The 72089-nt window shown below is 46.8% G+C and overlaps 4 protein-coding genes and 1 long non-coding RNA gene across 5 annotated transcripts in view; 4 read left to right on the top strand and 1 right to left on the bottom strand.

Moving 5' to 3' along the window:
• Positions 1–1534: 1534 nt before the first annotated feature.
• LOC138771638 (uncharacterized) lies at positions 1535–8719 on the top strand. The gene is made up of 2 exons (XR_011359667.1): positions 1535–2568; positions 7729–8719. It is a non-coding gene; the product is annotated as an uncharacterized lncRNA (long non-coding RNA).
• Positions 8720–17004: 8285 nt separating this feature from the next.
• Positions 17005–35723, top strand: TM9SF4 (transmembrane 9 superfamily member 4). The gene is made up of 18 exons (XM_069952332.1): positions 17005–17091; positions 24063–24176; positions 24259–24358; positions 24500–24668; positions 24879–25008; positions 27044–27167; positions 29230–29348; positions 29430–29541; positions 29970–30040; positions 30121–30253; positions 30346–30427; positions 30557–30632; positions 30955–31038; positions 31116–31291; positions 32071–32134; positions 32242–32361; positions 33727–33816; positions 34038–35723. Exons 1-18 carry the CDS (start codon positions 17077–17079, stop codon positions 34185–34187), a joined length of 1929 nt encoding a protein of 642 aa, XP_069808433.1. The 5' UTR covers positions 17005–17076; the 3' UTR covers positions 34188–35723.
• An 11814-nt stretch (positions 35724–47537) lies between these two features.
• PLAGL2 (PLAG1 like zinc finger 2) lies at positions 47538–59844 on the bottom strand. The gene is made up of 4 exons (XM_069952690.1): positions 59576–59844; positions 50692–50755; positions 50278–50560; positions 47538–49426 (listed from the first exon to the last, which is right to left on the bottom strand). The coding sequence occupies exons 3-4, from the start codon at positions 50490–50492 to the stop codon at positions 48352–48354; spliced, it is 1290 nt and encodes a 429-aa protein (XP_069808791.1). The 5' UTR covers positions 50493–50560; positions 50692–50755; positions 59576–59844; the 3' UTR covers positions 47538–48351.
• On the top strand, positions 59709–67288 carry POFUT1 (protein O-fucosyltransferase 1). Its single transcript, XM_069952689.1, has 7 exons — positions 59709–60076; positions 64110–64231; positions 64323–64505; positions 64580–64692; positions 66127–66319; positions 66492–66734; positions 66837–67288. Exons 1-7 carry the CDS (start codon positions 59815–59817, stop codon positions 67023–67025), a joined length of 1305 nt encoding a protein of 434 aa, XP_069808790.1. The 5' UTR covers positions 59709–59814; the 3' UTR covers positions 67026–67288.
• Positions 67289–71782: 4494 nt separating this feature from the next.
• Positions 71783–72089, top strand: part of KIF3B (kinesin family member 3B) — a 16763-nt gene continuing 16456 nt past the window's right edge. Inside the window, exon 1 of the mRNA XM_069952931.1 lies at positions 71783–71910. The gene's annotated coding sequence lies outside the window, so the exon portion shown is untranslated. The remainder of the gene's footprint in view (positions 71911–72089) is intronic.

The raw sequence follows: 72089 nt of genomic DNA on the forward strand, positions 1-72089 counted from the left end.
GATTATATATATATATATATATATATATATATATACACACACTACTGTTCAAAAGTTTGGGGTCACATTAAAATGTCCTTATTTTTGAAGGAAAAGCGCTGTACTTTGATTGATGATTAGAAAACCCTTGTGCAATCATGTTCACACATCTGAAAACAGTCTAGCTCGTTACAGAAGCTACAAAACTGACCTTCCTTTGAGCAGATTGTGTTTCTGGAGCATCACATTTGTGGGGTCAATTAAACGCTCAAAATGGCCAGAAAAAGAGAACTTTCATCTGAAACTCGACAGTCTATTCTTGTTCTTAGATATGAAGGCTATTCCATGCGAAAAATTGCTAAGAAATTGAAGATTTCCTGCAACAGTGTGTACTACACCCTTCAGAGGACAGCACAAACGGGCTCTAACCAGAGTAGAAAAAGAAGTGGGAGGCCGCGTTGCACAACTAAGCAAGAAGATAAGCACATTAGAGTCTCTAGTTTGAGAAACAGACGCCTCACAGGTCCCCAACTGGGATCTTCATTAAATAGTACCCGCAAAACACCAGGGTCACCATCTACAGGGAAGAGGCGGCTGCGGGATTTTGGGCTTCAGGGCAGAGTGGCAAAGAAAAAGCCGTATCTGAGACTGGCCAATAAAAGAAAAAGATTAAGATGGGCAAAAGAACACAGAGATTGGGCAGAGGAAGACTGGAAAAAAGTGTTGTGGACGGATGAATCCAAGTTTGAGGTGTTTGGATGACAAAGAAGAACGTTTGTGAGACGCAGAAGAAATGAGAAGATGCTGGAAGAATGCCTGACGCCATCTGTTATACATGGTGGAGGTCATGTGATGGTCTGGGGTTGGTGCTGGTAAGGTGGGAGATTTGTACAGGGTAAAAGGGATTGTGAATAAGGAAGGCCATCACTCTGCACCGCCATGCCATACCCAGTGGACAGCGCTTGGTTGGAGCCAATTTCATCCTACAACAGGACAATGACCCTAAACACCTCCAAATTGTGCAAGAACTATTTCCAGCAGAAGCAGCAGCTGGTATTCTATCATAGGTAATGGAGTGGCCAGCGCAGTCACCAGATCACCACCCCATTGTGGGAGCAGCTGGACCGTATGGTACGCCAGAAGTGCCCATCCAACCAATCCAACTTGTGGGAGCTGCTTCTAGAAGCGTGGGGGGCAATTTCTCCAGCTTACCCCAACAGATTAATAGCTAGAATGCCAAAGGTGTGCAATGCTGGAATTGCTGCAAAAGGAGGATTCTGGGACGGAAGCAAAGTGTGATGTAAGAACAATGTTATTTCACATACAAATCAGTATTTCTAACCTTGTCAATGTCTTGTCTCTATTTTCTATTCATTTCACAAACACAAAATTGTTTGGGCGACCCCAAACTTTTGAACGGTAGTGTGTGTGTGTGTGTATATATATATATATATATATATATATATATATATATATATATATATATACATACACCCCTCCTAGATGTAACAGATACATATACCCCTCCTAGATGTGACTAATATATATATTGAGAGGAATGAGTTAATCCATCCAAAGTTTGAAAGAAAAATAAATCCTTTTCCATCCAAAGTTTGAAAGAAACAATAAGACTTTTTCTCATGGAACTTTCACTGAACTTGTTCAAGGATATACAGCTGGTTTCGAGATTATGGAACTCTCCTATGTGACTGAACCTGTTCCCAGCAGATAATAAACCTGTTCCCAGCAGATAATAAATGTTATTCTATAATTCTCATAAGCAGATAACAAATGTTTTTTAGCATCCTTATGTATGTATCAACATCCTTATGTAAACAATTTTAATTGAACATTTAATACCATATCTGTCAAAATATATCCGTAGTTATTAGTTTTTTGAAGTTGACGACGTATATAGTGTATGACTTTGCATTTTACATTCATATCCATTGGTTTTTTTCGGTATAAACAAAGGTGGGTTCTCAGAGATAGTTGGAACATTGCTTACCTTAGAAAACTTCTGATATGACACTAGAAAGAATGTTTTGTCTCAAGAACTATTTCCCTCAGAGACATGTTTATCAGTGTTCAAGGACATTCTCAGAGGAAAGTTGCCTGTCTGTTACAGTGGGAATAATGTGAAAGTATCACTGCACAGAATGTGTTATTCTAACCTTTTTGAATAATAATAATGGATACTAATATAGATGCTATTGCGCATGACTGAATATCTAAATCACTAGCACCGCCTCATCTATGTCTTATTAGCATTTGTTACCACCCTATATTTTATCTGTCTATAAAATGTGATCACCATAATAAAACTGGGCCCATTTACACCAGACTTGTTTGCAAGATACGTTGTCTGTGTCTTCATTCTAAGTGCATGGTGTGGGAGAGGGGATCCGGACCCATTCTCCAACTTAATTAGGAGACAGCCAACAACAGCAGGCCTTCTTTGGGAAGGCACCTCGACATTATTGGCGCCCTTTGAACAGGGACACGCCCATTACATCGGGAGATCGGATGACCTGCACTGCTGTACCAGGGGAGAGAAAGGTGAACAAGGAGACCACAAAACCTGGCCAGGTAAGAGTAAAAAATTTGTTTACTCTTTTCTGTGCTCTCCTCCTTCACATCTTTTCTCACCTACCTCTGCAGAGTAAGTTATCAAAGTGAACTCACGATAGGCGTGTCAATTTGAACTTTGTTCTCCTCTTGTTGGCTGTTCTATGTCTGTTTGTCCTAGCCTGTGAGGGTTAGTATATAGTAGGCGAAGAATTGCTCATTCAGGCTAAAACTGTTACCCAGAGCCCGGCCGTGGTTGTCACACAGATCCTCATAAACACGGAGCGTTGTGCGGTGGGAACAGTGCCAGTGCTAAAACCACTTTGGAATGAGCCTAGTAGCCTAACTATACAAGGACGCTGGACAGTGGTCTGGTTGTTTCCAAGGGAAAGATCTGTGATATGCCTATTACTGTCCTCTGTATACTTGGGGTAACTTGTTTTGCAATCTACATAGCAGCAAGAGTGTATTTCAACATAAGAGAAGGAAGCCCTGAACCGTGGAATATTCTAAGTCCCAGCTTTTGGTAGTGATCCGTGGTCATAAGTGTACAGGACACAAGAAAGAAAATCATCAGTTGATCATTCTGGGTGCCTCCTGTTATACGATCACGAAGTAATTGATCCGTGGTCACAAGTGTACAGGACACAAGAAAGAAAATCATCAGTTGATCATTCTGGGTGCCTCCTGTTATACGATCACGAAGTAATTGATCCGTGGTCACAAGTGTACAGGACACAAGAAAGAAAATCATCAGTTGATCATTCTGGGTGCCTCCTGTTATACGATCACGAAGTAATATAAAATGGGACACACAGAATTAAAAGGGGTTTCTGCAACCCACATAGTGACCTGCCGATATGGCAAAGAACAAGCAAAAAGGGGTTTCTGCAACCCACATAGTGACCTGCCGATATGGCAAAGAACAAGAGAAAAAGGGCAAAAGCAATGTTGAAATATTTTAACATCCAACACGATGCTGTTTTTAACCCCAATACTTGGACTAAAGTCCAAGAAACAAGGGGAGGATTAATAATTGATAATGGGTGGACATGTCATGTGCTGGTTACCAGCAATATCTAGATAAGACAGAATATTGTAGTGTGTGTGGCAGACCCAAGCCACATCATTATGTTACACCATTGTACCCAGTTTATATCTGTATACAAACCCCAGATCCTGCGAAAAGCCAACCTACCTCCAATGGTGGCGTATAGACCCTTTGTTCTGCAGGAATCTTCCCTTTGGTCGGCTGTTGAAGTAGTTACTTTGATTTAAAGTGCCCCTTACCTGATAGTAAGACCAATGCCTTTTGTGGAGGTAGCAGCCTAACCTCAAATAGTGTACATTGCCATGTAAGTGTCTAAGTACAAAGCCACGTACTCAGACAAGGAGAACAGTCCAGCTCATTGCTAGATACAGTACTGAGAGAGCTGAATAGGTTAATTAATGCTGCGTAGTGAAGCAGCATACAAAGTACATAATGTGTGTTATTTGTTATGTTTTGTACAAGGCCATCAACCAGCTCTGAGGGCTGCAGATCACATGCAAGCAGCATTAGGAAAAAAAAAGAATCAGAGCTGTTAGTGTAATGTAATGTACGCTCCTACATTATATACGGTTGTATTTCAGCCAGTCTTACTAAGCTGGTGTTCCGCTTTGGAAGTATGTTACGTGTTACAAAATGTTGATCATTTTCTGTTGTCCCGACCGTGGAACATTTGCTTATTTAGCTACGCCACTTTTCTGTAATCAGCCCTCAAAGATGGCGACGGAAAGCCAACCACTCCCACATATCATCCACGTCTGTATTATAATTGTGACGTCTCAAAACCATGCCCTAAGCCAACACCCCTATATCCGGTTATCTAGTCCGGTGGCCATTTTAACTCCTGGCATTTCTGTCCTCCGCCCATACTGCTTAGTGTCACTGAGGGGGCGGGCACAGGATTCTCCGATAGAGTCTAACAACTGTTTTGCACATTTATTAATGAATATTATTACCTGATGGAGAAGAAAGTTAGACAAAGGTATATTGTAAGCAGATTTTCTTTAAGTGTGTGTCCCCAACGTATGATATTTCTAAGGAGTAGTAACTTACTACTGTAATATATATTTCTATGTAACTTTATTTAACAAGTGTTTTTATATATATATATATATATATATATATATATATATATATATATATATATATATGTGTACACATCTATCCTAATAAGTATGTGTGCCACTGTCCAAGGTTACAGTCTGGTGCATAAGAGCACAGCGCTGATATCTTCTGTAACTTCAAGGATGTTAGAAAAAAAACTTCCAAGAAGTTTTAACTATTGTATCTATGATTTCACTGCTCAAGGTTAGAAGTGAAGTGAGGTTACAGAGTGTTCTGTTTACTGATAAGAGCAGCGGATTGAAGGAATATTCATTTCAGCTGATTTATTTACTTTTTTTAATCAAAAGAAGTTTAATATGGGACGAGTGTACAGAGTTTGATTATTTTTTTAATGTTTTTATTTTTAGGGTTAACAGTTTTGTGATGATTATGGCAGACTAGCTCATGAATATATATGTATTGTTTTATCCCTAGTAAAGCCAAACCCATATCCATGGCTCCAGTCTGCACTCCTTATGCCCCCCAATATATATATATATTTTGTGTATGGAAATGGGAGCAGCCCATTTTGATGGAGTAGTTAATTTTGATATTTTAAATTGTGAAAGATGAAAATGTAATTGAAAGCTCAAATATTAATGAAAGTTTAAAAGTTTTCATTGTAGATTATCTCAGACTTTTCAAAGATGGATGACACAAGACGCAAGGATGTATGGTGACCGCCATGCAGAGTGACGTTCCACTGCAGAAACCGCTCCTGCCATAAGCTGGAGGTGAGGACAATCACTGAGACATGTAGGATGGTTGAAGGTAACTGTGCAGATGTCTATATGAAGCCCACCATTATGGGTTAATTGGCAAATTAGAGATTTGTTTGGTCCCTGGGCTTACCAAAAACACTTGAAAAAAAACCAAAAACTGTGTAATGTGAAGAAAAGCTGCCATAGAGCGGCTGACGCAACGTTCACGCAGACAAACCCTGATGCCAAAAAGGGTGATGGATGAAGCTGGTGATGCGGTGGTTTCTGTGCTCTTCCCAAGGTAACAGCGTACAAAGCGTACAAGGGAATGGGGAGATGTTTCCAGTCTCTTCCTGAGGTAACCGTACATAGTGTACAGGTGGAGGAGGAGAGGTGGATCTGTTTGTTTTTAAGTCTTTTCCAGAGACAATCAGCAACAAGCTGTGAGACCAGCGGATGGAGAGGAGGTACAGGGTAAAGATGGCAGTCAGACAGTAAGTAAGTAACTGTGTTTGCCGCCTGCCTTGTATCCCACTGTAAGTTGTCTGACAAAACCAGCAGAAGGAAGCCATGTGTAATGTGGTGTAGTATCCTCACATTGGGCGGCCCAGGGGACAACAAATATAGCAGAGAGGGTTGTGTACGGCTGTATTGTCTACACCTGCCATAACCTACTGTAAGTAACACGGTAAAGTGCCTGTCTGCATAGTCTGTCATCTTCCTGCCTGTTTCAGGGAATGTAAGTGGACGTCATCTACCTGCCACAGGTGGTCTATATAGGTATGTCCTTGTCTGTATTGGTGTCTTCTTTACAGGTCAAGCCAAAACTATGGGAGACGACAAAGCCAATGTCTGAGGTGATACTAGTGGCCTTAAAAGAAGCGATATAACTGAGGCCAAGAGTGTAAAGAGGCCTGTCAGTCAAAAGATGGGTTTAAGGATAAAGGATCCATACCAATGCTACTATTACAAAAAGGATCATATGATATATTATTCTCATAAAAAGGCTTTGAAACCTTAGGTGATGTATCGTTTACACTTTGCTTTATTTCTATGGTGGTTATTTTATGTGTAATATGTGATGATCTCAGTGAAACAAGAGACAATTCAGTAGGATCCAAATATTATATCGGTAATAAGCGCCGAGTTACTTCATATTATTGGTGTATGTATTATACTATATGATTATGTACAGGAAGAGATGTGACCATGCGACCAGTCATTAGTCCTGTGTGATCTAATCATAAAGATCTTTTCTAGGTACAAAATGAAGTAAAAAGACTAAAAAGAAGTGGAAATTTTGAGAATCCCGTACTGAAGATTGTGAATTCACTATCTGGTTATTATAAGTGAATCTAGTGGTTACATAGTAGGTCACATTGTGGAGATTTTATTGCATTTACCTGTTGTGCTGTTTTTAGTTTATGTGTCAATCAACTTTTTATTTTAATTTTGCCATGAGATAAGATTTGCTCACATCTAAACTTTCCTTTTTCAGAAACTTTTTAAAGTCCTTGTTATAGAGTCACGTCTGTTATATACAGTGATAAGACAATAAGGTTTGGTTATTTTGATAAAATCCGGAGAGGTATTTGTCATATATATATATATGTTATTTTGGGTATTGATAATAAGCTTTTATTTGTTTTGTTGTAACTAAGCTGTATATTTATGTATACTGTACAGACTCACTCATTGTTTAGTATTTTCTTTCGGTTATTGCAGACCTACCTATCTCATCTGCTGTAAGTTTGTTCCGCCATCTATAACTTTCAACAAATTTTTTAGTACTTTATTTCTGTATCTTATGGTGATGCAAACTTGGGACAAATTAGTTGGAGCCACAGACTATTTAGATGATCAGATATTTGACATACTGGATATACTTAACACCTCAGTAGCAGTACAGAGGCAACTTATGGTAGTTACTAACCAGCACACTGTGGTGCTTGATTTTCTGACTGCTGCTCAAGGGGGGATGTGTCAGGTAGTTGGCCCTACATGTTGTCATTATGTAAATGATCAGGGAATAGTGCAAATCACAGCAGGACTGGATAAAATTGCACAACTAAGGAAAAAACATGATGAGATGATTCTGTCAGACCAGGATAAATGGTGGTCAGGGGCATTAGCTAGCTTAAATCCTGCAAATTGGTTCAATGGTATGGGAGGATGGTTCATGGGAATACTACAAACAATTTTTCAGATCATGTTGTTTCTTTTATTGGTCTATTGTATAATCAAAGGATTATGCTGTTGTTGTCAGAAAGTTACAAAGACTAAATCTTATACTATATAAGTAATGATGTTTGTTTCTTTTCCTTCTAGATTGGCGTTATGATGAGGAAATTTCTTGGAGGAGGATATGCCCATGTGGCTCTAGGTGATGGTGTTGGACCCAGAAGCATCCGCACCCTGACAACCCTCGCCGGTCAGAGAGTGTTTAGGGTGCATACTGGGATTTAATCCTGTCCAGGACCCAGATTTCTTCATCATCGCCAAAAAGGGGGGACACTGAGAGGAATGAGTTAATCCATCCAAAGTTTGAAAGAAAAATAAATCCTTTTCCATCCAAAGTTTGAAAGAAACAATAAGACTTTTTCTCATGGAACTTTCACTGAACTTGTTCAAGGATATACAGCTGGTTTCGAGATTATGGAACTCTCCTATGTGACTGAACCTGTTCCCAGCAGATAATAAACCTGTTCCCAGCAGATAATAAATGTTATTCTATAATTCTCATAAGCAGATAACAAATGTTTTTTAGCATCCTTATGTATGTATCAACATCCTTATGTAAACAATTTTAATTGAACATTTAATACCATATCTGTCAAAATATATCCGTAGTTATTAGTTTTTTGAAGTTGACGACGTATATAGTGTATGACTTTGCATTTTACATTCATATCCATTGGTTTTTTCTGTATAAATAAAGGTGGGTTCTCAGAGATAGTTGGAACATTGCTTACCTTAGAAAACTTCTGATATGACACTAGAAAGAATGTTTTGTCTCAAGAACTATTTCCCTCAGAGACATGTTTATCAGTGTTCAAGGACATTCTCAGAGGAAAGTTGCCTGTCTGTTACAGTGGGAATAATGTGAAAGTATCATTGCACAGAATGTGTTATTCTAACCTTTTTGAATAATAATAATGGATACTAATATAGATGCTATTGCGCATGACTGAATATCTAAATCACTAGCACCGCCTCATCTATGTCTTATTAGCATTTGTTACCACCCTATATTTTATCTGTCTATAAAATGTGATCACCATAATAAAACTGGGCCCATTTACACCAGACTTGTTTGCAAGATACGTTGTCTGTGTCTTCATTCTAAGTGCATGGTGTGGGAGAGGGGATCCGGACCCATTCTCCAACTTAATTAGGAGACAGCCAACAACAGCAGGCCTTCTTTGGGAAGGCACCTCGACAATATATATACCCCCCATCTAGATGTGACTAATATATAAATGTCAAGAAAGAGAAAAGAGAAGTACTGAACCAGCACACCCAAAATAATTAATCAAAAATATGTTTATTAGAGTACAGACACAAAACATAAAAACACTTAAAAACATGTAAACATAGTGCACGCCACAGTAAGCTGCACTGGAACCACTGTCCACAAGATGGCAGTAATGAACTGCCTCAATCCCATAAATAAGGGAAGCCAATATAATAACCACTGTATGTAGAGGCAAAGTGCAGATAGTGCATAATAATGTGTCAAAAGTGCATGATAAACTGACACTTTCCTCTACAGACAGAAAAAACAGGCCCAGGTACAAAATATTAAATGGTAAAAAAAAGACTAATCTATACAACCTGTACCGCGGCCAATATGAAATGGACAGATGGAGGAGAACTGCCCAACGCGTTGCGTCGCACAATGCGACTTCGTCAGGGACCTATATACCTATATATATATATATATATATATCCCCCTCCTAGATGTGACTGATGTTAAAGGGGTAGTGCGGCGGTAAAAAATTATTCACAGAATAACACACATTACAAAGTTATACAACTTTGTAATGTATGTTATGTCTGTGAATGGCCCCCTTCCCCGTGTCCCACCACCCCCACCCGTGTACCCGGAAGTGTAGTGCTTTATACATACCTGATCCGTGCCGACACGCGTCCGCCATCTTGTGCCAAACGTCATCTTCGGCCAGCCGGCTGAGCAGCTGATGACACAGCCAGCACTCGGGAAGATCGAAGGTGTTCGGGCCGGCCGAAGATGACGTTTGGCACAAGATGACGGACGCGTGTCGGCACGGATCAGGTATGTATAAAGCACTACACTTCCGGGTACACGGGTGGGGGTGGTGGGACACGGGGAAGGGGGCCATTCACAGACATAACATACATTACAAAGTTGTATAACTTTGTAATGTGTGTTATTCTGTGAATAATTTTTTACCGCCGCACTACCCCTTTAACATTTTGGGGGAGATTTATCAAAGGGTGTGTGGTGACTGGTGCAAACTACCCACAGCAACCAATCACAGCTCAGCTTTAGGCAGTGCTGAAAGGAAAGCTGAGCTGTCACCAGACTGTCACCAGTCTAAATTTTACACCCTTTGATAAATCTCCCCCAAAATGATAGCATCAAAACAGATGGGGTGTTCTCCGCCCCTATGAGCTCATAGGACGAAGGAATTATAATAAAATCAGACCTGTAACTCCACCCCCTGGAGGCTATATCTCGGCGTCAGACCACCTTTACCTCAGTTAATTTTAAAGTAGTCAATAGGGAGGGACTCTTGTGATGCAAATAGGACTCAGGGAAAACACATTAACATAATAAAAATCTTAACTTCCCTTACATCCTATTAGCCTCACAACAGATGGGGATCTAGCAAGAAATACCCCCACTGGGAGGGCACTCTGTAGATACAGCGCTCAACACCGATCTAGCGAACTCAGTTCGCCTTGTCTAGACGGTAGTGTTTGACGAACATCAAAGCAGAAGTCCAAGTTGCGTATAAGCATATATTTTTAATGGGAACCGAGCACCTCTCGGCCCAGGATGTGGATACTGCTCTTGCAGAATGAGCTTTCAAGAACTCTGGTGGCTGGAGTCCTTCCAGGTCGTAACAAGTTCTTATACAGTTCGTTTTCCACCATAGACAGAAGGCTTGGAGGCCTTTTTGCCTTTGAATTTCCCGTGAAACAGGATAGGTAGATTTTCTTCCTTCCTACATTTCATCACCCTAGAAAGGTATGTTCGAAGAGCTCGAACAACGTCAAGTGAGAAAAAATCCTGTTCCTCTTCCGATGGAGGAGAAAAAAACGGTAGAAGAATTGATTGGTTTAAGTTCATCTGTGAAGGTACCTTGGGTCTAAAAGATGGTAAGTATCTTAGAATAACTTTGTCAGCAAAGAAAGATACATATGGCTCTGCCGAGCCTAGGGCCTGTAATTCTCCGACTCTCTTGGCAGATGTGATCGCTAGTAAGAGTACCACCTTCATAGTGAGGAACTTAAGTTCTGCGTCTTGTAAAGGCTCAAAGGGTTCCAGTCAGAGGCGTTTGAGAACTAGGCTGAGATCCCAAGCAGAGACAGGTTTGACCAACGGGGGTCTGAACGAGTAGCAATTTCCGACCTAGAAATCCAGACATGGCCGCCATGTGTACCCTTAGGGAACTAGGTCCAAGGCCCCTGTCAAACCCATCCTGCAGGAAGTCCAATATCTCTAGTACTGAGGGAGAGTCTAGATTAATACCTTTAGGAGTAGCCCGGCGCTGAAATATCCTTTTTATCCTCTCATAGGATACGTTGGTCGCCTCACACCTAGAGTGAGAGAGCGTCTCAAACACTCTTTGAGATAACCTGCTGGTTCTCAATAGGGGCCTATTAGTCTCCAGGCTGTCAGATTAAACAACGTCAAGTTGTTGCAGAGATGCTTGTTCTGGGAGAGAAAGTCCTGATGCAGCAGTATTTTCCAGAAGTCCCCTTTGCTTATGTTCCAGAGGACAGAGAACCACACTCTCTTCAGCCAGAAGGGAATAATCGCAATTACTGACGCCTGGTCTCGCCTGATCTTTGCTAATACTCTCGGTATCATTGATACAGGCGGAAATATGTATGCCAGCTGGTACTCCCTAGGTAATGTCATTGCATCTATCACCACTGGGCTGTCGGCAGCGTATAGGAAACAGAAGTTCTGGAGTTTGGCATTGGTACGCGTCGCCATCAGGTTTACCTGGGGAGAACCCCACTTGTCCACCAATTGGTCCAAGATCTCCTTCTTCAAACTCCATTCCCCTAGTGAAATCCGCTAGAACATTCGGTTCCCCTTTGATATGGGTTGTGGATAACCCCGCTATTCTCCCCTCTGCCCAGTTGAAGATCCTCTCTACCTCCTTGAGGAGAGCTTGTGGTTTGGGGCCTCCTTGTTTGTTGATATAACAAACACACACAATTTTGTTCAGAGCAAAGGTCCAGAGCAAAATGACGTGGGGCTAGACCTATTGCTCTCAATTCTCTGGCATTGGAAGACAGAGATTGTTCCTGCGTCCAAACCCCTGAGACTTGAGGATCTTCCAGATAAGCCCCCCATCCTGTTCCAGATGCATCGGTGGTGAGGATTATCCACTGAGGCTCTTCTATCTGCAGCCCATTTTTTTATGCTGTTCCACCAATGAAGGGATCTTCTGCTGTGCACATATATGATGATCTTGTTGGCTAAGGTCTCTTGGGATCTGTCCCATGATTGTAAAAGTTCTGTTTAGCAGAGTGCGCATGTGCCAGAGGGCCCAAGGTACAGCATCCGCCATGGAGGAAAGGAGGCCTAAAAATCTCATAAATGTTCATATGGGGACCTGCCTTGGTTCTGAAAGAAATTGGCATCCTCAAAAAATTCTCATCTTCCTCTCTGGTGTTAGAAACAGCCTCATCTCTATTGTGTCCACTATAAATTCCAGAAACGTCTTGGACGTTGAAGGGGTGAGATCGGATTTCTTGTGATTGACAATCCACCCCAGTTGTTGGACGAACTGGAGTACTGTACGGACATCCGCGCTCAGGAGCTCTGCCATGCCTGCCATGATCAACCAGTCGTCCAAATAGGGTATTATCCTGATACCCTGGAGCCTGAGTTCCGCTACTACTGAGGACACCACTTTGGTGAACACAAAGGGAGCTGTGCTTATGCCAAAGGGTAACACTTTGAACCGTAGATGTTTCAGTTGTTCCTTGACATATACTGCGATCGGTAGGAATTTCCTGTGAGAAGGCCAAATTGGTATATGGAAATATGCGTCCTGCAGATCGAGAGATGCTAGGAATTCATGCCTGCGAAGGACAAACTGAACTGACCTTATGGTGTCAATCCGAAACTTTTTCTTTACAACGTACTGATTGAGGAAATGTAAATCGATTATTAACCTCTATTTGCCGGAGGGTTTGGGAACCAAACATACTGGCGAGTAAACTCCTTTTCCCCAGTCCTGTGGAGGAACCTCCTCCAATGCATGTTTGGAAATAAACAACTGGATCTCTTCTACCAGGACCTTTCCTCTCGGGGGTCCTGGCATCCGTGAAATTAAACCTCTCTGGGGGATATGGATCCAGAAAAAGGGAGTAACCCTCCTGAACTAAATTTAGGTCCCAGGGATCTTTTATCGCAGATACCCAGGCCTTGGCAAAAAAAGTTAGTCTACCTCCCACTGGAAGGTCCGAACCATCAGAAGTCTGACTTTTTGTGGTTCCCTTTGCCTGTTGGCGCGTGTTACTTTTCCTAGTGGCATAGGCTCCTCTCCCCCCTAGAAGAATGGCTTACCCTCTGAGGGGTTTTGCCTTTCTTATCCGAAAGGTCAAACATAAGCTAATCCAGCTCTGTGCTGAACAAACGGTCCGGAGAATATTACAGGTTACATAAAAAATACTTAAAAGAAACATGGCCGGTCCAGGGTCTCAACCATAAAGCTCTACGTCTTGCGGTTGTTAGGGACATGGACCTCCCAGCAAGTCTCATTTGCTGAGATAAGGCATTGTACAGGTAATCAATCCCCATATTTACCTGTTTAAACCTAAAGCTGAAATAGACACAGCCTCTTTGGCAGTAGCCGTTAAAGTGACTCTGTACCCACAAACTGACCCCCCAAACCCCTTGTACCTTCGAATAGCTACCTTTAATCCAAGATCTGTCCTGGGGTCCGTTCGGCAGGGGATGCAGTTACTGTTTTAACAATTTTTAATCCTACAGCGCTGTGTCTAACGGCCGGGGCTTACATTTGTATATGCATTAGGCTGGCACACCTCTCCTCCCCTCCTCAGCATTAGGAATTTACTGCTGTTTCAGCTTTGCACAGGTGTCTTAATGATCCAGCCCATGTTCATTATGCACAAAGCTGGGGAATAGGAAGCAATCTGCCTGGAGCATTCCTAATCATGAGGAGGGTGGGGAGGAGGGAAGAAGAGGTTGTGCCAGCCTAATGCATATACTAATGTAAGCCCCGGCCGTTAGACACAGGGCTGCAAGTTTAAAAGTTGTTTTTAAAACAATAACTGCATCACCTGCCGAATGGACCCCAGGACAGATCTTGGATTAAAAGCAGCTATCTGAAGGTACAAGCGGTTTGGGGGGGACAGATTGTGGGTACAGAGTCACTTTAAGTATGCTCTCTTTAGAGAAGCCTCCAAACGACGATCCATCAGATCCTTTAGGCTAGAGCCGTCGTCTGCTGGAACTAAGGTTCTTTTGGACAGCTTGGCAACTGCTACATCCACCTTCGGCGCAGGCATCCGATCCTTAGATTTCTCTTCCACCAAGGTATATAAGCTTTCTCCGGCTTCTGACACTCAACCTTCATCATGTCCAACACAGAGTCATCCACGTCCAACCCTCTACGACCTCTGGTAGTGGTCTGTCATCATCTTCCTCCGGCTGGTTCTGTACTCTGACAGCTCTGATTAGCTTGGCTATTTTGTCTGTAGGTAAATAAGACCTTACTGTATCCAAATCCTCATCTTCATCGGGAGATGTAGCACCCACTTCATCAATAACCCTATAGCCATTCTATACAGGATACTCCTGCATGGGGGAATCTTCCCTCCTGAGTCTTAGCTACAATCCCTGGCTGAAGAAGGGACTCCTTAAGGTCGCTGAAGGCTTGGTTAAGGCCTAGAGGTTAGAATATAATTAGTATAGGCTACTATCTGGAATTAGGGAGAGCACATGGACAAGGATTACCACTGACAGCCTATTCCATATAGTCTGTTTAATTCAAACAACCACATCGTAGATAACTCAAACAACCACATCGTAGATAACTCAAACAACCACATCGTGGATTCATTCTAATGGAGCCGCGTTATACAGGGAAGGGAATTCCCTCCCACTGAGGGCGGGCCGGCCTACCTCCAGTGCTTGAGCACCGGCCAGTTCTGGTGCATAGAACGACGCCGTGCACAGGAACCGGGCTGCGGTCCAAAAAACGGACCGCGGAACTGGCTTTCCTGTGACGGCGCCATTCGATCAGTGGGTTCAAATTTAAGAAGATGTACCTGGTGGTACATGCTCTTTAAGTGTTCCCATTTTTTTTTGAGCAGTGTATATAACTATATATGGCGGCTATAGCTATTAACCATTTGTTGGCAGACATCTGGTTTATCTGTTTCTGGAAAAGCTGGGTGGCATCCTGTACGTCCATTACATATCCCGCCCTGGCTGCACCCAAGCTTTCCTAACATCCTGCCGTCTCTGTGGTGATACGCACTGTGCCTATAAGTGGGTAGGAAAGCTGGGTGGCATCCTGCCTGCCTCTGTGGTGATACGCACTGTGCCTATAAGCAAGTAGGAAAGCTGGGTGGCATCCTGTCCGCCTCAGTGGTGATACGCACTATTCACATTAATGGGCAGTAAAGCTGGGTGGCATCCTGCCCGCCTCTGTGGTGATAGGCACTGTGCCCATCAGGGGGTAGTAAAGCTGGGTGGCAGCCTGCACATCTGATATAAGACAGTGAGTCACGTACTGCTGATTTATCAGGGGAAATGATGTATACTGGTGGGTGGCATCACCCGTCAGCTGGCACGGATCCCTACTGAAATGTCACATGAGATAACACCCATCTGATTTGTGCAGAACATTGTGGCACACACTGTGTATGGCGGCACGGGAGGTCCCAGAATGTGAGGGTACACAAGTGGCATAAATATGATGTCCTATAAGTGGCACAGAGCAGGCAGGGTACCAACACAGGAGGGTCCAGGAGCCCCAAGGTGTCTGCTACACCCCAAGACTGTCAATGGCCGAGACCGAGCTATCGGGGGATCAGAGGATTTGACTATAATCACTGGGCACAAAGTGCCAGCTTCACTGCCAACACAGTGCAAAGCCACAGATACCCCACCGTAGTGTGCCAGCCAGATACCCCACCGTAGTGTGCCAGCTAGATACCCCACCGTAGTGTGCCAGCCAGATACCCCACCGTAATGTGCTACTGCTAGCCAGATACCCCACCGTAGTGTGCCAGCCAGATACCCCACCGTAATGTGCTACTGCTAGCCAGATACCCCACCGTAGTGTGCCAGCCAGAGATACCCCCATATTAGTTCACCGGCCATAGATCCCCCCCATATTACTGCACCAGCCTTAGATACCGCCATATTACTGCACCAGCCTTAGATACCCCCATATTAGTGCACCGGCCATAGATGCCCCCATATTAGTGCACAGCCATAGATACCCCCATATTAGTGCACAGCCATAGTTACCCCATATTAGTGCACAGCCATAGTTACCCCCATATTACTGCACAGCCATAGTTACCCCATAATAGTGCACCAGCCATAGTTACCCCCATATTACTGCACAGCCATAGTTACCCCCATATTACTGCACAGCCATAGTTACCCCATAATAGTGCACCAGCCATAGTTACCCCCATATTACTGCACAGCCATAGTTACCCCCATATTATTGCACAGCCATAGTTACCCCCATATTAGTGCACAGCCATAGATACCCCCATATTAGTGCACAGCCATAGTTACCCCCATATTAGTGCACAGCCATAGATACCCCCATATTAGTGCACAGCCATAGTTACCCCCATATTAGTGCACAGCCATAGATACCCCCATATTAGTGCACAGCCATAGTTACCCCCATATTAGTGCACAGCCATAGTTACCCCCATATTAGTGCACAGCCATAGATACCCCCATATTACTGCACCAGCCATAGATACCCCATATTAGTGCACAGCCATAGTTACCCCCATATTAGTGCACAGCCATAGATACCCCCATATTAGTGCACCAGCCATAGATACCCCCATATTACTGCACAGCCATAGTTACCCCCATATTAGTGCACAGCCATAGTTACCCCCATATTACTGCACCAGCCATAGTTACCCCCATATTAGTGCACAAGCCATAGTTACCCCCATATTAGTGCACAGCCATAGTTACCCCCATATTACTGCACCAGCCATAGTTACCCCCATATTACTGCACCAGCCATGTGACCGGACTTATCAGCCTGTAACAATGGCGCCGCGCTGTGTATGAGGATCAGTCACCAGCACCGACCCCGAGCTCCATCTACAGCACCGGGGCCTGCTCCAGCCGACCCTTGTTCCCATAGCAATAAACCACGGTAGTCAAGGGACTGGTCACTTCCGCTGACGTCACGAGGGACACGTGGATCCAAGATGGCGGCCGTTGCGGTGAGTGCTGGACTCGGTGTTTTCGTCGGGGTTCAGTGGTGAAGACGAAGCGAGAAAATGGGTGTGGGGGGCTGCGGGGGAGACACGGGGGGCGGCGGGGAGGAATGGAGGGGGGAAAGCGGAACCGGAAGTGAAGCTGAGGGGGGTCTGAGATCCCGGAAGTCAGGAGCTCAATACCCCCCATCATATAGACTGTAAATACAGGGGGCACATCCCACCTGAGACCCCCAGACCCCCCCTCACAGTGACTGTATACAGAGACCCCTCCTCATAGTGACTGTATACAGAGACCCCCCCCCTCATAGTGACTGTATACAGAGACCCCCCCCCTCATAGTGACTGTATACAGAGACCCCCCCCTCATAGTGACTGTATACAGAGACCCCCCCCCCTCATAGTGACTGTATACAGAGACCCCCCCTCACAGTGACTGTATACAGAGACCCCCCCCATAGTGACTGTATACAGAGACCCCCCCTCATAGTGACTGTATACAGAGACCCCCCCTCATAGTGACTGTATACAGAGACCCCCCTCATAGTGACTGTATACAGAGACCCCCCCTCATAGTGACTGTATACAGAGAACCCCCCTCATAGTGACTGTATACAGAGACCCCCCTCATAGTGACTGTATACAGAGACCCCCCCTCATAGTGACTGTATACAGAGACCCCCCCCTCATAGTGACTGTATACAGAGACCCCTCCTCATAGTGACTGTATACAGAGACCCCCTCCTCATAGTGACTGTATACAGAGACCCCCCCCATCATAGTGACTGTATACAGAGACCCCCCCATCATAGTGACTGTATACAGAGACCCCCCTCATAGTGACTGTATACAGAGACCCCCCCTCATAGTGACTGTATACAGAGACCCCCCCCTCATAGTGACTGTATACAGAGACCCCTCCTCATAGTGACTGTATACAGAGACCCCCCTCATAGTGACTGTATACAGAGACCCCCCCTCATAGTGACTGTATACAGAGACCCCCCCTCATAGTGACTGTATACAGAGACCCCTCCTCATAGTGACTGTATACAGAGACCCCCCTCATAGTGACTGTATACAGAGACCCCCCCTCATAGTGACTGTATACAGAGACCCCCCCCCTCATAGTGACTGTATACAGAGACCCCTCCTCATAGTGACTGTATACAGAGACCCTCCTCATAGTGACTGTATACAGAGACCCCCCCTCATAGTGACTGTATACAGAGACCCCCCCTCATAGTGACTGTATACAGAGACCCCTCCTCATAGTGACTGTATACAGAGACCCCCCTCATAGTGACTGTATACAGAGACCCCCCCCATAGTGACTGTATACAGAGACCCCCCCTCATAGTGACTGTATACAGAGACCCCCCCCTCATAGTGACTGTATACAGAGACCCCCCTTCATAGTGACTGTATACAGAGACCCCCCTCATAGTGACTGTATACAGAGACCCTCCTCATAGTGACTGTATAGAGAGACCCCCCCTCATAGTGACTGTATACAGAGACCCCCCTCATAGTGGCTGTATACAGAGACCCCCCCTCACAGTGACTGTATACAGAGACCCCCCCTCATAGTGACTGTATACAGAGACCCCCCCTCACAGTGACTGTATACAGAGACCCCCCCTCATAGTGACTGTATACAGAGACCCCCCCCCCTCATAGTGACTGTATACAGAGACCCCCCCCCTCATAGTGACTGTATACAGAGACCCCTCCTCATAGTGACTGTATACAGAGACCCCCCCCTCATAGTGACTGTATACAGAGACCCCCCCTCATAGTGACTGTATACAGAGACCACCCCTCATAGTGACTGTATACAGAGAACCCCCCTCATAGTGACTGTATACAGAGACCCCCCTTCATAGTGACTGTATACAGAGACCCCCCTCATAGTGACTGTATACAGAGACCCTCCTCATAGTGACTGTATACAGAGACCCCCCCTCATAGTGACTGTATACAGAGACCCCCCTCATAGTGGCTGTATACAGAGACCCCCCCTCACAGTGACTGTATACAGAGACCCCCCCTCATAGTGACTGTATACAGAGACCCCCCCTCACAGTGACTGTATACAGAGACCCCCCCTCATAGTGACTGTATACAGAGACCCCCCCCCTCATAGTGACTGTATACAGAGACCCCCCCCTCATAGTGACTGTATACAGAGACCCCTCCTCATAGTGACTGTATACAGAGACCCCCCCCTCATAGTGACTGTATACAGAGACCCCCCCTCATAGTGACTGTATACAGAGACCCCCCTCATAGTGACTGTATACAGAGACCCTCCTCATAGTGACTGTATACAGAGACCCCCCCCCTCATAGTGACTGTATACAGAGACCACCCCTCATAGTGACTGTATACAGAGACCACCCCTCATAGTGACTGTATACAGAGACCCCCCCCTCATAGTGACTGTATACAGAGACCCCCCTCATAGTGACTGTATACAGGAGACCCCCCCTCATAGTGACTGTATACAGAGACCCCCCCTCATAGTGACTGTATACAGAGACCCCCCCTCATAGTGACTGTATACAGAGACCCCTCCTCATAGTGACTGTATACAGACCCCCCCCCTCATAGTGACTGTATACAGAGACCCCCCTCATAGTGACTGTATACAGAGACCCCCCTCATAGTGACTGTATACAGAGACCCCCCCCATCATAGTGACTGTATACAGAGACCCCCCCCCATCATAGTGACTGTATACAGAGACCCCCCCCATCATAGTGACTGTATACAGAGACCCCCCTAATAGTGACTGTATACAGAGACCTCTCCTCATAGTTATTATATACAGAGACTCCTGTTACTGACCCCTCCTCATATAGATACCTTCAGCATCCAACATCCATGAAGGGTTCTGTAAGTTCTTGAGCTTTCGTTATATTCGTTATATTTCGTTATATCAGTTATATTCCTGTATATAGGAGCAGTATTATAGTAGTATATTCCTGTATATAGGGGGCAGTATTATAGTAGTTATATCCCTGTATATAGGAGCAGTATTATAGTAGTTATATTCCTGTATATAGGAGCAGTATTATAGTAGCTATATTCTTGTATATAGGAGCAGTATTATAGTAGTTATATTCCTGTATATAGGAGCAGTATTATAGTAGTTATATTCCTGTATATAGGGAGCAGTATTATAGTAGTTATATTCCTGTATATAGGAGCAGTATTATAGTAGTTATATTCCTGTATATAGGGAGCAGTATTATAGTAGTTATATTCCTGTATATAGGGAGCAGTATTATAGTAGTTATATTCCTGTATATAGGGGGCAGTATTATAGTAGTTATATTCCTGTATATAGGAGATAGTATTATAGTAGTTATATTCCTGTATATAGGAGCAGTATTATAGTAGTATATTCTTGTATATAGGAGCAGTATTATAGCAGTTATATCCCTGTATATAGGAGCAGTATTATAGTAGTATATTCCTGTATATAGGAGCAGTATTATAGTAGTTATATTCCTGTATATAGGAGCAGTATTATAGTAGTTATATTCCTGTATATAGGAGCAGTATTATAGTAGTTATATTCCTGTATATAGGAGCAGTATTATAGTAGTTATATTCCTGTATATAGGAGCAGTATTATAGTAGTTATATTCCTGTATATAGGAGCAGTATTATAGTAGTTATATTCTTGTATATAGGAGCAGTATTATAGTAGTTATATTCCTGTATATAGGAGATAGTATTATAGTAGTTATATTCCTGTATATAGGGGCAGTATTATAGTAGTTATATTCCTGTATATAGGGGCAGTATTATAGTAGTTATATCCCTGTATATGGGAGCAGTATTATAGTAGTTATATCCCTGTATATGGGAGCAGTATTATAGTAGTTATATTCTTGTATATAGGGGCAGTATTATAGTAGTTATATTCCTGTATATAGGGAGCAGTATTATAGTAGTTATATCCCTGTATATAGGGAGCAGTATTATAGTAGTTATATCCCTGTATATGGGAGCAGTATTATAGTAGTTATATTCCTGTATATAGGGGCAGTATTATAGTAGTTATATTCCTGTATATAGGGGCAGTATTATAGTAGTTATATTCCTGTATATAGGGGGCAGTATTATAGTAGTTATATTCCTGTATATAGGAGCAGTATTATAGTAGTTATATTCCTGTATATAGGAGCAGTATTATAGTAGTTATATTCTTGTATATAGGGAGCAGTATTATAGTAGTTATATTTCTGTATATAGGGAGCAGTATTATAGTAGTTATATTCCTGTATATAGGAGCAGTATTATAGTAGTTATATTCCTGTATATAGGAGCAGTATTATAGTAGTTATGTTCTTGTACATGGGCAGCAGCCATCTTTCTTCCTGTCTCTGTTAGGTGAGAGGCGTTATACGTTGGGGATAAAGTTTTGGGAACTCTCCTTGTCCTCGGTGTAGTAATATATCACTGAGATACAGATGAGGTCAGAACAGAATATTGGTGATATATAGAATAGGGGACTATTATACCGCTGTTTCCTTTAACCCCTTCTCATCAGTGATCTTTGTTCTGTATTTGTCCTGATCCTCCATCAACACCCAGAGCTGCGGCCAATATGTGTTCATTGTACTGTGTGTGTGCGCTCGTTCTGGTGGTGTGTGTGCGGTCTGGAGGCATCTATCTGTCTGACGTTGTGTATGCTGTTGGTGTCTCTGTGTTCTGGCAGTGTCGGTGTGTGTGCTGTCGGTATCTTTGTTTGCCTGGTGGTGTGTGTATGCTGTCGGTGCCTGTGTGTGTTGTGTCGGTGTCTCTGGCGCTGTGTGCTGTCAGTGTCTGTGTTTTGGCAGGATGTGTGTGTACTCTGGATGTGTATGTGCGTGCTTTTGTCGTCTCTGTGTGCCGGTGGCATCTGTCTTTCTGGCAGTTTATGTGTCTGTCTGGCAGTGTCACTATGCTCTGGCGGTGTGTGTGCGTGCTGTCGTTGTCTCTGTGTAGCATCTGTTTGTCTGGTGTGTGTGTGCTGTCAGTGTCTATGTGCTCTGGCAGTGTTTGTGCTGTCTGTGTCTCTGTGCGCTTGCAGCTTCTGTCTGGTGGTGTCTGTGCTGGCAGCTTCTGTCTGTCTGGTGGTGTCTGTGCTGGCAGCGTCTGTCTGTCTGGTGGTGTCTGTGCTGGCAGCTTCTGTCTGTCTGGTGGTGTCTGTGCTGGCAGCGTCTGTCTGTCTGGTGGTGTCTGTGCTGGCAGCTTCTGTCTGTCTGGTGGTGTCTGTGCTGGCAGCTTCTGTCTGTCTGGTGGTGTCTGTGCTGGCAGCGTCTGTCTGGTGGTGTCTGTGCTGGCAGCGTCTGTCTGTCTGGTGGTGTCTGTGCTGGCAGCTTCTGTCTGTCTGGTGGTGTCTGTGCTGGCAGCGTCTGTCTGTCTGGTGGTGTCTGTGCTGGCAGCTTCTGTCTGTCTGGTGGTGTCTGTGCTGGCAGCGTCTGTCTGTCTGGTGGTGTCTGTGCTGGCAGCTTCTGTCTGTCTGGTGGTGTCTGTGCTGGCAGCGTCTGTCTGTCTGGTGGTGTCTGTGCTGGCAGCTTCTGTCTGTCTGGTGGTGTCTGTGCTGGCAGCTTCTGTCTGTCTGGTGGTGTCTGTGCTGGCAGCGTCTGTCTGTCTGGTGGTGTCTGTGCTGGCAGCGTCTGTCTGTCTGGTGGTGTCTGTGCTGGCAGCTTCTGTCTGTCTGGTGGTGTCTGTGCTGGCAGCGTCTGTCTGGTGGTGTCTGTGCTGGCAGCGTCTGTCTGTCTGGTGGTGTCTGTGCTGGCAGCGTCTGTCTGTCTGGTGGTGTCTGTGCTGGCAGCTTCTGTCTGTCTGGTGGTGTCTGTGCTGGCAGCGTCTGTCTGTCTGGTGGTGTCTGTGCTGGCAGCTTCTGTCTGTCTGGTGGTGTCTGTGCTGGCAGCGTCTGTCTGTCTGGTGGTGTCTGTGCTGGCAGCGTCTGTCTGTCTGGTGGTGTCTGTGCTGGCAGCGTCTGTCTGTCTGGTGGTGTCTGTGCGCTGTCGTTGTCTCTGTGCGCTGGCAGCTTCTGTCTGTCTGGTGGTGTCTGTGCAGGCGGCATCTGTGCTGGCAGCTTCTGTCTGGTGGTGTTTGTGTGCTGTCCTTGTCTCTGTGCGCTGACGGCATCTGTCTGTTGTTGTCTGTTTGTGTGTTGTCGTTGTCTCTGTGCGCTGACGGCATCTGTCTGTTGTTGTCTGTTTGTGTGCTGTCGTTGTCTCTGTGCGCTGACGGCATCTGTCTGGTGGTGTCTGTGTGCTGTCGTTGTCTCTGTGTGCTGGCGGCATCTGTCTGTCGGTGTCTGTGTCCTGTCGTTGTCTCTGTGCGCTGGCGGCATCTGTCTGTCGGTGTCTGTTTGTGTCCTGTCGTTGTCTCTGTGCGCTGGCGGCATCTGTCTGTCGGTGTCTGTTTGTGTGCTGTCCTTGTCTCTGTGCGCTGACGGCATCTGTCTGTCGGTGTCTGTTTGTGTCCTGTTGTTGTCTCTGTGCGCTGGCGGCATCTGTCTGTTGGTGTCTGTGTGCTGTTGTTGTCTCTGTGCGCTGGCGGCATCTGTCTGTCGGTGTCTGTGTCCTGTCGTTGTCTCTGTGTGCTGGCGGCATCTGTCTGTCTGTTGGTGTCTGTTTGTGTCCTGTCGTTGTCTCTGTGCGCTGACGGCATCTGTCTGTCGGTGTCTGTTTGTGTCCTGTCGTTGTCTCTGTGCGCTGGCGGCATCTGTCTGTCGGTGTCTGTTTGTGTCCTGTCGTTGTCTCTGTGCGCTGACGGCATCTGTCTGTCGGTGTCTGTTTGTGTCCTGTCGTTGTCTCTGTGCGCTGGCGGCATCTGTCTGTCGGTGTCTGTTTGTGTCCTGTCGTTGTCTCTGTGCGCTGACGGCATCTGTCTGGTGGTGTCTGTTTGTGTCCTGTCGTTGTCTCTGTGGGCTGTCGTTGTCCTCATCCTCTGTTTTTCTCTCGCAGGTGAGGTTTGCGTGGCTGCTGCTCGGCTTCTCCCTCCATCATGAAACCACGGCATTCTATGTTCCAGGCGTGGCGCCTATAAATTTCCGCCAGAATGACCCTGTAGATATAAAGGTAAGGTTGTCTCTGGTGTCGTGGCAGGTGGTATCCCACCGTAGAAATAGCTTATAGCCGCCATCTTTCTTCTCCTCCTCAGGCAGTGAAGCTGACCAGCTCCCGCACACAGCTGCCTTATGAATATTACTCCCTGCCGTTCTGCCGACCCGATCAGGTCACCTACAAAGCGGAGAATCTGGGTAAGGGGGCGCTCTAGGCGGTGTGTAATGTATGGCTGGTACCAGCTCACACACACAGTGGTACAGTCCAAACTTTGTTGCTGTGCAGAATAGATGAAACGATGTAGTGAACGTAACACAACTCTTTTCCACCATCACCAGGTGAAGTCCTGCGGGGCGACAGAATCGTGAACACCCCCTTTAAGGTATCGATGAACAGTAACAAGAAGTGTGAGATTTTATGTAACTCTCCCAGCAGCCCCCTTGTGCTTAACGGAGATGACAGCAAGCTGATCGCTGAGCGGATCCAGGAGGATTACTACGTGCACTTGTGAGTGTTAAAGGGATTTTCCATTATCACTGCGTCTGGGGTGGATGAGAACTGCCAGGTCTTCCATGACCAAACTGGTCACTCACTCTGGTCCCCCAGTTAGAGGTGGCTGTGATAGATGTCCTTAATGGGACAATCCATTGATGATCTGTGTAGCGCCACCTGTTGAGGCTCCTGTAATAATAGAAGAATTTATGTCCATGTTTTTAGAATAGCAGACAATCTGCCGGTCGCCACCAGGCTGGACGTCCATCTTGGTCATGAGGAGGACGATAAGAAGAGGGAGCGAGACGTTCAGTTTGAGCATGGCTACAGGCTGGGGTTCACCGACAACAATAAGGTAACTGTCTGGAAGAGGGCAGATCTGTATAGCAGCAACTTTAATTCCCCTCTCTATTCTGAATACACGCATCACCTGGCCGGGAGTGCATATAAATGGGGCTATAGAGAGAGAGCTGTCAGCCAGACGTGTGTGTGGCCGATAACTATTGTATATGTACGACCAGTAGCTATTGTATATGTATTGTATTGTATGTGTTTGGCCGGGAGCTATTGTATGTGTATGACTGGTAGGTATTGTATATGTATTATACATTCATGGCCAAAAGTTTTGAGAATGATACAAATATTAATTTTTACAAAGTCTACTGCTTCAGTTTTTAAAATGGCAATTTGCATGTACTCCAGAATGTTATAAAGAGGGATCAGCTTAACAGCAATTACTTGTAAAGTCAATATTTGCCTAGAAAATGAACTTTATCCCCCAAAACACATTTCAACATCATTGCAGCCCTGCCTTAAAAGGACCAACTAACATTGTTTCAGTGATTGCTCCATTAACACAGGTGTGGGTGTTGATGAGGACAGGGCTGGAGATCAATCTGTCATGATTAAGTAAGAATGACACCACTGCACACTTTAAAAGGAGGCTGGTGCTTGGCATCATTGTTTCTCTTCTGGTAACCATGGTTATCTCTAAAGAAACACGTGCAGTCATCATTGCACTGCTCATAAATGGCCTAACAGGGAAGAGTATCGCAGCTAGAAAGATTGCACCTCAGTCAACAATCTATCGCATCATCGAGAACTTCAAGGAGAGAGGTTCCATTGTTGCCAAAAAAGGCTCCAGGGCGTCCAAGAAAGACCAGCAAGCACCAGGACCGTCTCAAGTGTTTCAGCTGCGGGATCGGGCTACCAGCAGGCAGGTGTGGGTTCATCTGCACTGTGCACTGTGAGGCGGAGCAAGGCCTGGTCTCAAGGAGGGCAGCAAAGAAGCCACTTCTCTCCAGAAAAAACATCAGGGACAGACTGATATTCTGCAAAAGGTACAGCGAGTGGACTGCTGAGGACTGGGGTAAAGTCATTTTCTCTGATGAATCCCCTTTCCGATTGTTTGGGACATCTGGAAAACAGATTATTGGGAGAAGATGAGGTGAGCGCTACCACCAGTCTTGTCTCATGCCAACTGTAAAGCATCCTGAAACCATTCATGTGTGGGGTTGCTTCTCAGCCAAGGGAATCGGCTCTCTCACAGTCTTGCCTAAATACACAGCCATGAATAAAGAATGGTACCAGAATGTTCTCCAAGAGCAACTTCTCCCAACCGTCCAAGAGCAGTTTGGCCATCAACAATGCCTTTTCCAGCATGATGGAGCACCTTGCCATAAAGCAAAGGTGATAAATAAATGGCTCAGGGAACAAAACATAGAGATTTTGGGTCCATGGCCTGGAAACTCCCCAGATCTTAATCCCATTGAGAACTTGTGGTCAATCATCAAGAGACGGGTGGACAAACAAAAACCAACAAATTCTGACAAAATGCAAGCATTGATTGTGCAAGAATGGACGGCTATCAGTCAGGATTTGGTCCAGAAGTTGTATGAGAGCAGCCGGGGAGAATTGCAGAGGTCCTGAAGAAGGGTCAGCACTGCAAATATTATAGACTTGCTGCAGTAACTCAGTCTAACTGTCAGTATAAGCTATTGTTACTCATAATATGATTGCAATTATATTTCTGTATGTGATAAAAACATCTGACAAACACACATAAAAACCAGAGGGCGGCAGATCATGGGAAAATATAAGATTTGTGTCATTCTCAAAACTTTTGGCCATGACTATGTATATGGCCAGTAGCTATTATATGTGTATGACCGGTAGCTATTGTATGTGTATGGCAGGTAACTATTGTATATGTATGACCAGTAGCTATTGTGTATATATGGTCGGGAGCTATTGTATGTGTATGGTCGGGAGCTATTGTATATGGCCGGCTTTACTCCCTATTATGCGTGGTCAGGCTATTATTCTAAGTAGGAGATGTAGAATGTTTGCAGAGATGTCACTAACAAAACCACCTCTTCCTCCTCTTCTAGTTTTACATCCACAATCACCTATCATTCTATCTGTACTTCCATCGGGAAGAGGTCGAAGAAAACCATGAGCCTACGTTTAGAGTTGTGAGGTTCGAGGTCGTCCCACAGAGCATCAAGATGGAAGGTGAGGAGAGCGGAGGGATCTAATACCTGTACCGGGGGCATAGTCATAGGGGGTGCAGAGCTGTTATTTTCCTGTACCGGGGGCATAGTCATAGGGGGTGCAGATCTGGGATTGTCCTGTACCAGGGGCATAGTCATAGGGGGTGCAGAGCTGGAATTGTCCTGTACCGGGGGCATAGTCATAGGGGGTGCACAGCTGGGATTGTCCTGTACTGGGGGCATAGTCATAGGGGATGCAGAGCTGGGATTGTCCTGTATTGGGGGCATAGTCATAGGGGGTGCAGAGCTGTGACTGTCCTGTACGGGAGGCATAGTCATAGAGGGGTGCAGAGCTGTCAATGTCCTGTACGGGGGGCATAGTCATAGGGGGTGCAGAGCTGGGATTGTCCTGTACCGGGGGCATAGTCATAGGGGGTGCACAGCTGGGATTGTCCTGTACCGGGGGCATAGTCATAGAGGGGTGCACAGCTGTGATTGTCCTGTACCGGGGGCATAGTCATAGGGGGTGCACAGCTGGGATTGTCCTGTACCGGGGGCATAGTCATAGGGGGTGCAGAGCTGGGATTGTCCTGTATCGGGGGCAAAGTCATAGGGGGTGCACAGCTGGGATTGTCCTGTATCGGGGGCAAAGTCATAGGGGGTGCAGAGCTGGGATTGTCCTGTACCAGGGGCATAGTCATAGGGGGTGCAGAGCTGGGATTGTCCTGTACCGGGGGCATAGTCATAGGGGGTGCAGAGCTGGGATTGTCCTGTACGGGGGGCATAGTCATAGGGGGTGCAGAGCTGTGACTGTCCTGTACCGGAGGCATAGTCATAGAGGGGTGCAGAGCTGTCAATGTCCTGTACGGGGGGCATAGTCATAGGGGGTGCAGAGCTGGGATTGTCTTGTACAGGGGCATAGTCATAGAGGGGTGCAGAGCTGGGATTGTCCTGTACCAGGGGCATAGTCATAGGGGGTGCAGAGCTGGGATTGTCCTGTACCGGGGGCATAGTCATAAAGGGTGCAGAGCTGGGATTGTCCTGTACCGGGGGCATAGTCATATGGGGTGCAGAGCTGTCAATGTCCTGTACCGGGGGCATAGTCATAGGGGGTGCAGAGCTGTGACTGTCCTGTACCGGGGGCATAGTCATAGGGGGTGCAGAGCTGTGACTGTCCTGTACCGGGGGCATAGTCATAGAGGGGTGCACAGCTGGGATTGTCCTGTACCGGGGGCATAGTCATAGGGGGTGCAGAGCTGGGATTGTCCTGTACAGGGGCATAGTCATAGAGGGGTGCAGAGCTGGGATTGTCCTGTACCAGGGGCATAGTCATAGGGGATGCAGAGCTGTGACTGTCCTGTACCGGGGGCATAGTCATAGAGGGGTGCAGAGCTGGGATTGTCCTGTACCGGGGGCATAGTCATAAAAGGTGCAGAGCTGGGATTGTCCTGTACCGGGGGCATAGTCATAGGGGGTGCAGAGCTGTCAATGTCCTGTACCGGGGGCATAGTCATAGGGGGTGCAGAGCTGTGACTGTCCTGTACCGGGGGCATAGTCATAGGGGGTGCAGAGCTGGGATTGTCCTGTACCGGGGGCATAGTCATAGGGGGTGCAGAGCTGTCATTACCCTGTACCGGGGGCATAGTCATAGGGGGTGCAGAGCTGGGATTGTCCTGTACCGGGGGCATAGTCATAGGGGGTGCAGAGCTGTGACTGTCCTGTACCGGGGGCATAGTCATAGGGGGTGCAGAGCTGGGATTGTCCTGTACCGGGGGCATAGTCATAGGGGGTGCACAGCTGGAATTGTCCTGTACCGGGGGCATAGTCATAGGGGGTGCACAGCTGGGATTGTCCTGTACTGGGGGCATAGTCATAGGGGATGCAGAGCTGGGATTGTCCTGTATTGGGGGCATAGTCATAGGGGGTGCAGAGCTGGGATTGTCCTGTACCGGGGGCATAGTCATAGGGGGTGCAGAGCTGGAATTGTCCTGTATCGGGGGCATAGTCATAGGGGGTACAGAGCTGGGATTGTCCTGTACCGGGGGCATAGTCAGATTTTGATACTAACTCTTTTAATATTGCAGATCTTAAAGGAACGCCAGAGAGGGGCTGCACCGTCCCTGAAGGCTCCAACTCTGCCCCCCAGGAGATTGAGCCCTCTAAGGAGAACAAGCTGCTGTTTACGTACTCTGTGCACTGGCAGGTGGGTGGACATTGATGTATCTGGTGTGGGTGTGGCTGGGGAGAACTCCCTGCAATTAGAATTTCTTCCACCATCTTCCAGGAGAGCGACATTAAATGGGCCTCCCGCTGGGACACCTACCTGACCATGAGCGACGTGCAGATTCACTGGTTCTCCATCATTAATTCTGTGGTGGTCGTCTTCTTCCTGTCAGGTGAGCGCACCACGCATGTACATTGTGCCTTCCACTCCACTCACATCCCAAGCTGCATTTACAACTTTGTAGCTTAAAGCTTTCCCATCTCTCCTTGTATGTTCCTGATGACCTTCATATTCATAAGCTCATTAATGTTGGATCTCATTGGCAGAATTGTGATTGCAGCTTTGGTTGTGATTGGAGCATAAGATGAGTAATGCTGCAGCTTTGGTTGTGATTGGAGTATAAGATGCTACAGCTTTGGTTGTGATTGCAGTATAAGATGCTGCAGCTTTGGTTGTGATTGGCAAATAAGATGCTACAGCTTTGGTTGTGATTGCAGTATAAGATGCTACAGCTTTGGTTGTGATTGGAGTATAAGATGCTACAGCTTTGAGGATGGTGGTGTCTCCTGCTGTACTCAGGCCTTGTCTTTCATTCCCCAGGCATCCTCAGCATGATCATCATCAGGACATTGAGGAAGGATATCGCAAACTACAACAAGGAGGATGACATTGTAGGGTCCCGTTCAGCCACATTGATACAGTGGGTGAGTCGCTTGTTTTCCTCTGACGTTCTCTGTGCTTCTCTCTGCAGGAGGACACCATGGAGGAGTCCGGCTGGAAGCTGGTGCATGGTGATGTCTTCAGACCTCCGCAGTATCCCATGATCCTTAGCTCCTTGTTGGGCTCCGGGATCCAGCTCTTCTGCATGATCCTTATTGTGATCTGTAAGTGTGTAGTGAATAAGGGGGCTATGGCAGGGGGGACAGGCTGGAGACCACCCTGTTGATGATACAGTCGGGTTCTTTGTCTCCTCTAGTTGTGGCCATGTTGGGAATGTTGTCTCCATCCAGCCGGGGAGCCCTGATGACCACCGCCTGCTTCCTCTTCATGTTCATGGGGTAGGAATATCCTATATCTTCTAGCTATTGACAAATATACAACAGGGCTGCCCTTATTTGACATTAGGAAACCTTTCCTTTTACACCGCTGTTATGTTTATTATCCTCCTTCCATTGACAATTTCTCAGGGTCTTCGGAGGGTTCTTCGCCGGTCGCTTGTACCGTACTCTGAAGGGTCATAGGTGGCGCAAAGGAGCGTTTTGTGTGAGTAACAAGTGGTGGTCACCTCCATGGAGCCTCCAAAGCTATAAAAATGCATACATCCTGTCTAATACTCCAGTCACATCCAAATCTGCATGCACAGTCCTGTGAACTATGCAGCGACGCATCCCTGATAGCTGAGATCCTAATATGGGTTATTGTTACCGATCCGTAACACTATGAGCTATTGCACGGAACCAGCAGACAGCTACCCTGATACAGGATGTCCAGCAAATTAGTGAATGCAGCTCTGGAGGTGATTGGAGTAGACTATATGATGCTAATAGAAGCAGAGATGATGTGATGTGTGTCCCTGTCCCTGCAGACGGCGACGCTGTACCCCGGGGTGGTGTTTGGCATCTGCTTCGTGCTGAACTGCTTCATATGGGGGAAGCATTCCTCCGGAGCGGTGAGTCCAGCCTTCCTGGATTTAGTTCCTCATACATGTCCCTTGTGAGGACTATAACCCCCGTCTGTGTCCCGCAGGTCCCCTTCCCCACCATGCTGGCTCTGCTGTGTATGTGGTTCGGCATCTCACTTCCGCTTGTCTACCTTGGATATTACTTTGGCTTCCGCAAACAGCCATATGACAACCCTGTACGGACTAACCAGATCCCTCGGCAGATCCCAGAGCAGCGCTGGTATATGAAGAGGTTTGTGGGGTAAGTTTCATCCCCGTTATTTAGGGGGCGAGGGCCTGGATTTGCAATTGAAATGGGGTGTCCAAATGAGTGGAGGGGCGAGGGCCTGGATGAGCCGTGGGGAGGGGTTCATATGATCAGCGGAGGGGCGAGGGCCTGGATGAGCCATGTTGGGGGGGGGGGGGGTCCATATGATCAGTGGAGGGGCGAGGTCCTGGATGAGCCATAGTGGGGGGTTGTCCATATGATCAGTGGAGTGGCGAGGGCCTGGATGAGCCATGTTTGGGGGTTGTCCATATGATCAGTGGAGGGGCGAGGTCCTGGATGAGCCATAGTGGGGGGTTGTCCATATGATCAGTGGAGTGGCGAGGGCCTGGATGAGCCATGTTTGGGGGTTGTCCATATGATCAGTGGAGGGGCGAGGTCCTGGATGAGCCATAGTGGGGGGTTGTCCATATGATCAGCGGAGGGGCGAGGGCCTGGATGAGCCATGTTGGGAGGGGGGGGGGGGTCCATATGATCAGTGGAGGGGCGAGGTCCTGGATGAGCCATAGTGGGGGGTTGTCCATATGATCAGCGGAGTGGCGAGGGCCTGGATGAGCCATGTTTGGGGGGTTGTCCATAAGATCAGCGGAGTGGCGAGGGCCTGGATGAGCCATAGTGGGGGGTTGTCCATATGATCAGTGGAGGGGCGAGGTCCTGGATGAGCCATAGAGGGGGGGTTTGTAGGCTATAACACGTCTTTCATCTGTTTCTCCCTCGCTGATGTCTGACCCCTCTTATTATCATCTCTTCCTCAGAATCCTGATGGCGGGAATCTTACCATTCGGCGCCATGTTCATCGAGCTGTTCTTCATCTTCAGTGTAAGTTATGTCGTCCGTTGTGTCGATCACTGATGGCGGCCGCTGTCACATGGAGGCTGTGTAAAGAGAACGATGATGTACGATAGGTGTATTTGTCTCTGTTACAGGCCATCTGGGAGAATCAGTTCTATTACCTGTTTGGCTTTCTGTTCCTGGTCTTCATCATCCTGGTGGTGTCCTGCTCCCAGATCAGCATTGTCATGGTCTACTTCCAGCTGTGTGCGGAGGTGAGGAGATGTACACATCTACATACCATAGACTATTGTATCATGGATCTCTAGGGCTAGACAAGGATTTGGGGCTATGGGACCCCGATAACACGCTGTATAAGCCCGTCCTGACACTTGGCGTACGTGTATGTCGCAGGCTGAGGAGCTGGCTGTGTATTACACTCACTGGCCGCCAGATGGAACCACTATTCAGCCATAATAGCCGTATATAGGTGGGTGGAGGCTCCTTATGTCACATGAATGCAAGGTACCGGGTGTTTAAGATGGCAGCTAGGGCCTAGTGAAGACTTCTAGGCTTCCACCTTAGTACTTCTAGTACCCCCTGCCAAATAACACAGCCAGAGCAATACACAGCTCAGGTCAGAATAGGGTGAATAGTGTCATTTTATGTTATATGCAGCATCCAAGGTCCAACGTGTCCTACAGAAAGAGGAGTCCTGATACAGCCTATCAATAGGCAAATAAAGAAAGGTTATGGCTCTTAAAGGGCAACTCTAGTCTTCCAATTATTATCAGCTGCCGTATGTCCTGCTGGAAGTGGTAATCTCTCCAATGTGACAGTGCTCTCTGCTGCCACCTCTGTCCATGTCAGGAACTGTCCAGAGCAGCAGAAAATCCCCATAGAAAACCTCTTCTGCTCTGGACAGTTCCTGACATGGACAGCGGTGGCAGCAGAGAGCACTGTGTCAGACTGGAGAGAATACACCACTTCCTGCAGGACAAACAGCAGCTTATAAGTACTAGAAGACTGGAGACTTTTAAATAGAAGTAAATTAGAAATCTATATAACTTTCTGGCACCAGTTGATTTAAAAAAAAAAAACATTTTTGCCAGAGTTCCCCTTTAAAAGCCATAAAACAAAAATGTTGCCAAAAACAACCTTGGCAGGAAATGCGTTAAAGCGACTCTGTCTCCACAATCTGACCCCCCCAAACCACTTGTACCTTCGGATAGCGGCTTTTAATCCAAGATCTGTCCTCGGGTCCGTTCGGCAGGTGATGCAGTTATTGTCCTAAAAGACAACTTTTAGGGTATAAACACACACACCGTATACGCAGCATATTTCCTGCTGCGATACGCAGCAAATACGCAACTAATATGCAGCAGATTAGATCTAAGTAACGGAACACAGCATCAAATCTGCTGCAGATCTGCTGCGTATACGGTGTGTGTGTTTGTACCCTTAAACTGGCAGCCCTGTGCCCAATGGCCGTAGCCTAGATTGTTTATGCATTAGGCTGGCACAACCTCTCTGTCCCTCCAGGGGTCAGATTGTGGGTACAGAGTCGCTTTAACATGTTGTGGTGAGATCTTTACACGGTCACAAGTATTCCGGTGGTCTTATGGGTGTGTCCCCTGCAGGATTACCGCTGGTGGTGGAGGACGTTCCTGGTGTCTGGAGGATCCGCTTTCTACGTACTGGTTTACGCCGTCTTCTACTTTGTGAATAAGGTAGGTCCGTGTCCCGCCCCTATTCCTGTTATAATGCGTTGACGCAAGTGTAATACATACCGCAATCCTGACCTGACGGCATGTCCAGTTACTTGCACTGATGGCGTCTCTGATCACTGCAACGCTTTCAGTCCGGGACTCTGGACTCACGGTCAGGCCGGGATCTGCATCCGTATTACGTACCGCACAGGTATCTAATCCCCTCCCTGTCTGTCTTGCAGTTGGATATTGTGGAGTTCATCCCCTCCCTCCTGTATTTCGGCTACACTACTCTCATGGTCCTCTCCTTCTGGCTGCTCACCGGGACCATTGGCTTCTACGCCGCCTACATGTTCATCCGGAAAATCTATGCGGCTGTGAAAATAGACTGATCCGGAGCTCGTGCGCAGCACTTCCAGCACAAGGCAGAGCCGGTCTCCTCCGCCAAGACGCCTCCATCACGGGACAGTAACCAATAAATCAGCCACCATCCTCCTCATCCAGAATGTATTCTTTGGTACTGTGTCCATGGCCGGGCCGAGGCGTCGGATCCTGTAACTGCGTTTTAACCTTTTGGTATTCCCATTTTTCAGTGCGGGTTTTTACTTTTTAGCCGGATCATTCCCGTCTTTACCATTCTATCCGCTCCTTTCTTCTTCCATTCTTTTTTCGTTAAATTATTATCTTCATGTGTTATTGATCAGTGGGGGGACGAGGTGCGGGAGACACTTGGACTTCTTGGTGGTTGGGCGTCTGTGGAGGAATCATCGGACTTGTCCACTGGGCACCCAGGTTTTCTACAGTTCTGGTCACATGATGAGCTGGTGGGTACCAGCGCTGCCAACCGGTAATGAACACCAGCGGGTGGGGACATTTTTGCCAAGGACTGTGAATACAATCTGAAGCATGCTTTCTCTGGGGGGGGGGGGCTTAGTCGGGAGGTTCCCTTTGTTGTTCTTTTTTTTTATTTTTATTTTGCACCAATCAAGTCCCTGGCTGAAGAGTGAACTGTTGTGACAGGGAATGGTTTAGTCCCCACATGGTTCCTTCCGCAGAGGGGGGTCAGGCTCACTTTGTTTTCTTAAAGGCACAGGACACGGACTTGGAGAGAGGTTGCGCCTCTATGTTAAAATCTTGATCATTATATAATGAAAAGTTCTGCAACTTTCCAAACTTTATCAGTTCCAGATTTCGGCTTGCTGTCGGCACTCGTATTTCTCACCCAGGAGCTTAAACTCCTCCAAGCTAGTCCTTCTCACAGCTTAGGGTTTGCTACCTTGCATCCAGGGTCCGTTCTTTCCTATCATTGGTTATAATGTGTCAGTCTGTGCCCTGGATACAACTGTACCAGAACCTGAGCTGGGATAAGGATTAGGTCTCGGAATGTTTCCTGATAGCAGACCTCTTGAAAGCTTTGAGGAAGCTGCAGATCTTTTTGTTATACGAGGATTTTATTTAAGTTACAGAAAACTTGGCACCCCCTTTTTAAGGTGGACGACTCCCTGCTCAGAGGAGGCGGACCTGATAGTTTATCGTTTGCTCCACCCACATCTATTATCTGCACTCACAGGAGGGGGGTGTCTGTGAGCCGAGACCAATATGAAGGAATCAGTGTTCCTAGTTCATGGACCCCTCAAATCTATGAGCCCCATCATTACCCCTCCCCTTGGGGTGATAATAGGTTGGCTGGAGTAGAATCCCCACCCCCTTTGATGTTAATATCTGGCGTCCTTTGCATATCTGAGATGACCTCCTATTGGGTCCAGGCTGTCATGGCCGCCTCCTTTTTTGTTAGGGTGATGAGTTCACTTTAAATTATTTTCCAGTTTTAATGAATATTCTTGGAAATTATTGACTTGCCTTGATTTTTTTTTTTTTTACTGTTCATCTTTATGTCCTTTTGTAAATAAATGCCCCTTCAGGTGTTTCATGCTGGTGGCGATCTGCTTTGTAGCAATGACCAGAGCTTCCAGCTGCAGGATTGGGGTACGGCCTGATGACCAGGGCCTTCTCACTGCAGGATTGGGGTACGGCCTGATGACTAGAGCCTTCTCACTATAGGACTGGGGTACGGCCTGATGACCAGAGCCTTCTCACTGCAGGATTGGGGTACGGCCTGATGACCAGAGCTTCCAGCTGCAGGATTGGGGTACGGCCTGATGACCAGAGCTTCCAGCTGCAGGATTGGGGTATGGCCTGATGACCAGAGCCTTCTCACTATAGGACTGGGGTACGGCCTGATGACCAGAGCTTCCAGCTGCAGGATTGGGGTACGGCCTGATGACCAGAGCCTTCTCACTATAGGACTGGGGTATGGCCTGATGACCAGAGCCTTCTCACTATAGGACTGGGGTACGGCCTGATGACCAGAGCTTCCAGCTGCAGGATTGGGGTATGGCCTGATGACCAGAGCTTCCAGCTGCAGGATTGGGGTACGGCCTGATGACCAGAGCCTTCTCACTGCAGGATTGGGGTACGGCCTGATGACCAGAGCTTCCAGCTGCAGGATTGGGGTATGGCCCGATGCAGGATTTATATTGAGATACTATACTATAAAGGAGAATTTTATTTCCGTTATCCTCTTCTATCTTGATAACCCATCACTCTTAATCCCCCCCGTCCAATACTTAGAAAGGGTGATACAAGAGAACAAAAAAAACAAAACAGTGCCACACCTGTCCACAGGTTGTGTGTGGTATTGCAGCTCTATTCCCATCAGTAAAGCTGAGCTACAGCAGCAGACACAACCCACTGATAGGTGTTGCTCTAATCATGTCCTTCAGTATGTCATGAATAACACTTTACGGTACTGCTGCAATCCTCTTAACCTGGAGGGCCGTTCATGGAATGGACCATGAGGCTCCTAAAATGTAAATGCCATGTAGAGTATTGATCTGTAGTGTCTGGGCCCATAGAGCCGAAGTACCTGGTGCAATACACACCAGCCCCATACTGTATAATTGGGGAGAGCCACCGACTTACAATGTAGCGGCCTCTAGGGGTCACTAGAGAGAAGTGCTCATCTGCATACATTTTTCCCATGAAGCACAACGGCCGTTGGGTCTCCCCAATGAGAAGCAGCACTCCGTCACTCATACAGCGCATAAAGGACTCCACGCCCCATCTCCTCTATTAAATGTTTATTTAGCAAACTTCACTCTTTAAACCAAAAAAATATAACATTATTTCTGCCCATCCCCCCCGTAATACAAAAAAAACTGAATGGTTTCTGCTAATCGACCGAAAACTATTTATATCAAAGTGCTACAATGTCAGTGATTGGTCCGCAGTGCCAGGACGAGGCTAGCGGCTCCACCTGTTACAGCGGCCGGGGCTGTAACACTGGAGGGGCACTTCCTGAACGCTACAACTACGTTAACACTGAAGGTTTTGCTATTGAGGTTTGGTTAAAGCGTGGAACCATGTGGTGGGTACAAATCCCCCAGGTAGGCACATACAAGTAAAATGTGATCACATGACTGCGCCGCTTGAAGTGGAATGCCACCTTCTGTTATCTTCTGCCACTTCAGATTGCAGGAGCTGAGCCCATATCACCAAAGGAACTGGCAGCCATTGAACTTTTCATACATTGTCTGTTGTCCTCCACTCATTTGATGCTGTAATCAAGAACCAATGTTCCCTGTCAGCAGATCACAGCGGGTGGAGTGCCCCTTTAATTCATAAAAACATTAGAGCAATGTTCCCAAAACTGTGACACTCCATCTTTTACAAAACTACAACCTCCATCTGTCATCTGAAAAAGAGCACTAGTGCAAAACCTTAAGGGTAGGTTCACACTACGAAACCTGAGCGGAGAATTTCCGACAGATTCCATAGCTCGTACTTGTTCACGGTTGCGTGCTTTTCGCTGGCTTCATAGACACCATTCTAGGCGGCCCGATTCCGCTATCTGCCAAAAGAATTGACATGTCAATTCTTTCGTGGGAATGCGGAATCCGCCCGTACATAGGATGATGTCTCTGGTGCGGGTGGAGAGGCGCTTGGCCATGAACAGGTACGAACTACGGAATCTGTGGGAAATTCTCCACTCAGGTTTCATAGTGTGAATCTACCCTTACATAACTACAACTCCCATCGTGCACTGACAAAACCAAGTTCAACGGCCATATTTACACATTCAGTAAATTGACTGCGGATCCTGTGGATTATGGACACGTCAATACATGTCCTCGTATGGGCTGTAACTGCTGTACAGGTTCACCCATACAAGTCTATGGAAGCAGAAGAAACGTCTGTAACATCCTCCGAAAATATGGATCACATTATTACAACTATTCACCTTCCTGATTTTTCTGCGTATTACGGATGAACTTTGCCCATTTTTTTGTGTGTGGATTGTGGCCATAATATACAGTGTGAATGAGGCCGAAGGCTGTCAGGGCACCGGGGGACAATGTAGTTTCTTGGTGTATTTTTATTTGCAAATGGCAACTCCCTCAATACCTTTCCAGTGGAGAAGAACAAATTCCCCAGGGGGCCTGGAAAAGCTGGATGCAATCCTAGGAAACAGGGCTGGATCAGGGCCAGCTTTTCCAGGCACCCTGGGAGAAGCGCCTGATAAGCAGATTACAGAGGTAACGGATCGCTTCACTTATATTATAAATTCGCTCATCGCTACTTTCAAGCCTTCAGCCGTTCAGTGCATGATGGGAGTTGTAGTTTTGCAACATTTGCATAAATTAAAAAAACATGCGGCTTTTCAACTTTTGCAGATGTACAACTCCTCCTGGCTGATGGGGCATGCTGGGAGTTGGAGCTTTGCATCAGCTGCAGATCCACAGGTTGGGATCACTGCATTCCGTCTGATAGGTTTCATGGTTTCTGGAAGTCTCTCCGCCTCTTTATATAATTGTAGTCCATCTCCTCCTGTCATGTCAGGTGAATATCGGTGATAGAAGCTCCGCTATACTGGTGCAATGCTCTGCTCCTGGAGGGGATTCAGAGCTCTGCCTCAGAAAGTGCTTCTAATTATATATATATATATATATATATATATATATATATATATATATATATAATTATATTTTATAGGGAGAACTCTCACCAGTCTGCACAAGTAAGGCAAATCTATACAAATAAAAGGAGTGAATTGGGAATATTCCTGATCCTACAGTCAACATGAACAAAGTTGAGGACTCTTTGCTATCAACAGGGGGCAGTGCAGGCTGGAGAGCTGCTGTGAGTATAGTCCATTAAACTGATATATTCTTACCCTCTGCATGATGGTGGACATTTCCTTTAAAAGGGATTGCTCACCAATTTGTTTTTCTTTCTAATCAACTGGTGCCATAGATTTGATTATTACTTAAATTAAAAAAACTTCAGTCTTCCAGTACTTATCAGTTGCTGTATGTCCTGCAGGAAGTGGTATATTCTTTCCAATCTGGAGAGGAGAGGTTTTCTGTGGGGGATTTGCTTCTGCTCTGCACAGTTCCTGACATGGACAGAGGTGGCAGCAGAGAGCACTGTGTCAGACTGGAGAGAATATACCACTTCCTGCAGGACATACAACAGCTGATAGTACTGGAAGACTAGTAGAAATAAATTACATATCTCTGGCATCGGTTTTTGGTGAACTATCCCTCTCGTGCTGCACAACTACAACTCCCAATATACCCTACCGGCCAAATGCTATAACAAGGTGCATGCTGGGAGTTGCAGTTTTAGAAGAATTGGAGAGTTAGGGCTCTTTTACACGTAAAGATTATCGTTATAACATTTGGGTTTAGGCGATACTCTTTCCGCATGTATTCCGGCAATAATAAAGCCGCTAACGAAAACGTGCTTATGTGTCGGTAATTGCATCTTTTGAGCAACCATAAAATCATTGTTAATCTTGGTGTGTGCGCACATTGTTCATACACTAAGTATACAAACCATGGTAATTGTCATTGTGACTATCGTTCCGTGTATTAAGGTCAATGATTTTAGGTCGTTTACAATCGTTTATCGGTGTAAATGAAAAATCGATTAATCTTATACAGGGATGGGGAACCTGCCGCCCTCCAGCTGCTGCAACACTACAATTCCCATCATGCCTGGAGAGCTGAAGCTTTGGGTGTCCAGACATGATAGGGGTTGTAGTTTGTTCCCCATCCCTGTTCTCTAAGGACCCTTAGACTGAAGCAATACGGAAATGGAGACGTCTTGGGGCCAATGTATAGTTTAACTCTCTGTTCACATTTATAGAGCGGAGTGGGAAATTTTCTAATATGTAAAAAATAAGTATCTCCTATATAGATTCTATCAAAGTAAATTCTTAAGGCTTTAAGTGCTGATATAAGGAAATACAACCCGAATCTGGAAAGAACAAGTGTTTGGGCTACTAGGAGGGGAGGGGGGGAGATTGGCTTTTTTGGGGGTTGAATGTGAGTAGGAATAATCTGACTTCACTACAGAACAGTTAACTTCAACCAGTGAAACTTAAAAGGGAACTCCAGCAAAAAAAAACAAAAAAAAAACCTCTGTATTTCAGATCAGCTGGTGTTAGAAAGTTATACAGATTTTTACTTTACTTATAATTAACAATTTCCAGTTTTCTGGTACTCATCAGCTGCTGTATGTCCTGCAGGAAGTGTATTCTCTCCAGTCTGACACAGTGCTCCCTGCTGCCACCACTGTCCATGTCAGGAACTGTCCAGAGCAGGAGAGGTTTTCTATGGGGATTTGCTGCTGCTCTGGACAGTTCCTGACATGGACAGAGGTGGCAGCAGAGAGCACTGTGTCAGACTGGAGAGAATACACCACTTCCTGCAGGACATACAGCAACTGATGAGTAGTGTAAGACTGGAAATTGTTAAACAGAAGTAAATTACAAATCTTACCAGTTGATTTGGGGGGGGGGGGGGGGGTGTATTTTGCCAGAGTACCCCTTAAAGCTGTTGCAGGACTATAGTCTGGTTTTGCCTCTGGTTGGGATCGCTGTCACTGTTGCTGAGCATGCTGGGACTTGTTGTTTTGCAGCAGCTTAGAGCTGACTGTAGCTGACGCACAGTGTTAATACTTTCGTACTGCAGGGTATGATGGCTATCAGGCTTCAGCTGCCGTGGAATCTCATTGGCCTCTCGCACTTATGTGACAGGAAGTCAATTACTGATACACTAGTCAGCACAGCACATAGAGGAGTGGAGTTATCTCTGATCCCGGCCACTGCAACAGTCACATACCTGCACACCGGGCGGCGGATGTCACCGAGGGGTTAATACAGAACAGATCTGCTATACATTATCTGTATAGTGTTTTAGTGACATCACTGGGGGGGGGGGGGGGGGGCAGTGATGATGTCATCTGCCTTGCTGTCTAGGGGAGACGTTCACTTCTATAGATTATACTATATTATGTCACACAGACCAAGAGCTGTAATAAGACAATCGCTGGAGTGGCACTGGGTCACATGATTCTGATGCAGAATTCCCAGGTGTCCTCTCTTCTGGAATACAGAGGAAGAACGTCCCCTGTGTAGAACCCTGGCAGCTAACAGAGAACAGCAGCTTCCACCGTCCCCATGGGGCTTCTCCCATCTTGAGTCAGTGTTGTATTGTCACCATACCCCAGATCTCTGCTTGCTGTCAATGAAAATAAGATGGCAGCCGCCTCATCACACTGTATCTACAGCTCCAGGACGGCTTATTCCTTCGCTGACAGCAGGCAGAGATCTTACAACCAGGGAAGAAGCAAGACACACATTGTATTAGGACGTAGCAGAAGTTATGGTATCATTACACTTTATAGTGTAAACCCCGGGGGACCCCTGTATTGTGGTTGTCGGACTACCAGGATTTTAAATGGATAGTTCAATTCAGCTGGTGCCAGAAATTTGTAATTTACTTCTATATAAAAATCTCCACTCTTTCAGTACTCATCAGCTGCTGTATGTCCTGCAGGAAGTGATGTATTCACTATCGTCCAATTGGCAGCACAACAGATGGGGTGTCTCCGCCCCTGTGAACCCATGGACAAGGGAATATTTTAATGAGGTAAAATTAGTAAACCCCCTCCGGTATAACTAGCCCCCTTCGGCATCCACCCCCTTGAGTTTTTTTTTTTTTTTTCTTGTCCTGTAGACCCATGGCTATGGGGGCACAGCTGTGGTCTGTGCTCAGGCTAAGAAAAATTACTTAATTTAGTGGCTGGGCCGGATTTCTGGCTTGGCTGCTTACTTTATAGCTTTCCCCAGTAGGTACCTTTTAGGCTTGTGCTGGGGAGATGTCCTTTGGCTGCGGGCAGTGCAGCTTCTTACGAAGCAGGCTCCAGGCTGCATCGCTGCGCAGATGGAACACAGCGTAGCACAGAACACGAAGGACGTGGCACACAGTCTTCCTGGATCGCGGACCGGAAGTGACGTCCGGAAGTCAGAGGTCGACTTCCGGTAAACGCAGAAAGTGATAGTAAGAATCGCGTGTTATCGGGGACTGCAGCGGAGGATCAGATGGCAGGTATGGCGGCGGAATAGTGCCCTTTAGCACCTGTGTTTATGGAGGCTTTTTTGACTTTGCCCAGGTACCTAGGAGGCAGATGAAGGGGGCGGAGCCACACTTATGGCGCCAGAGGGAGTGTATTTAAACCAGACTGCACGCTGGGGAAGTGGCTGATAATACACTGGATTGCAGCACTGCACTCTGTTACTCAGCTTTACTATAACTGCGTTTCTGGAAGGACGTTCTGTGACTACAGCCCAAGGTAGCGAGTATCCAGCTGCTGGTGTGGTGAGCTATACTTGACAGTATATTTTAATGATTATAGATATATATGTGTTACAGATGTTTAGAGAATCTAGCAGAAGCTCCCATGGGCACAAGAGTGCCTCAAAGCACAGGAATTTATGTTGTATTCGCTGTGGTAAGTCTCGGACTGACCGTATGCTAGTGTCTTATACATTATGGGGAATCTTATTATAGTATGTCCCCCCTTTTTCTTTCATTTATAGACAAGCCCCTACCTGAGGGCACTGAGTCTATGATGTGCCAGGACTGCCGCAGCAGCATACCTAACACGGATGACGTGGTCGTCTGGGTGAAGGACTTTGTCCAGCAGTCTATTGGGGAACTAAGGGACTCCCTGAAAGGCAGACCAAAGAAGAGGGCACGCAGAAGTAATTCCTCTCCGCTGGGTTCCCATTCTGAACAGGAGTTCACCATCATAGCAGAGGCTGGTGCTTCATCCTCATCATCCTCAGACTCCTCCTCCTCTGAAGATGAGGAGGTTAGACCGGGAAAGAGTTATTTTCTGGTTGACAGGATCCAAAAATTGGTGAAAGCTGTCTTAATTGAAATCAATCCTACTGATAATTCAGAGTCAGCATCAACCTCTAGGGGGGAGGCTTTCCACCTGGAGGATAAGGTTATGGACATGATAAAAGCTGAGTGGAAGAAGCCTGAAAAATCGGCAATTCTCAGTAAAAGATTTAAATTAATGTATAATATGAGGGAGGAGCAGACCAAGGATTGGCTGGCTCCACCGAAAGTGGATGTAGCAATTGCTAAACTCTCAAAATGCACTATAGTGCCGGCAGAGGATGGGTCTAGTCTGAAAGACCCAATGGACCGCAGAGTGGAAGTGGCCCTCAAAAGGTCCTATTCAGCTGCGGCTGCTCAAACATCAGTATCAGTATCTTCCTTTGAAGTAGCCAGGTCACTTAGGAGGTGGTTGGCCAAGACTCAAGATGAGTTAGAGAAAGGTGTTAAGAGAGATGATATTCTCTCACAATTTAAAAGTATAAACTTGGCTATCGACTTCCTATGTGACTCCTCTTCCCAACAGATTAGGTTGGCATCTAGATCTATGGCACTGTCTACGGCTGGTAGGAGGGCTTTGTGGTTAAAGCCATGGTCGGGTGATAACCCATCCAAATATCATCTTTGTAACCTGGAGTATAATCCAGGGCAATTATTTGGGGAAGAGCTGGATGCTCTGATGGAAGAGCTTTCAGATAAGAAGGGGAAGTCCCTTCCCCAGTTACCAACAGGCCGTAGACAGTTTAAGAAAGGGAGATCCCCTCAGAAGGGAAGGCAGTCTAGATATTCTAACCGTGGGAGAGGTACCACAAGGCAGACGGCAAAAGAGGGAGCCAAAAAGCCAGATTTTTGACTGCAAAGATATTCCGGTAGGAGGAAGGCTATCTTTTTTGGGGGGAAACCTGGGCATCTGCAATAAAAGATACCTGGGTCATAAATAAGGTTCGGTTTGGTTATGGTCTCCCATTAAATCCTCTCCCTGTAGAAAGGTTTTTAATTTCAAGAGGTTTGGATGGCGACAGAGGAAGGGTTCTGGAACAGCAAGTTCTACACCTAATCGCCATATCGGCTTTGCAGGAGGTTCCTCCACTAGAAAGAGGGGAAGGGGTATATTCCCCGATATTTTTAGTTCCAAAACAGTCAGGGAAATGGAGACTGATCATAGATTTACGTTATTTAAACAAGTTCATAATAATAAAGAGGTTCCGGATGGAAACCATAAAATCCGTAAAGTCTATCATCCTACGGGGAGATTTTATGGCATCCCTGGATCTCCAGGATGCCTATTTTCGTGTGCCAATCCTCCCAAGTCACAGGAAATACCTAAGAATTGCCCTGCCCCTTCAGGGTCAAATCAGACACCTGCAGTTCAAGGTACTGCCTTTCGGCATATGCACGACGCCCTTCATCTTTACTAAAATCTCATCAGTAGTGGCAGTACTGAGACTTCAGGGGATAAGGATAGTTCCTTATCTAGACGATTGGCTCATTATGGCGCCGACTGCAGACCTCCTATGCACGCAGACCAATGTGGTTCTGGATTTCCTCCATCAGCTAGGCTGGGTGGTAAATCTAGAGAAATCAGACCTAGAGCCTTCGACCAACAAGGCCTTCCTGGGATTCGTGATAGATACATGAAGCTTTTTCTATCCCTCCAAAGAAAGTACAGGATAAGGCAGGGTTGTCTTTTCCTTTCTTCTCCACGCCAGGTGTCCATACATACCCTAATAAAATTCCTAGGACTTCTTTCATCAACAACAGAAGCGGTACCGTGGGCGCTATGGCACCTCAGACATCTCCAACAGGAAACTCTCAAGGTATGGAACAGGGATCTGACTACATTAGACCGGACTCACATCCTATCTGTAAATACAAGACTGTCACTCAGATGGTGGCAAGAAGTGAGGGATGGGATGGACCTGCTAGATCCAGTGTACGAGATAGTTACCACGGATGCATCAGGAACAGGATGGGGAGCCCATCTTCGTCAGATGCAAGTTTCAGGCTCCTGGACACAAGAAGAAAGAGGTTTGTCTTTAAACGTAAGGGAGCTAAGGGCCATATTCAAGGCCCTAAGTTACTTCAAGCACATGCTCTATCGCTTGTTATATCAATCGCTTGTTATATCAACAAACAGGAAGGTACAAGATCCCAGGCCCTTCTCAAGGAAGTGGAAAGGATTATGGTATGGGCAGAAGGGAAGATAACGAGGTTATCTGCAGCCCACATCAAAGGATCCAACAATGTGATAGCGGACAGGTTGAGTCGAGGACTCACGGTGCCAGGGGAATGGTAACTGAACAATACAATTTTCACTCAACTGGTGGAGCGGTGGGGTCTGCCACAGGTAGACCTGATGGCAACGAGACAAAACACCAAGCTGAACTAATTCTGTTCTCTTTACAGGGAGGACAATCCAATGGTGGTGGATGCCCTATCAATCGCTTGGGATTTTCAACTAGCCTATGTGTTCCCACCGCTACCATTAATACCGAGGGTATTAGCGAAAATTCGTCAGAGCCACAGGGCCGTATTTACCACTAGGCACCCGTGGTCCAGTGCCTAGGGCAGCACCAGGGAGCAGGGGGACAGAAAAAACTATTTTTTTTGTTTCCCTCCTCCCGTTCAGACTTGCCAGTAAATCTGGTGTCTTTTCCAGGGGGGCGGGGGGTATGGTGGTATTGGTCAGGTCTGTTATCGCCAATAGGTGCGTGAAGATGGGGCGTCTTCAGGTTTAGTGCCTAGGGCAGAAGCAGCTGTCAATACAGCCCTGCAGAGCCAGACGAATGTGATCGCCATAATCCCCTTTTGGACCAAAAGATGCTGGTTTCCACAGCTCCTGAGCATGAGCAAGGGAGTATACTGGAGGCTTCCCGAGAGAGGATATCTCAGGGCAATCAGCTCTGCAAGAGTCTCAGAGCTTTCAACCTGACAGCTTGGAGACTAACCAAACCTTATTGACAGCGGGACGACTGTCTCAAAGGGTTTTGGACACACTCGCTCATTCTAGGAGTGAGGCGACTAATAAGGCCTACAGAAGGATTGGAGGAATCTTTCAGAAATGGGCTAAAACAAGACAGGTAGATCCAGTAAATCCGACAATAGCTCAGATTCTTGAATTCTTGCAGGACGGGTTTGATAAGGGACTGAAACCTAATTCCATCAGGGTAGAGATTGCAGCCTTATCATGCCTACTTAACAGGAGGTTACTGCAGAGTAAAGAAGTAAAAGACTTCACCAGAGCAATCTCACGGTTAAGACCTACGGTAATTAAACCTGTTCCGGCTTGGGATCTCGCTTTGGTGTTGAGACAACTGTGTAAGTCACCTTTCAAACCGTTTGATTCGGTGGACATTAAAAATCTTACCTTTAAGGTCACCTTCCTCCTGGCAGTGACCACAGCTAAAAGGGTAGGAGAGTTGCATGCTCTTGCAGCAAAAGAACCTTATACAACCTTCTTTGAGGATAAGGCGATATTGAGGTATCTCCCAGACTTTCGTCCTAAATACTCTTCTTTCTCGAACATTAATCATTCCATCATATTGCCAAAATTTTCTCCAGAATCGCTGGAGCAGGAAGAAGACTTTTCCACCCTGGACTTGGTGAGAGCGTTGAAGATATACTTGGACAGAACTTCTTCTTTTAGGAAGGAGGAGAATTTGCTCATCCTTTTCCATGGTCGGAATAAAGGAAAGAAGGCGTCAAAACCATCTATATCCCGCTGGATATGCGACTGCATTAACTCTTGCTACTCTATGGGGGATAAACAACCACCAGACTTTACCAGGGCACACTCGACAAGAGCTGTGTCCACTTCCTGGGCGGAAAGATGTTCCGTCCCCTTAGACCAGATTTGCAATTCTGCAACTTGGTCCACTGCACTTACTTTTGTCAAACATTATAGGATTGACTCCCTCATCTCTAGACAAAACATTGTTTGCTAGATCCGTTCTAAGTTCTGTAATGGCATAGAGCCCTCCCTATGGGGGTGTTTTCTTGCTAAATCCCCATCTGTTGTGCTGCCAATTGGACGATAGGGAAGTTAACATATTGCATGTTAATGTGTTTTCCCTGAGTCCTATTGGCAGCACAAGACTCCTGCCCTACACTGTACTTTAAAATTTACTCAAGGGGGTGGATGCTGAAGGGGGCTAGTTATACCGGAGGGGGTGGGGTTTTACTAATTTTACCTCATTAAAATATTCCCTTGTCCATGGGTTCACAGGGGCGGAGACACCCCATCTGTTGTGCTGCCAATAGGACTCAGGGAAAACACATTAACATGCAATATGTTAACTTCTCTCCAGTCTGACACAGTGCTCTCTGCTGCCACCTTTGTCCATGTCAGGAAATGTCCAGAGCAGCAGCAAATCCCCATAAAAAACCTCTCCTGCTCTGGACAGTTCCTGACATGGACAGAGGTGGCAGCAGAGAGCACTGTGTCAGACTGGAGAGAATACACCACTTCCTGCAGGACATACAGCAGCTGATAAGTACTGGAAGACTGCAGACTTATTAAAAGAAGTAAATTACAAATCTCTGCCACCAGCTGATTTGATTTTTTTTTTTGTTTGTGAACTACCCCTTTAATCCAATTCATGGCTGACAGGCTGGTTGCTATGGATATATTGTCCCCCTGTTGGAGGGGGATCGTGGCATGACTACTACAATAAGCGGGTAAGACACTGGTTGTCAGGAGGAGGGGCGATTGTGGGCAGAACCAGGGCAGTCCCTAAGGTGCCCACCAGGGGGGCGGCAGAGCTCTGAGGAATAGCTTATGTCACAATTCACACTGTAAACTGCGTAGTGAGGTACTAAGAGTGGCCGCTACCACCAAGGTTAGTAAACAAACCCATCGGAAACAGCTCCAAGCGGTCGTCTCGGTGTCCGGGCACAGATCTGTCAGAGGTAGATGAGACTTGGCACTGGTCTGGGGTACTTGGCTTAGTGGCTGGCGGAGGGGGCTGTGATCATATGGTTCTTATTGATGCAAGTCTTGTGCTTGAAAAACATCGTCCACCATCTTGTTCCATGCCCCGCCCCCTGCCGCCATCTTCACATTTTTTCTTTCGGGGTTGGGATCGCTCTGGTTTCCACAGGGTGGTGGAATGGCGCAGCGTCTGATCCTGAGGTAATTGGAAGAGGAACAGCTTCAAAACCGGACAAATAAAAGTAATTCCGAGGCCTTGAAATGCGGTAACAACAAAACAAATGATGGCAGGTGGGGCCAAAATATGGTCACGCCGCGGTGCCACATGTTTTCTCTAGGTATGATATGAGGTAAGAAGCGGTCTCACCGGGGTTACTTGAAGGCTTGGTGAAACTGAGGCAATGTTGTAGGGTTAATGTCTGAGGTATAGTGAGGCAGATCGCTGGCACAGCCGCCCCCGCCCGCTGCCAGGAACTGCTGACTCTCCCCCGCTGCCGCCGGGATCTCACCGTTGGCTAATGGGGGAAAATTAACCGGCAAAAAGCTGAGGAAATGGTTAAAGTCTATGCCCGATGCCAGGGGATCGCACAAGGCAGAGAGGTAAGACTCGTCCAATGCTGCCTGCGGCGTACATGGCGCCATGTCAGGCGAAGTGAGGGACAGCCCCCCGTCAGACATGAAAGGATCCATTTCACTTTTGGGGAGATATGAGGTAGACGTGAACTGGAACCTGCTGGGCGGGTCGGCGGAGAATGCGGGCACGCTCTCAGGGGGGTAAGGGAGCCCCAAGGACAATGAGGTTGGCACTAAGGACTGGGGAATGCCAGCGCCAGGGATGGGCTGGAATGGCGTAGTGTACATCATGTCTCTGGGCTGCATGCACATGATGGAGCCCCACTCTTCCTTCACCACTGTGGACTGGCAGCTCATGTGGCTCAGGTCGTCTTGCGGTTCGGTCTTAATTCGGGGGACCTCCTCGCAGTGGCTCTTCTTCATATGGCGCGTCAGGTGATCTTTGCGCCCAAACATCTGAGCGCAGCAGTGACACTGGAAATCCTTGCGGCCGGTGTGCACCACCAGGTGGCGTCGGACGTCCTTGCGGGTGTAGAAGCAGCGGTCGCAGTGCTCGCAGGGGTACTTCTTTTCCCGATTGCCCATGGACGGCCGGTGGTTGTGGCTCTTCAGGTGCTCCAGCACGGACTGGCGGTCTCGGAATACCTGCAGGCAGATGGCACAGCTGAGGTCCCCCCTGGCAATGGCGTGTAAGGCGAGGTGGCGGCGGTGGCCGTACTTGGTGCTGTAGTTCTTGCTGCACTCTGGACACTGTAGGGCCACACGGTTAGGGTTGTGGGTCTGCAGGTGGTTCTTCAGGTGGTCCTTCCGGTGGAACATTTTGCCACAGTGTGAGCATTGGTGGGATTTCTGCATAGAGTGAGTGGCCATATGCCTGCGGGAGGAGGACAGAAAAAGATAGTAAAGTCACTGCTGTATACCCAACACCGCCGTATACCCATCACCGCCGTGTACCCAACACCGCCGTGTACCCATCACCGCCGTGTACCCATCACCGCCGTGTACCCATCACCGCCGTGTACCCATCACCGCCGTGTACCCATCACCGCCGTGTACCCATCACCGCCGTGTACCCATCACCGCCGTGTACCCATCACCACTGTGTACCCTGGACTCCAGAATGAAACAGTAGAGAAGTGATACAATTGTATCCAGTGTAGAAAATGCTCTGTGAGCTCTACAGACTATACTCCACACTGATACATTGTACATAGCTAGTCCTGTCTATAGACAATGCTCTGTGAGCTCCACAGCCTGGATTCCAGACTGATACATTGTACATAGCTAGTCCTAGCTAGTCCTGTCTATAGACAATGCTCTGTGAGCTCCACAGCCTGGATTCCAGACTGATACATTGTACATAGCTAGTCCTGTCTATAGACAATGCTCTGTGAGCTCCACAGCCTGGATTCCAGACTGATACATTGTACATAGCTAGTCCTGTCTATAGACAATGCTCTGTGAGCTCCACAGTCTGGATTCCAGACTGATACATTGAACATAGCTAGTCCTGTCTATAGACAATGCTCTGTGAGCTCCACAGCCTGGATTCCAGACTGATACATTGTACATAGCTAGTCCTGCTTTCAGCTGTACCCAGTGTAGACAATGCTATGTTATCAGGAGGAAGAACCCCCTTTAACATACATGTGACTGCTGGGAGTTGTAGTTCTATGTGAGTGACAGCTTTTGGGGGTACACTGCTGATGGGGGTGCCCCCTGTACCTGCACAGCTTGTACTTGGATGCGAAGGTCTTGTCACAGAGCAGCTGGGGGCAGGTGAACCTGCGGGGGAGGGGTGGGCTCTCCTGCTCACTGCTACAGGGGGCATGGAGCCTGGTGTCGGTGTCATGCAGGATCTTGCTGTGGGCTGGGACTCCCTCCGCTTTCCACTCGGTGGTATGATCGTTGTTTGCAGCATCAAAGAAAAGTGTCTTCATGGCAGAAGCGCGGGTGATACGGCCACGGGCGCGGTCATTTCACCATCGGTGCCAATGCGATGCCAGCCCTGGGGAAGGGAGAACAGAGGATTAGTGCTGAGGCTTCTCACCTGGGTGATATGCCCTGTGTCACCCACCCCGGGATGGATGTAGGTGGTATAATCTGCCGGTCACATGACCTGGGGGAGGGGGATCTCACCTGCTGGTTATGGGGGATCACCCCTCCGGGAGACAGCGCAGGAGACCTCTCACCATCTTCCAACCTGCAAGTACAAGACATGGTGGTCAGCAGGGGCCGTGGGGGGGAGGGGGGCCGCAGGATACTGAGCAGTATATGGGTGCATGGGGGCTGCTGGGGTATACAGCCTGTGTGGCTATATATAGGACTAGAGGGGATTGTTGGTGTGGGGAGGGGGCTGTCATGATTTTATGGGGTTACATAGGTGTATGATTATATATACAGGGTTACATAGGTGTATGATTATATATACGGGGTTACATAGGTGTATGATTATATATAAGGTTACATAGGTGTATGATTATATACTGGGTTACATAGGTGTATGATTATATATAAGGTTACATAGGTGTATGATTATATATAAGGTTACATAGGTGTATGATTATATATAAGGTTACATAGGTGTATGATTATATATATGGGGTTACATAGGTGTGTGATTATATATAAGGTTACATAGGTGTATGATTATATATACGGGGTTACATAGGTGTATGATTATATATAAGGTTACATAGGTGTATGATTATATATAAGGTTACATAGGTGTATGATTATATATAAGGTTACATAGGTGTATGATTATATATAAGGTTACATAGGTGTATGATTATATATAAGGTTACATAGGTGTATGATAATATATATGGGGTTACATAGGTGTATGATTATATACGGGGTTACATAGGTGTATGATTATATATACTGGGTTACATAGGTGTATGATTATATATAAGGTTACATAGGTGTATGAATATATATACGGGGTTACATAGGTGTATGATAATATATATGGGGTTACATAGGTGTATGATTATATATACGGGGTTACATAGGTGTATGATTATATACGGGGTTACATAGGTGTATGATTATATATAAGGTTACATAGGTGTATGATTATATATAAGGTTACATAGGTGTGTGATTATATATACGGGGTTACATAGGTGTATGATTATATATGGGGTTACATAGGTGTATGATTATATATGGGGTTACATAGGTGTATGATTATATATAAGGTTACATAGGTGTATGATTATATATAAGGTTACATAGGTGTATGATTATATATACGGGGTTACATAGGTGTATGATTATATATACGGGGTTACATAGGTGTATGATTATATATACGGGGTTACATAGGTGTATGATTATATATAAGGTTACATAGGTGTATGATTATATATAAGGTTACATAGGTGTATGATTATATATAAGGTTACATAGGTGTATGATTATATACGGGGTTACATAGGTGTATGATTATATACGGGGTTACATAGGTGTATGATTATATACGGGGTTACATAGGTGTATGATTATATACGGGGTTACATAGGTGTATGATTATATATAAGGTTACATAGGTGTATGATTATATATAAGGGGTTACATAGGTGTATGATTATATATAAGGTTACATAGGTGTATGATTATATATAAGGTTACATAGGTGTATGATTATATATGGGGTTACATAGGTGTATGATTATATATAAGGTTACATAGGTGTATGATTATATATAAGGTTACATAGGTGTATGATTATATATAAGGTTACATAGGTGTATGATTATATATACGGGGTTACATAGGTGTATGATTATATATAAGGTTACATAGGTGTATGATTATATATAAGGTTACATAGGTGTATGATTATATATAAGGTTACATAGGTGTATGATTATATATAAGGTTACATAGGTGTATGATTATATACGGGGTTACATAGGTGTATGATTATATATAAGGTTACATAGGTGTATGATTATATACGGGGTTACATAGGTGTATGATTATATATAAGGTTACATAGGTGTATGATTATATATAAGGTTACATAGGTGTATGATTATATACGGGGTTACATAGGTGTATGATAATATATATGGGGTTACATAGGTGTATGATTATATATAAGGTTACATAGGTGTATGATTATATATAAGGTTACATAGGTGTATGATTATATATAAGGTTACATAGGTGTATGATTATATACGGGGTTACATAGGTGTATGATTATATATAAGGTTACATAGGTGTATGATTATATACGGGGTTACATAGGTGTATGATTATATATAAGGTTACATAGGTGTATGATTATATATAAGGTTACATAGGTGTATGATTATATATGGGGTTACATAGGTGTATGATTATATATAAGGTTACATAGGTGTATGGTTATATATAAGGTTACATAGGTGTATGATTATATATACGGGGTTACATAGGTGTATGATTATATATACGGGGTTACATAGGTGTATGATTATATATACGGGGTTACATAGGTGTATGATTATATATACGGGGTTACATAGGTGTATGATTATATATACGGGGTTACATAGGTGTATGATTATATATAAGGTTACATAGGTGTATGATTATATATACGGGGTTACATAGGTGTGTGATTATATATAAGGTTACATAGGTGTATGATTATATATATAAGGTTACATAGGTGTATGATTATATATAAGGTTACATAGGTGTATGATTATATATAAGGTTACATAGGTGTATGATTATATATACTGGGTTACATAGGTGTATGATTATATATAAGGTTACATAAGTGTATGATTATATATACGGGGTTACATAGGTGTATGATTATATATACGGGGTTACATAGGTGTATGATTATATATACGGGGTTACATAGGTGTATGATTATATATAAGGTTACATAGGTGTATGATTATATATAAGGTTACATAGGTGTATGATTATATATAAGGTTACATAGGTGTATGATTATATATGGGGTTACATAGGTGTATGATTATATATAAGGTTACATAGGTGTATGATTATATATAAGGTTACATAGGTGTATGATTATATACGGGGTTACATAGGTGTATGATTATATATAAGGTTACATAGGTGTATGATTATATATGGGGTTACATAGGTGTATGATTATATACGGGGTTACATAGGTGTATGATTATATACGGGGTTACATAGGTGTATGATTATATATAAGGTTACATAGGTGTATGATTATATATAAGGTTACATAGGTGTGTGATTATATATACGGGGTTACATAGGTGAATGATTATATATGGGGTTACATAGGTGTATGATTATATATATGGGGTTACATAGGTGTATGATAATATATATGGGGTTACATAGGTGTATGATTATATATACGGGGTTACATAGGTGTATGATTATATATAAGGTTACATAGGTGTATGATTATATATAAGGTTACATAGGTGTGTGATTATATATACGGGGTTACATAGGTGAATGATTATATATGGGGTTACATAGGTGTATGATTATATATAAGGTTACATAGGTGTATGATTATATACGGGGTTACGTAGGTGTATGATTATATATAAGGTTACATAGGTGTATGATTATATATGGGGTTACATAGGTGTATGATTATATATAAGGTTACATAGGTGTATGATTATATATAAGGTTACATAGGTGTATGATTATATATAAGGTTACATAGGTGTATGATTATATATGGGGTTACATAGGTGTATGATTATATATAAGGTTACATAGGTGTATGATTATATATACGGGGTTACATAGGTGTATGATTATATATAAGGTTACATAGGTGTATGATTATATATACGGGGTTACATAGGTGTATGATTATATATAAGGTTACATAGGTGTATGATTATATATACGGGGTTACATAGGTGTATGATTATATACGGGGTTACATAGGTGTATGATTATATATGGGGTTACATAGGTGTATGATTATATATACGGGGTTACATAGGTGTATGATTATATATACGGGGTTACATAGGTGTATGATTATATACGGGGTTACATAGGTGTATGATTATATATGGGGTTACATAGGTGTATGATTATATATACGGGGTTACATAGGTGTATGATTATATATAAGGTTACATAGGTGTATGATTATATATAAGGTTACATAGGTGTATGATTATATATACGGGGTTACATAGGTGTATGATTATATACGGGGTTACATAGGTGTATGATTATATATAAGGTTACATAGGTGTATGATTATATATGGGGTTACATAGGTGTATGATTATATATACGGGGTTACATAGGTGTATGATTATATATGGGGTTACATAGGTGTATGATTATATACGGGGTTACATAGGTGTATGATTATATATAAGGTTACATAGGTGTATGATTATATATAAGGTTACATAGGTGTATGATTATATATACGGGGTTACATAGGTGTATGATTATATATAAGGTTACATAGGTGTGTGATTATATATACGGGGTTACATAGGTGTATGATTATATACGGGGTTACATAGGTGTATGATTATATATAAGGTTACATAGGTGTATGATTATATATAAGGTTACATAGGTGTATGATTATATACGGGGTTACGTAGGTGTATGATTATATATAAGGTTACATAGGTGTATGATTATATATAAGGTTACATAGGTGTATGATTATATATATGGGGTTACATAGGTGTATGATTATATATACGGGGTTACATAGGTGTATGATTATATATAAGGTTCAGGGCTCCAGATGGCGACCAAAATGGTCGCCAATGCGACTGACTTTTTGCAAATGGCGCCCAGATTTATTAATCTGGGCGCCATTTGCGACTGGCCCCGGCGGCGGCGCGCTGTCTCTTTAAGTCCGGTCCCCGGCTGATGCGCGGCTGCCGGGGGTGTCCCGTCCTATCCCCGGCAGCGCGGCGCATCAGTGAGCTGCCTGGGGCCCTGACTTCCGGCACAGGAAGCGCACGTCAGAGACGCTTCCTGTGTCAGAAGTCACAGCCCCGGCGTATAGGGAGCTCACTGATGTGCCGCGCTGCAGGGGATAGGACGGGACACCGCCGGCAGCCGCGCATCAGCCGGGGACAGCGTCCGAAGAAGAAGAGGATCGCCGGGGGAGCGGGTTGTCAGGTGAGTTTGTGTGTTTGTTTTTTTTTAAATACTGCTTAGCATAGAGGAAAGGGGGGGGGGGGCATCTATAATGGGGGGAGAAGAGGGGCCATCTATAATGGGGGGAGAAGAGGGGCCATCTTCAAGGGGGGGAGAAGAGGGGGCATCTATAATGGGGGGGGGAGAGGGGGCCATCTATAATGGGGGGGGGAGAGGGGGCATCTATAAGGTGAGGGGGTATCTATAATGGGGGGAGAAGAGGGGGCATCTATAATGGGGGGGAGAAGAGGGGGCATCTATAATGGGGGGGAGAAGAGGGGGTATCTATAATGGGGGGGAGAAGAGGGGGTATCTATAATGGGGGGAGAAGAGGGGGCATCTATAATGGGGGGGAGAAGAGGGGGTATCTATAATGGGGGGGAGAAGAGGGGGCATCTATAATGGGGGGGAGAAGAGGGGGTATCTATAATGGGGGGGAGAAGAGGGGGTATCTATAATGGGGGGGAGAAGAGGGGGTATCTATAATGGGGGGGAGAAGAGGGGGCATCTATAATGGGGGGGAGGAGGGGGCATCTATAATGGGGGGGAGGAGGGGGCATCTATAATGGGGGTAGAGGGGGTCATCTATAAGGGGAGGGGGCCATCTATAAGTGTAGGGCAGACTGGCTGCAGACACTGGGAGATAGATATATGCACAATTATTATTATCAGGGCCCCTCAGGTGTCTGTATTGTAGGGGGTCACTTGCATTAGTCACTAGGTGAGAGATATATCTATCTATATACACATCTTGTAGGGGGTCACTTGCATTAGTCACTAGGTGAGAGATATATTTATATACACATCTTGTGGGGGGTCACTATGGCTGCAGTCAGAAGTCTAGCTCAGTATGTATAGACTGTTGCAAGCTTTTAAAGGGAACCTGTCACCCCCCGTGCCGGGGTGACAGGCTCCCAACCCCCCGTTAGAGCCCCCTATATTCACCTCATCGCGCCGGGTCCCGCTTCTGAAGATGGTCGGGTCACGGAGATCTCAGCCGCTGCAGCCCGACGCGCACACTGAGAGATGAGTCCAACGCTCATAGAGAATGACGGAGCGCTGGACTCTCCCATCATTCTCTATGAGCGTTGGACTCATCTCTCAGCGCACGCCGGGCTGCAGCGGCTGAGATCTCCGTGACCCGACCATCTTCAGAAGCGGGACCCGGCGCGATGAGGTGAATATAGGGGGCTCTAACGGGGGGTTGGGAGCCTGTCACCCCGGCACGGGGGTCGACAGGTTCCCTTTAAGTTCAAGTTCAGAAGAGTAAGCCTCATTAAAAGGCTAGCCAAGTGAGGCTGAAGTACTGAGTCAGACTGGATATGGTTGTCAAGTTGCAAGTTTCCATGTTGAACGTTTTCAAACTAAGAAAAGAAAGAATCTAAAGGAGGAGGAGGCTGCCGTGGCCTCTGCACACAGTAAGTCCCATTTAACATAACATTAATTTTACATGGTTTAAAATGTTGGCGACCAAATATTCTATTTGGCGCCTAAATTTTTCAGGTTAGGAGCCAATGGCTCCCAGGTAAATTTTTTAGTCTGGAGCCCTGAGGTTACATAGGTGTATGATTATATACGGGGTTACATAGGTGTATGATTATATATAAGGTTACATAGGTGTATGATTATATATACGGGGTTACATAGGTGTATGATTATATATACGGGGTTACATAGGTGTATGATTATATATAAGGTTACATAGGTGTATGATTATATATACGGGGTTACATAGGTGTATGATTATATATAAGGTTACATAGGTGTATGATTATATACGGGGTTACATAGGTGTATGATTATATATATGGGGTTACATAGGTGTATGATTATATATACGGGGTTACATAGGTGTATGATTATATATATGGGGTTACATAGGTGTATGATTATATATACGGGGTTACATAGGTGTATGATTATATATATGGGGTTACATAGGTGTATGATTATATATACGGGGTTACATAGGTGTATGATTATATATATGGGGTTACATAGGTGTATGATTATATATAAGGTTACATAGGTGTATGATTATATATAAGGTTACATAGGTCTATGGTCAGTAATATCAGGGTACATGTGATGTATATGGGGGTGCTCGGGGGTACATGTGATGTATATGGGGGTGCCCGGGGGTACATGTGATGTATATGGGGGTGCCCGGGTGTACATGTGATGTATATGGGGGTGCTCGGGGGTACATGTGATGTATATGGGGGTGCCCGGGGGTACATGTGATGTATATGGGGGTGCCCGGGGGTACATGTGATGTATATGGGGGTGCCCGGGGGTACGTGTGATGTATATGGGGGTGCCCGGGGGTACATGTGATGTATATGGGGGTGCCGGGGTACATGTGATGTATATGGGGGTGCCCGGGTACATGTGATGTATATGGGGGTGCCCGGGGGTACATGTGATGTATATGGGGGTGCCCGGGGGTACATGTGATGTATATGGGGGTGCCGGGGTACATGTGATGTATATGGGGGTGCCCGGGTACATGTGATGTATATGGGGGTGCCCGGGTACATGTGATGTATATGGGGGTGCCCGGGTACATGTGATGTATATGGGGGTGCCCGGGTACATGTGATGTATATGGGGGTGCCCGGGTACATGTGATGTATATGGGGGTGCCCGGGGGTACATGTGATGTATATGGGGGTGCCCGGGTACATGTGATGTATATGGGGGTGCCCGGGGGTACATGTGATGTATATGGGGGTGCCCGGGTACATGTGATGTATATGGGGAGCAGGGGTACATGTGATGTATATGGGGGTGCAGGGGTACATGTGATGTATATGGGGGTGCCGGGGTACAGGTGATGTATATGGGGGTGCCCGGGTACAGGTGATGTATATGGGGGTGCCGGGGGTACAGGTGATGTATATGGGGGTGCCGGGGGTACATGTGATGTATATGGGGGTGCAGGGGTACAGGTGATGTATATAGGGGTACCCGGGTACAGGTGATGTATATGGGGGTGCCCGGGGGTACATGTGATGTATATGGGGGTGCCGTGGGTACATGTGATGTATATGGGGGTGCCGGGGTACATGTGATGTATATGGGGGTGCCGGGGGTACATGTGATGTATATGGGGGTGCCCGGGGGTACATGTGATGTATATGGGGGTGCCCGGGGTACATGTGATGTATATGGGGGTGCCCGGGGGTACATGTGATGTATATGGGGGTGCCGGGGGTACATGTGATGTATATGGGGGTGCCGGGGTACATGTGATGTATATGGGGGTGCCGGGGGTACATGTGATGTATATGGGGGTGCCGGGGTACATGTGATGTATATGGGGGTGCCGGGGGTACATGTGATGTATATGGGGGTGCAGGGGTACATGTGATGTATATGGGGGTGCCCGGGTACATGTGATGTATATGGGGGTGCCCGGGGGTACATGTGATGTATATGGGGGTGCCCGGGGGTACATGTGATGTATATGGGGGTGCCCGGGGGTACATGTGATGTATATGGGGGTGCCCGGGTACGTGTGATGTATATGGGGGTGCCCGGGGGTACATGTGATGTATATGGGGGTGCCCGGGGGTACATGTGATGTATATGGGGGTGCCCGGGGGTACATGTGATGTATATGGGGGTGCCCGGGGGTACATGTGATGTATATGGGGGTGCCCGGGGGTACATGTGATGTATATGGGGGTGCCCGGGGGTACATGTGATGTATATGGGGGTGCCCGGGGGTACATGTGATGTATATGGGGGTGCAGGGGTACATGTGATGTATATGGGGGTGCCGGGGGTACATATATGAGGATGTTGGCGGTCCCGGGGTCGGGGTGAGGTAATATTCGGGTGGGGGCGCTATACGTACCCCGTCCTTCCGCTTCCCGCCGGTTCCGTTATCCCCGGAGGCCACAGGACGGAGCTGGCACCGCGGAGGCTTCTGGGAATGACGTACAGCTGCGGTGTGGCGGGGAGCGGTGCCGGCTGGGGGCTCCGGAGGGCGGATGTACCGAGAACAGGACAGCCTCCGCTGATGATGCCGCCTCAGGCCGGGCCCGGGGTCCCTGCGTGTCAAGGCCTCCAAATCATCCGACTGCCTCCACCAACATGGCCGCTCCCCGGCACGGCCTCCGCTTTGCCTCCACCAACATGGCCGCTCCCCAGCACGGCCTCCGCTTTGCCTCCACCAACATGGCCGCTCCCCAGCCCGGACTCTGCCCTGTCTCCACCAATATGGCGGCGCCCTGGGGAATGTTTCCATCCGTGATGAAGCCGCTGATCCTCCTCCAGCTCCTCACCCTCCCGGGACTAAACTGGGCACAGGGGGAATGGGACCCGGCCGGGTATCTGCTCTACTGCCCCTGTATGGGTGAGTGAAGGCGGCCACTGCGTATACTGAGCTCTACAGGGGGGGACACTGTGTACACTGAGCTCTGTACAGAGGGGGACACTGTGTACACTGAGCTCTACAGGAGGGGACACTGTGTATACTGAGCTCTACAGGAGGGGGACACTGTGTATACTGAGCGCTCTACAGGGGGGGGGGCACTGTGTACACTGAGCTCTACAGGGGGGGACACTGTGTACACTGAGCTCTACAGGAGGGGACACTGTGTATACTGAGCTCTACAGGAGGGGACACTGTGTATACTGAGCTCTACAGGAGGGGACACTGTGTATACTGAGCTCTACAGGATGGGACACTGTGTACACTGAGCTCTCTACAGGAAGGGGACACTGTGTATACTGAGCTCTACAGGAGGGGACACTGTGTACACTGAGCTCTACAGGAGTGGACACTGCGTATACTGAGCTCTCTACAGGAGGGGACACTGTGTACACTGAGCTCTCTACAGGAAGGGGACACTGTGTACACTGAGCTCTCTACAGGGGGGGGCACTGTGTACACTGAGCTCTACAGGAGGGGACACTGTGTACACTGAGCTCTACAGGGGGGGACACTGTGTACACTGAGCTCTACAGGGGGGGACACTGTGTACACTGAGCTCTACAGGAGGGGACACTGTGTACACTGAGCTCTCTACAGGAGGGGACACTGTGTACACTGAGCTCTACAGGAGGGGACACTGTGTATACTGAGCTCTACAGGAGGGGGCACTGTGTACACTGAGGTCTACAGGAGTGGACACTGCGTATACTGAGCTCTCTACAGGAGGGGGCACTGTGTACACTGAGCTCTACAGGAGGGGACACTGTGTACATTGAGCTCTACAGGAGGGGGCACTGTGTACATTGAGCTCTACAGGAGGGGACACTGTGTACACTGAGCTCTACAGGAGGGGACACTGTGTACACTGAGCTCTCTACAGGAGGGGACACTGTGTACACTGAGCTCTCTACAGGAGGGGACACTGTGTACACTGAGCTCTACAGGAGGGGACACTGTGTACACTGAGCTCTCTACAGGAGGGGACACTGTGTATACTGAGCTCTGTACAGGAGGGGACACTGTGTACACTGAGCTCTCTACAGGGGGGGACACTGTGTATACTGAGCTCTCTACAGGAGGGGACACTGTACACTGAGCTCTCTACAGGAGGGGACACTGTGTACACTGAGCTCTCTACAGGAAGGGGACACTGTGTATACTGAGCTCTACAGGGGGGGACACTGTGTACACTGAGCTCTCTACAGGAGGGGACACTGTGTACACTGAGCTCTACAGGGGGGGACACTGTGTACACTGAGCTCTACAGGGGGGGACACTGTGTACACTGAGCTCTACAGGAGGGGACACTGTGTACACTGAGCTCTCTACAGGAGGGGACACTGTGTACACTGAGCTCTACAGGAGGGGACACTGTGTATACTGAGCTCTACAGGAGTAGGCACTGTGTACACTGAGGTCTACAGGAGTGGACACTGCGTATACTGAGCTCTCTACAGGAGGGGGCACTGTGTACACTGAGCTCTACAGGAGGGGACACTGTGTACATTGAGCTCTACAGGAGGGGGCACTGTGTACATTGAGCTCTACAGGAGGGGACACTGTGTACACTGAGCTCTACAGGAGGGGACACTGTGTACACTGAGCTCTCTACAGGAGGGGACACTGTGTACACTGAGCTCTCTACAGGAGGGGACACTGTGTACACTGAGCTCTACAGGAGGGGACACTGTGTACACTGAGCTCTCTACAGGAGGGGACACTGTGTATACTGAGCTCTACAGGAGGGGACACTGTACACTGAGCTCTACAGGGGGACACACTGTGTATACTGAGCTCTACAGGAGGGGACACTGTGTACACTGAGCTCTACAGGAGGGGACACTGTGTACACTGAGCTCTACAGGAGGGGGACACTGTGTATACTGAGCTCTCTACAGGGGGGGACACTGTGTACACTGAGCTCTCTACAGGAGGGGACACTGTGTATACTGAGCTCTCTACAGGAGGGGACACTGTGTATACTGAGCTCTACAGGAGGGGGCACTGTGTACACTGAGGTCTACAGGAGTGGACACTGCGTATACTGAGCTCTCTACAGGAGGGGACACTGTGTACACTGAGCTCTCTACAGGAGGGGACACTGTGTATACTGAGCTCTCTACAGGAGGGGACACTGTGTATACTGAGCTCTACAGGAGGGGACACTGTGTACACTGAGCTCTCTACAGGAGGGGACACTGTGTATACTGAGCTCTACAGGAGGGGACACTGTGTATACTGAGCTCTACAGGAGGGGACACTGTGTATACTGAGCTCTACAGGGGGGACACTGTGTACACTGAGCTCTACAGGATGGGACACTGTGTATACTGAGCTCTACAGTAGGGGGGGCACTGTGTACACTGAGCTCTCTACAGGGGGGGACACTGTGTATACTGAGCTCTACAGGGGGGGACACTGTACACTGAGCTCTACAGGAGGGGGACACTGTGTATACTGAGCTCTATAGGGGGGGCACTGTGTACACTGAGCTCTACAGGAGGGGGACCCTATGTACACTGAGCGCTCTACAGGGGGGACACTGTGTACACTGAGCTCTACAGGGGGGGACACTGTACACTGAGCGCTCTACAGGAGGGGACACTATGTACACTGAGCTCTACAGGGGGGGCACTGTGTATACTGAGCTCTACAGGGGGGACACTGTGTACACTGAGCTCTACAGGAGGGGGACACTGTGTATACTGAGCTCTATAGGGGGGCACTGTATACTGAGCGCTCTACGGGGGGGACACTGTGTACACTGAGCTCTACAGGAGGGGGCACTGTGTACACTGAGCTCTACAGGGGGGGACACTGTGTACACTGAGCTCTACAGGAGGGGACACTGTGTACACTGAGCTCTACAGGAGGGGACACTGTGTACACTGAGCTCTACAGGAGGGGGCACTGTGTACACTGAGCTCTACAGGAGGGGACACTGTGTACACTGAGCTCTACAGGAGGGGACACTGTGTACACTGAGCTCTACAGGAGGGGACACTGTGTACACTGAGCTCTCTACAGGAGGGGACACTGTGTACACTGAGCTCTACAGGAGTGGACACTGCGTATACTGAGCTCTCTACAGGGGGGGACACTGTGTACACTGAGCTCTACAGGAGGGGACACTGTGTACACTGAGCTCTACAGGAGGGGACACTGTGTACACTGAGCTCTCTACAGGAGGGGACACTGTGTACACTGAGCTCTACAGGAGGGGGCACTGTGTACACTGAGCTCTACAGTAGGGGGACACTAATTCCTAAAACAACGGCTACTATCATTTAATTAATATAAATCTCTTTATTGTCACAAAAATATATCAATAAAATCACAACATGGAGTTAAAATCATGCACACAAGAGGTACCGTCTAAACAGATGGTAAAAATGAATACAACAATGTATCACTAAGTATAAAGGTGTCCACTACTGTGTGGATCCTGCCAACAGCATGGTATAGGCTTTGATACTCTGTATTGCACTATGGCTATTGCACTGAACCCAGGTGAAAGAGAGTACGAAAACAATAATGAGAAAGTTCTCCAACAATAAATACACTGACTGGGACAAATAGACAGTACCTGATGTAATTGTGTGCTGCCACCTCTAACGCACGTTTCGCGTACCGCTTGTTCACAGAGGAGTACAGATCCCTATAGTCCTATTCCTTATATACCCCAGAGGGTCCATGATGTGACCCTGTGTATACACAGCTGTAATTTTGTGCAGTCTTCCTTGACCTCCTCCTTTTCTTGCCCCTGGGGTATCTCCACCCTGTCCGGCACCTCCGCCTGCTCTTATTGCTGCCAGTATTTCCTCATCAGTCAGCTGTGTAATGGCTGTACAGGGCAGGCCACAGCAGCACAGAGGGATTCAGCATTGACTTATAGGCAGGTTGGGGTGACTCGGGTGCAGTCATCACTCATTGGTGTGTCACTTTTGTGCAGGGCGGTTTGGCAATCAGGCGGATCACTTCCTGGGGTCTCTGGCCTTCGCTAAGATGGTGAATCGGACCCTGGTTGTCCCTCCGTGGATCGTTTACAACCACCATCGCCCTCCATATGCCAATGTGAGTGGTGGCAGTCTCTGACTCTTCAGCATCTGTGGGGGGGGGGGGACCCCTTAGATTCACTGACTGGGGTCTGTGTGGTTCTCTGCAGGTACATGTGCCCTTCGAGGAGTTCTTCCAGATGGCCCCGCTCCGCCACTATCACCGGGTGATGAGTATGGAGGATTTCATGGAGACGTTTGCCGCCAGGTACTGGCCGCCCGAGGAGCGTGTGGCTTACTGTTTCACCGCGGCAGCTCAGAGAAGCCCCGACAAGAAGAGCTGCCCCATCAAGGTGAATGGAGGAAGGTGGGAGCTAGGATGGAGATTGTCACTGCCCTCCTGTGTTATACTTCTTGTGTCCTCCAGGACGGGAATCCTTTTGGCCCCTTCTGGAATCATTTCCACGTGGACTTCGTCCGCTCCGAGCTTTTTGATGGCATCAACTTCAGTGCGTATTACAAGGAGGCCTGGCAGAGCCGGTGAGTGCCGGGAGATGGACACCTACAGGGCTAGGAACCACAGCAGTCCGATAATCCAGAATAACCATAGCAGATTATATACCGGCAGTCTGATAATCCAGAATACTTCTAATAACCATAACAGATTATATACCGGCAGTCCAATAATCCAGAATACTTCTAATAACCATAATAGATTATATACCGGCAGTCCGATAATCCAGAATCATCCTAATAACCATAGCAGATTATATACCGGCAGTCCGATAATCCTGAATACTTCTAATAACCATAATAGATTATATACCGGCAGTCCAATAGTCCAGAATCATCCTAATAACCATAGCAGATTATACACCGGCAGTCCAATAATCCAGAATAACCATAGCAGATTATATACCGGCAGTCTGATAATCCAGAATCATCCTAATAACCATAGCAGATTATATACCGGCAGTCCGATAATTCAGAATACTTTAGTAACCATGGCAGATTATATACTGGCAGTCCAATAATCCAGAATCATCCTAATAACCATAGCAGATTATATACCGGCAGTCCGATAATCCAGAATACTTTAGTAACCATAGCAGATTATATACCGGCAGTCTGATAATCCTGAATACTTCTAATAACCATAACAGATTATATTCCGGCAGTCCAATAATCCAGAATACTTCTAATAACCATAATAGATTATATACCTGCAGTCCAATAGTCCAGAATCATCCTAATAACCATAGCAGATTATATACTGGCAGTCCGATAATCCAGAATACTTTAGTAACCATAGCAGATTATATACCGGCAGTCCAATAATCCAGAATACTTTTAATAACCATAATAGATTATATACCGGCAGTCCAATAATCCAGAATACTTTTAATAACCATAATAGATTATATACCGGCAGTCCAATAGTCCAGAATACTTTTAATAACCATAATAGATTATATACCGGCAGTCCAATAATCCAGAATCATCCTAATAACCATAGCAGATTATATACCGGCAGTCCAATAATCCAGAATACTTTTAATAACCATAATAGATTATATACCGGCAGTCCAATAGTCCAGAATCATCCTAATAACCATAGCAGATTATATACCGGCAGTCTGATAATCCAGAATACTTTAGTAACCATAGCAGATTATATACCGGCAGTCCAGTAATCTGGAATACTTCTAATAACCATAGCAGATTATATATCGGCAGTCCAGTAATCCGGAATACTTCTAATAACCATAGCTTATTATATACCGGCAGTCTGATAATCCAGAATACTTTAGTAACCATAGCAGATTATATACCGGCAGTCTGATAATCCAGAATACTTTAGTAACCATAGCAGATTATATACCGGCAGTCTGATAATCCAGATTACTTTAGTAACCATAGCAGATTATATATACTATGTGTATCTATAGTCTCCCATTTATCTGATGTGGTCAGGTTCCCGGCCTCTGCGCACCCCGTCCTGGCTCTCCCGGGGGCCCCGGCACAGTTTCCGGTCCTGGAGGAGCACAGGGGTCTACAAAAGTACCTGGTCTGGTCTGAGAAGATGGTGCGAGAGGGAGAGAAGCAGATGGAGGCGCTGCTGCCCCGACCCTATGTGGGGGTTCATCTGAGGATCGGCTCCGACTGGGTAAGAATGCTGGGTAATTTACTCTGCCAGTGACTGCGAGCATGCTGGGAGTTGTAGTTGTGTATTAGGGTAGCAGTGAGTTGTTACCCGGCTTTCTTAGACTCCTGAATGGTGCTAGTGCAGTGAGGAGGATGTATGTTATCATGGCGCCTCATATCCCCCTCCCCTACAGGTTAACGCCTGTAAGATGCTGAAGGACGGCACGGCCGGCCCACATTTCATGGCTTCCCCCCAGTGCGTTGGCTACGACCGCCAGAAGGCGAAGCCGCTCACCATGGACATGTGTCTGCCCGACCTCAAGGAGATCAAGAGGGCGCTGAGGCACTGGGTGCGGAGGACCCAAGCCAGATCGGTGTATATAGCGACGGACTCCACGTCTTACACCGCCGAGCTGCAGAAGGCTGTGGGGGAGAAGGTGAGCCGCTCTATCAGTCCTTCCCAAAACGCAGCAGAACTGTGATTGCAGCTCTGGAAGCGAGCGCCAGTGTATGAACGTTCCTCTTTCCTTCCTCTATAGGTGAAGGTTGTGAGTTTACAGCCGGACGTGGCGCAGATTGATCTCTACATCCTGGGCCAATCTGATCACTTTATCGGGAACTGCGTGTCGTCCTTCACGGCGTTCGTGAAGCGGGAGCGCGACATCCAGGGGAAGCCCTCCTCCTTCTTTGGGATGGATTCATTGGTTAGGAGTCCGGATGAGCTATGACGGGGCGGATGACACCAGGGACTCCTCCTCTGAAGGCAAAGTGATGAAGGATAAGGGTCACTTCTATTCCTCACCCAGGGGTACTCCAGCGAAAATCTCTTTTCTTTCAAATCAACTGGTTTCAGAAAGTTATATAGATTTCAGGTACTTATCAACTGCTGTATGCCCTGCAGGGAGTCGTGTATTCTTTCCAGTCTGACACAGTGCTCTCTGCTGCCACCTCTGTCCATGTCAGGAACTGTCCAGAGCAGGAGAGGTTTTCTATGGGGATTTGCTGCTGCTCTGGACAGTTCCTGACATGGACAGAGGTGGCAGCAGAGAGCACTGTGTCAGACTGGAAACAATACACCACTTCCTGCAGGACATGCATCAGCTGATAAGTATTAGAAGACTTGAGATTTTCAAAGAGAAGTAAATTACAAATCTATATAACTTTCTAACACCAGTTGATTTGAAAGAAAAAGATTTTTGCTGGAGTACCCCTTTAAGGCACCCCCTACCATAAGATAGGCCGCCAGTGTCTGATGAGTGGGGGTCCAACTGGTGAGTCTCCCACCCAGCGGCAGCAATGTCACATTATGCAGATGAACTAAACCTTTAGATCAGGGATTGGTAACCTTGGGCCCTCCACCTGTTGTAAAACTACAACACCCATCATGCTTGGAGCCCCCGAAGCTTTGGCTCTCCGAGCATGATGCGAATAGCAGGAGGGCTGCAGGTTCCCTGTATCTGCTTTAAATTATTAACCACCTTATGACCTTTCACTAACGGGAAGGCGTGTAAGGGGGTGTGGCTCTTGGGGTCAGGGCGTCCTTCACAGTGGGGGTCCCGGAGCAGTCCTTAAAGTCGCAGGCACATAAATCTTGTAACATACTGTATGACCAGAATTTTGTACTTATTTCTGTAATAAAATAGTAAAATCTGAACTTTGCAGTTGTCTTCTTGGGCCAGTTAGGTGATGTTACCTGGGTAATAGATCTCTGCTGGCTGGCAGTGAGGTGATGTTACCTGGGTAATAGATCTCTGCTGGCTGGCAGTGAGGTGATGTTACCTGGGTAATAGATCTCTGCTGGCTGGCAGTGAGGTGATGTTACCTGGGTAATAGATCTCTGCTGGCTGGCAGTGAGGTGATGTTACCTGGGTAATAGATCTCTGCTGGCTGGCAGTGAGGTGATGTTACCTGGGTAATAGATCTCTGCTGGCTGGCAGTGAGGTGATGTTACCTGGGTAATAGATCTCTGCTGGCTGGCAGTGAGGTGATGTTACCTGGGTAATAGATCTCTGCTGGCTGGCAGTGAGGTGATGTTACCTGGGTAATAGATCTCTGCTGGCTGGCAGTGAGGTGATGTTACCTGGGTAATAGATCTCTGCTGGCTGGCAGTGAGGTGATGTTACCTGGGTAATAGATCTCTGCTGGCTGGCAGTGAGGTGATGTTACCTGGGTAATAGATCTCTGCTGGCTGGCAGTGAGGTGATGTTACCTGGGTAATAGATCTCTGCTGGCTGGCAGTGAGGTGATGTTACCTGGGTAATAGATCTCTGCTGGCTGGCAGTGAGGTGATGTTACCTGGGTAATAGATCTCACATTGCAGGTTCATTGTGTTATTGAATTATTTATTTGGAGTGCTTTATGCAGTCCTGAACCATTTCATTGTGTTCTTGCTCACACAGCGCTGTATGTCTACCTGTAACACCACACAGCACGCTGTATCTCTACCTGTAACACCACACAGCGCTGTATCTCTACCTGTAACACCACACAGCACGCTGTATTCTCTACCTGTAACACCACACAGCACGCTGTATTCTCTACCTGTAACACCACACAGCACTGTATTCTCTACCTGTAACGCCACACGGCACACTGTATTCTCTACCTGTAACACCACACAGCACGCTGTATTCTCTACCTGTAACACCACACACCACACTGTATTCTCTACCTGTAACACCACACAGCACCCTGTATTCTCTACCTGTAACACCACACAGCACCCTGTATTCTCTACCTGTAACACCACACAGCACTGTATTCTCTACCTGTAACACCACACAGCACACTGTATTCTCTACCTGTAACACCACACAGCACTGTATTCTCTACCTGTAACACCACACAGCACTGTATTCTCTACCTGTAACACCACACAGCACGCTGTATTCTCTACCTGTAACACCACACAGCACTGTATTCTCTACCTGTAACGCCACACAGCACACTGTATTCTCTACCTGTAACACCACACAGCACTGTATTCTCTACCTGTAACGCCACACAGCGCTGTATTCTCTACCTGTAACGCCACACAGCGCGCTGTATTCTCTACCTGTAACACCACACAGCGCGCTGTATTCTCTACCTGTAACACCACACAGCGCGCTGTATTCTCTACCTGTAACACCACACAGCACGCTGTATTCTCTACCTGTAACACCACACAGCACTGTATTCTCTACCTGTAACACCACACAGCGCGCTGTATTCTCTACCTGTAACACCACACAGCACACTGTATTCTCTACCTGTAACACCACACAGCACTGTATTCTCTACCTGTAACACCACACAGCACTGTATTCTCTACCTGTAACACCACACAGCACGCTGTATTCTCTACCTGTAACACCACACAGCACTGTATTCTCTACCTGTAACACCACACAGCACTGTATTCTCTACCTGTAACACCACACAGCGCGCTGTATTCTCTACCTGTAACACCACACAGCACGCTGTATTCTCTACCTGTAACACCACACAGCGCGCTGTATTCTCTACCTGTAACACCACACAGCACGCTGTATTCTCTACCTGTAACACCACACAGCACGCTGTATTCTCTACCTGTAACACCACACAGCGCTGTATTCTCTACCTGTAACACCACACAGCACGCTGTATTCTCTACCTGTAACACCACACAGCACTGTATTCTCTACCTGTAACACCACACAGCACGCTGTATTCTCTCCCTGTAACACCACACAGCACTGTATTCTCTACCTGTAACACCACACAGCCCACTGTATTCTCTACCTGTAACACCACACAGCACGCTGTATTCTCTACCTGTAACACCACACAGCACGCTGTATTCTCTACCTGTAACGCCACACAGCACGCTGTATTCTCTACCTGTAACACCACACAGCACACACTGTATTCTCTACCTGTAACACCACACAGCACTGTATTCTCTACCTGTAACACCACACAGCGCTGTATTCTCTACCTGTAACACCACACAGCACGCTGTATTCTCTACCTGTAACACCACACAGCACACTGTATTCTCTACCTGTAACACCACACAGCACGCTGTATTCTCTACCTGTAACGCCAATATTGGAATAAAATAATTATCTTTTTTTAATTTAGTTTGTGCCTTTTTTTTGTCATCTTTGCACGTATTATGATCGAGCATCTTTTATCTTTGAGGTTGAGTCCCACTTTATCTGATTTTATCTTACATGGCATATACGGTTTATGCCTTGTTTTTTGTCCAGGTGGGATTGGCAGTGCCGGCTCTGATCCTCTCTGCTGTTTAGCATCATTTGCTTGTGTTACTGCATAATTTTTGTGCAGCTGCTGCAGTACTGCAATGACACTCCAACATGTGTGAACACAGCCCTAATGTCACTGCAGACTTCAGTGAAGTTGCAGCAGCTGCTCCTGTCCCTCCTGCTCAGGTGCAGGCTGGAGGGGCCGGTCAGAGATGGTGAATTACTGGGGGATCCGGCCACGCCTCCTGTGACATCAGAGACGATGCGGTCATGCTGGTGCATTGGGGGGGGGGGTCAGTACAAGGTTTGTAGTTCTTCCAATTTCCTTTTCCTGTCGGTGACAGTGGCTGACGCCAGGACTATTGGTAATAACATTATATTAGAAAGTTATATATCCGGGGGCGATAGTTTCATAATTTTCTCGTACTGTAGGACCCCATAATGTCTACACTACATCCCACGTTAGGGCTGTATATGGCGGACATACGGTGGGGTAGGATAACTGTGCTCTGCCCTGAGATTCTCCCCCACAATAAGACATACAAGGGATGGACACCGGTAATCTATGGTTTGCTGAACGCCGCTGTATATGTTGGTATACGGATACTAGTAGTGTCTGCTGCTCCGGGGTCCATGGATCCCTATGAGGCATCAGTCAGGAATAGTTTACTCCTATAATACAGAGAGTCTAGACTGCACATACACTCATCTATGTGAGCACCAGGAGGCCTGTGGTACTACAAGTCCCAGCACCCTCCAGTCCAGCTGTAAGCATCTCATAGGAGCCTGTGGTACTACAAGTCCCAGCACCCTCCAGTCCAGCTGTAAGCATCTCATAGGAGCCTGTGGTACTACAAGTCCCAGCACCCTCCAGTCCAGCTGTAAGCATCTCATAGGAGCCTGTGGTACTACAAGTCCCAGCACCCTCCAGTCCAGCTGTAAGCATCTCATAGGAGCCTGTGGTACTATAAGTCCCAGCACCCTCCAGTCCAGCTGTAAGCATCTCATAGGAGCCTGTGGTACTACAAGTCCCAGCACCCTCCAGTCATGCTGTGACAGCCTTCAGGCCTCTTATAGGAGCCCGTGGTGATGACCGGGAGTGATAGAGCTCTCTCCGGGACCGCTGGGACTAGTAGTGCTACCACAGGGACACCAACAACAGAGCCCAGCTGAAAAGACTGCAGTGTATGGGCGTGGTCCTGTGTGTGGGCGTGGTCACGCTTCGGTTGCCAAGGAAGTACAAGCCGAGGCCTGTTGACCGTTGCTAAGGAAGTGAGCGCGTCGTCGCCGGGCCTGTTGCTAAGGAAGTGAGAGCCGGCGGTCAGTCGGTATCCGGCGCCTGGACAGAGGGACGGAGGGGCCGGCGGCGGGGATATGGCAGGTGAGGAGCAGTGCCGGGATCACAGGGGGTCACCGGAGGGGCGGATCCCCACACGGCGGGGCGGTGGCCGTGCACAGGAGCGGGCCCAGCGGGCGGCAGCATGGCCTCGGTGCCGGGGGGAAGCGGGGACGGTACCCCACGGGCCCGGGCATAGCCAATTATCCCCGGGATACCGGACA

This window comes from Dendropsophus ebraccatus, chromosome 14 (assembly GCF_027789765.1).
Source record: "Dendropsophus ebraccatus isolate aDenEbr1 chromosome 14, aDenEbr1.pat, whole genome shotgun sequence".
Lineage (NCBI taxonomy): Eukaryota > Metazoa > Chordata > Amphibia > Anura > Hylidae > Dendropsophus > Dendropsophus ebraccatus.

What these genes read in the sequence shown, in the direction of transcription:
- PLAGL2 (XM_069952690.1), bottom strand. Translation starts at nt 50,492, where the DNA reads ATGAAGACACTTTTCTTTGATGCTGCAAACAACGATCATACCACCGAG. An exon ending in TCCAAGTACAAGCTGTGCAG is followed by an intron (nt 49,427 to 50,277) that starts GTACAGGGGGCA and finishes CTCCTCCCGCAG; the next exon opens with GCATATGGCCACTCACTCTA.
- POFUT1 (XM_069952689.1), top strand. Translation starts at nt 59,815, where the DNA reads ATGGCCGCTCCCCGGCACGGCCTCCGCTTTGCCTCCACCAACATGGCC. An exon ending in GCTCTACTGCCCCTGTATGG is followed by an intron (nt 60,077 to 64,109) that starts GTGAGTGAAGGC and finishes ACTTTTGTGCAG; the next exon opens with GGCGGTTTGGCAATCAGGCG. An exon ending in AGAAGAGCTGCCCCATCAAG is followed by an intron (nt 64,506 to 64,579) that starts GTGAATGGAGGA and finishes TGTGTCCTCCAG; the next exon opens with GACGGGAATCCTTTTGGCCC.
- TM9SF4 (XM_069952332.1), top strand. An exon ending in GAGGATTACTACGTGCACTT is followed by an intron (nt 24,669 to 24,878) that starts GTGAGTGTTAAA and finishes CCATGTTTTTAG; the next exon opens with AATAGCAGACAATCTGCCGG. An exon ending in AGCTGTTCTTCATCTTCAGT is followed by an intron (nt 32,135 to 32,241) that starts GTAAGTTATGTC and finishes TCTCTGTTACAG; the next exon opens with GCCATCTGGGAGAATCAGTT.